The following is a 62839-nucleotide window of genomic DNA, read 5'->3' as shown; positions in this document are numbered from 1 at the left end:
ATCCACATCTTTGAGGTCTTGTCGTCGCTGCGTGATGAAATGGTGGTCGGACGAGATTTAATGTCAGCTCTCGGCATGGTATTTGGCTTTGGAGCCGGTACCGTGAGCTGGATGGCAGTGAACTATCTATCGGAACTCGTGGAGATGCGACGATGACGTCTCCTGCTCGTGGATTAGTGGAGGTTGTGGAGAACGATGACGATGAACTACTAGCGGGCGAATAAAACAACATTAACCCCGTGGATTTCCAGCCCGAGCATCTCGAGGAGGCTTTGAAGCACTGCTATCTAAAAACGCTTGACGAATACTACGCATTGTAAAATGGACGCCTCGGAAGAATCAGACTGGACGACTACATTTTGCCTTCGAGCACCGACTACGTGCCTTCGCACGCTAAACCGTACGCGGTTGCTCGCAGCCAAGAGGAAGGAGCAAGACGCGAGATCCACGTCTGCATAACCTCGACGTAATTGAGCAGCTTTACGGATCAGAGTCGGCAGCCCCCGCCTTTTTCTTAGTGAAACTCAGTGAAGAGCTGAGATTGCTAGTGGACTTTTGTAGACTAAACAAGTATCTGCGACGTTCGCCGTATTGTGTCTCTAAAATACGAGCGATATTGCTGTGGCTTGGAAAAGCCAAGCGTCTGAGCACACTAGATGCTAACATGGGTTATGTTTCCCATCGCCTAGCAGATCAGGGTCGCCCAGTAAGTGCGTTCTGTCTACCCTTCGGCAAGTTTCAGTTTAACCGTCTACCCATGGGGATTTTAAAAGCGCCAGACGAGTATAAAGCCTGCATGGAGCGCATTATTGGCGATCTACCTTTCGTCATCGTGTATCTTGACGACATTCTAATCTTTTCCGATAACGATAACGATCATTTGGAGCATTTGCTCATCGTATTTAAGCGCCTGCAGCAGTACGATGAAACTCTGAATGCTAAGAAGTGCAAGATTCTCCGAGATTCAGTGAGCTATCTAGGTCTTACACGCACTCCGGATGCTATTCAGCCGCAGGCAAAGAAGGTCGAGACAATCCAGCAAATAGCGGAGCCTCGCACCAAGAAGGAGCTTCGGAGATTTCTCGGTATGATACCATATTATCGAGATATGGTACCTAACAAGTCGGCGCTCACTACACGTCTAAATCGACTTACTTCCAAGAATGTGTCATTTGGGTGGACACCAGAAGACGCAGCAGCATGACGAGAGATAAAAGCAGCTCTAGCACGCAATGTATGGCTCGCATTTCCAGATTTAACTCGCACATTTCACGTATTCGCTGATGCGAGCGGTCGTCAGATTGATGGATGGATCATTCAAGGCAAGCGTATTTTGGCCTGTTTCTCTCGCACGCTGACCGAGGCACAGCGCAAGTACTCAGCGATGGAGTGGGAACTACTCTCCGTCGTAAAAATTCTCAAAGAGTACCGTACTCTGCTGTTGGGATTTCCTGTGGTTGTCCACACTGACCACAAGAACCTGCTACATCCGCAAGAAAACTCTCTTCGAGTCGAGGACTGGAAGATGTTGCTCGAGGGGTATCGCTTCTCAGTGGAATACGTCCCAGGAACCCAAAATATTGGTGCTGATGCATTCTCAAGACTTCGCTAAGATTATCTGAAACAAGCGACAGAAGAAGAATTTACGCTGTGGGGGGGGAAGAAGTCGCTATTGACGGCGCTGTGATGAAACGACATCAGCTTGAAGACCCTACTATCACGAAAATTATCGGTCGACTGAAAAAAATGAAGCTGACCCCGTATATTCACTTCATCCCGCGCTGGAGCAGCTCTGATGCATTTCCGGAAGCGTGTGGTGGTACCAGCTTCTCTTCGCAGCAGTTTGACTGGGCTGTATCACGACTACTTATTGCACCCCGGCAGTGAGAAGCAGCTAAGATCCATGTCCACGTTTTGGTGGCCCGCCATGGAAACGGACGTGGCAAAGCACGTGAAGTCCTGCATGCAACGCAAGAAATCCAAGTTGCACGGCGGCAAACAAGATTATGGACATCTCCCGCCAACTTCAATGACGAACGCGGATCGACCGTTTAATGGGGTTCACGTTGACCTCGTTGGCCCATTAAGAGAAGATTGACTGCATTTGAGCGCCTGTTCCGCTGGCTGGAGGAGATCGTGCAGCGAGGTCGTACATCGAACACTACCGCTATCCGTTTTTAGATAGCCTGGCTGTGCAGATACCCTAGGCCGAAGTGCGTAATTCACGACTAGGGTACCGAGTTTACTGGAGAAGAGTTTCAAGTGCTGCTTCGCTCGATGGCGATCATGTCGAATCCTATTACCGCAAGCAATCGCCATCTGCGAGGGAGTTCACCTGGAGTTACGCAACATCACCGTCCTGGTCTCAAGGATCAACTCGAAGTTGCACTCGACTATGCTGCCTATTCAATAAGAGCATGCTACCACTCAGTGCTGCGTGCTTCACCCGCACGGAGAAGATTAAATTACTCGCCAACTTCACTTCGCGAATTGGAGATTTTTTTCGAGGCAGAGGCTTGCTACCATAATACAAGAGAATGATCGCGAGAACGCTAAGCGGATCCAGCACTTTTACCAGGTCGGCGACCAAGTACTGCTCCGTATCCCCGGTCGAGATCTCAAGAAAGTCGACGAGGTCGCCAAGGGTCGATATCAGTCTACGGTAACGGCACAGTGTCGCTAGACACGGTATCGCCGGAGACTCAGGCCAACCTTCGTCGTATTTTCCCCAGTCAATGTTGACGTCGCCACAGGGGAGAATGACAATCTGTCTTCACTTATCTACATTTTTCCATCTTACCTGGCTGTATCCAGATCGACGGCTTCAACTGTTTCTCGCTCCTCTAGCTTCAACAGGATATTTTGGGTACATACGACAGGATTCCATATCTTTCTGGTGGAGCTATTAGGCCAGGAGAGCGCTAGTGGCATTAACACATTCAATCAGCTCTCAATTTTACTCACAGAGCTCAAGTGGCTTGGCAGCTGTCTTATACAACATATTTTCTACAACGGGTGGAAGCACGACCTTTACGTAGGCTATGTTTTGTGTTTGCGCCAGATGAAACTATTGTTGCATGTGCATTAAACGCACCGGGATCGCTCCGTAACTCTCAAATAGCAGAGCTCCTGGTCGCCGCTCATTGACGCAGGCGTCGTAGCTGGCGGTGCGAGCTCCGCAATCGGAGAACTTGCTGGCGCCCCAGTTTGTGAAGCAATGAAAGCGTCAGATCCAGGACTCGCCTACGCAAAGTGTCCCGTACCCGGGAGCAAAAGGGTCATTCCAGGAGCTGTGCGTCCCGATGGGATGACCCGAGGTCCTGTGGCTACTCCTCGCCCGGCCGTCCCGTCAGGATGGTTCCCGTTGAACCCGACGGCTCGCGTTCCCCAGGCCGCACCCGTTACAGTGGTTCTATAAGGTGGTCCAAGAACGCTGGTTCTCAGGCATCGTGGGACCAAGACACCTAGCGTCATCGAGTTCGTTCCCAGAGCTCCCTGTTGTCCCACGAGGACGGACGACAGGTGAAGTGAACTCTTCGTTCAAGTGTAAGAGAGTTGGTGTAGTGTATATGAGGAAGGGAAGGTGTTAGACCTCTCTTCCAGTTAGCTCTCAGTCTTATATTTCTCTCCTTCTAGTCAAGCGGAAGACAAGTCAATAAACAAGCTTATATTCTGTTAAATGTTCCTATCTACCGTTCCAGCCACTGAACAAGACGAACAGCCGCGGACTATCCGACCCTTGAAGGGGGAGGTATACGACAACTGGTGGAGAAGCAGGGTAGTCTGCTTGCTGGAGAAGGTCTTGTTTCAAGTGAAGACTTGCTGAGGACGTAAGAAGGGAGCTACCAAATGGACGAGATGGCGTCTACTAACACCGGAGAAGATGTGGGCGACACCATCCGAGAGGAAGGAGATCATACTGGGAGTCTACCTTCGAGGATGCGACCCAGTCTGTCGACTACGCAAGACCTCCAGAACGTGCAGAACATCGTGAACCAAGCCGCTAACCGGCTTGGAGGGAGCAGTTCAAGCACTGGTGTCGAGCCACCTCGGACGCTTTGGGATCCGGGGTCCCCGCGATCATCACTACGGAAGAATTGGGCCCGATGGTAACCCTGGACGGCGGAGGCGGTCGAGGTACGGTGCAAGGCTGGCTCAACTCCCTCAACTGGTTGAGGTCGGTGCCCCCCCCCTGAGATTGCGGCGGCTATGGAGAGAACCGATGGGAACGTTCACTTGGGGACTCTCCCTCCAACGACTCGGGTGAGGACTGCGATCCCGGCTTATCAAGGTTTCACTATCCGAACCCCGACTACGGCGTATGGGCAAGATTTCAACCCGTTCTTCTCCCTACCGACTGTCCCTGAGGACAGTGAACGGGCTTCCCCGACAAGTATTCCTCCGAGGACATCTAACGCTCCTCCTTGGGGCCTCCAGCCTACGGGGGGCGTACTAGGCAGCGTGGGGAAACGCTCCAGCAGCGGTTCCCGCACCTCAGAGTGTTCCCACCCTAGCCTCCGCTCCTAACGCTCGAGTCCCTACTCAGGCTCCGGGGTCTCGAACTTCGACTACCGGTGGGATCGCGTACGGGACCGGCCCTACTGGAACAACCGGAGTCTCCCGAGGAGACGGAGGAACTACGGCCTCTGTCGGAACTCAACAGGGTCACGCGTACGGTGGCTATGGAAGTAACTCCTACTACGCTTCACCAACGTATGGTAACACACCTTCAACGACTAGTGGCCAGTACGGTATGCCTACTAACATCCGTAACGCTATTCGTATGCTTCAACCGTTCTACTCGGAAGGAGCGTCTGTGGGAAAGGCTCGATCGTTCTGGGAAGCCTTCGAGAGTGCAAATATCGGACTAGATGAACCCCTACGACTCAGTGCTCTCCGGGGGTGCTTGAAGGGCAAGGTCGGGGAAGATTGGTGAATGTACTCGCGCAACAGCTTTGAGGCCCCTGAGAACGCGGTTTCACAACCCGTTCATCAGTCAAACCCCATTGCAACTGATCGAGAACCTTAAGAACACTAAGCGACCCAGGGGAATGTCCACCGAAGTGTGAGGTGACATGATTTCGAGCCTCTGCGTCGATGCACAGTGCTACGATCCTCAAATGCGTTACCAGTACTTCTTGTCGGGACTCTGGAACCGGGATTGGAGGAACGCTCTTACCACGACCATGATTGACTCCATCCCTGCGGCTGTGGCCATGTTGCTCCTCAAGAATATGCATCGTCCTGTCGAAGATGACTGCGAGTTCGATAATGTTCCGTCCCCTAGAGCTTCCCAAGAGAACGCGGTCCTCGAACGCATGATGAATATAACGCAGCAGACGCAGAACCTACTCGCTCAACAGCAGCAACAGCAGCTTCAACAACAACAGCAGTTGCTGGAGCGCCCCATGGCGCCAGCCTATGCTACTCCGGCTATGAATGTGGCTGCAGCGTACTCTCCTCCTGAACCAAACGCTTCCCTGCCTTATCAGTCTACTGGAACGCTTCCTATTACGCCTATATTGGGCGTTCGTGTAGGACCTGACTTGCTCACCCAAGATGGTCTCCTCGTGTGTGGTCGATGTCACACTCTGGAGTGTAGTCGAATTCACTGTCGTCGCGGAATGTCCTCACTGTAAGGTAGTGGGCCACATCGGTCCTGAGTGTAAGCATGACCCTCCTAGCGGATTCCGAAACACTCAGCCGAGAAACGGTCGCAAGTGCTTATTGTGCGATGAATCGGGTCACATGCTTGCTGAGTGACCTTTAAAGACGTCGCTGAAGAGATTCGGCGTTCCTGCAGCGACGACGACGGGGCCCGTCCTAGGACAAGCGCCCAACCAGTAGTGATGGGGGCGAGAGGGAGGGGAAGGGAGTGTCGCTCCTTCCTCTTGCCAACACAAATGGGAACACTTTGAACTCCATGAAGGAGTCGACCGAGAGGTATGAAGTGTGTCCTGTTGTGGGTGGAATGAGTTCCGCTTTGCTGGGAGAAAGTGAAACGACTGTGACTGAAGAGTATATGAGGAAGACTGAAGAACAACTATCGCTTGTGAACGACGGAGGTACTGAGCCCGTATGGAACGGTGCGTCGGTGGTCCCTAACGCGGTCGGCAGTTGGAGGATGGAGAAAGAAGCGTTTGTGACGGAGGAAGGCTCGGGACCCGTACGGGACGGTCCCTCCATAACCTCGAACTCCGACGAGCATTGGGATGCAATCAAGGAGCACTCTCGCGAGAAGACCAAGAAAGTGAGAGCGAAGCAGTGAAAGGAGAACTAAACGAGCAGGGGGAAGCGGAGGAGCCGCGCCCTCGGACGTTCTCAGCGGAACGAGATTACCCGACGACGCCAACCAAGTGGTTTCGAGTGTGCTAGATCTAGACGAGGAGAGTAAAGAGTCCGAAGACCACCTGCTACAAAATTAATTACCCCAAGACGTGACAGAGGTACTCGAAAGAACACCCCGAATAGAGTGCGGAACTACAGAAGCTAGTGTCCCGATCTCGAAGGTAGAACCACGAGGGAGGGAGGAAGAAGTGACCCCTCCCGAAAGAAACGACCCCCCCCCCCCGGAGGGAACTCTGAGGAGATCGCCCGTCCTAGTTCTATACCAAATGACCCCGAGAAGGAGCCTTCATTCGCGAGGGTGTTCTCCAAGGAAGAACTTGACGCTTTGGAGGACGGAGGACCCTCTGAGCTGGCCGAAGAGAAGGAAGAGTATGGCATAGAACTCGAAGACCGACTGTTCCCGCTTGATGAGGTAGAACTAAAGCGCCGGTTGGTCGAAAATGCGGAACAGTCGAAGGAGTTATCTCTTGCCGAATTGAGTGTCCTGCTCGACATTCCCGAAGAGAAACTAGCGAGTACCCGAGATTCTTCCCCTGGTCGACTGTCTGCTCCGGAGTACTGGTTGGAATGGTTCAAAAAGACGCTAGCCTCGTCCGGAGAAGCGAAGCGCGCCAACCGTAACGTTAAAGAAGAATCGCCGGTCCTGATCAACTCAGTGATATCGGGCGACTCGGATTACCGAGACGAAGGAGGCGGGACTTCGACAAAGAGGTTCTTGTTGCAGGATGTGCCGTAGAAGATAGTGCACTTCCCGGAGTTGAAGATAACACCCCAGCCGGGAGAAGTGTGTCCCGTGGACCCCTCCGTAGTGGAAGATAATATCGCGCTGGTCCTAGAAGGTTCTCCAGAGAGACCCTCTGACCTCGGCAGAACCGAGTACGGGTTGCTGGTCCCTCGAGGGATCGTGCCTGACACTTGGCGTGCCGTGGTGCGGCGAGCAGTATACTTCCTCGTAAAGTCTGAAGCTTCAGGTGGAGGTGGCCGGTGTGAAGGGTGTATTAGCGAAGGATCGCAAGAAGAAGAGAAGAAAGATAACTCCCCCGCCCCCTACTGAGCTCCAAGACCTCCTAACCAGGACTGAAGAACTACTTGATCGCCTCGTTGCTCCCTCTGATTCTCGGTTGAAGGAGTCACTAACTAAGAGGATATCAGACCTCTACGAGAAGAAAGCTGATCAACTACGCTTGAAGATCCTCGAGAGGAGTTCACCTTGCCGACTCTGTCGTTGGAAGAGTCCTGGTCCTAAGCACTCTCCAAAACCGAAGCAAGTCGGTTTCGACTATTCCTCTCTGTTCAACGGCCATACCGAAGCCCTCGGTCCGAACTGCTCTTCCCGAGATAAGGAAAACGGGTTATACGGCTATGTGAACGTCGTCGCTGACGTTCCAGCACAAGACGGGCCTGGTAGAAGTACCGAGTGCCGCAAGGAACGGGTCAGCTGAAGGAGAAGAAGGGGTCGTCCCCCTTAGTAAGCGGGTGATAGGATCTGTGGGAGGCATAGAAGCTCTATCGTGGGGGTTTATCGAGAACCTCCCGGCCGAACTTCTTATTGACTCCGGGGCCGTAGCGTGTCTAGTGCACCGGCGTGTACTGAAGCGTCTCGGCATAACTAACTCCCCTCTCCTACCATTCGTTGGTAATCTGAACGGTGTGTCCGGGTCTACGCTCGTTATCGAAGGAGTCATCTACTTGCCCGTGACGTTGGGCTCCGTCGAGAGGAGTATACCGTTTGCCGTCGTACATAAGCTGCACGTCGACGCCATCCTAGGCACCAACGCACTCAAAGACTTCAGAGCCGTGGTAGACTTGGATGAGAACACAGCTACGCTAAATGACACGGCTGAGGTGTTCCCCCTGGGGTCTCCTCGAGTGGAGGAATCTTACCTGTCACGTATCTCGTCTGCGGCTCGAATCCGCCCGGGTGAACAAGCTCTCGTGATCGCAGAGGTTCAAGGTCAACGGGTTGACGGGACCACCGTTCTAGTAGAAGGACTTGCCGAGTTGGATGATTCCATTAAAGTTGCTAGGACTCTGGGCACGGTGTATGTCGACCAAGTGATGGTGGAAGTGTGCAACCCCTCCATCGAGGACGCTGTCATCAAGAGAAGTACTGGATTGGCAAGTATTACGGTGATCCCCGAGACAGCGTCTCAACTAGGAAACCTGCGAGTGTTAAACGCGAGGCCGCCCTGCCCGGCGAGGCACGGACTATGAACCGGGGACACAAGACCATTGGGTACACTCTGTCATTAGCGCCTCTAGTACTACGGCCGAAGACGCTCAGGAGTCCGTGCCCGGACTGGATCGAGTACTCAAGGAGGAGCTCAGAGTCGACTTGGACGAGTCCAAGTTGGGGAGCGAACGAAAGAGACTATTCACAAAATTCCTCCAACCGCTCAGGGGCATGTTCGTCGAGACCTTGATGCGCCCCGGACGTACGAGTCTACTCGAGTTTTCTATCAATACTGGAGACCATCAGCCTATAAACAACCCCCTTACCGAGTATCCAAGGCGGAAGGAGACGTGATGGAGTCTGAAATACAAGAATACTTGAGCCAAGAACTCATACGACCCTCTTCAAGTCCTTGGGCTAGCCCGGTGCTTATGATCCGCAAGCCTGATGGCGGGATACGGTTCTGCATCGACTATCGAAGACTGAGCGCTGTCACTATCAAAGACTGCTACCCGATGCCGCTCATTGACGACATTCTGGATGTACTAGGAAACGCTAAATTGTTCTCTACGATTGACATTGCGTCTGGCTACTGGAACGTTCCGATGGCCGCAGGGAGTTTGGAGAAGACGGCCTTCACTTGCAAGTATGGCCTCTTCGAGTGGCTCATAATGCCTTTTGGACTGTGTAACGCTGTCCCGGCCTTTGAACGACTGATGGAAACTGTGCTTGTCGACCTTAAGTGGAGGACTTGTCTAGTGTACCTCGACGACTGCGTGGTTTTCAGCGAAGACTTTCCTACTCACCTGGTACGACTACGGCAAGTCTTGGAGCGGTTTCGATCTGCTGGGTTCAAGCTCAAGATGAAGAAGTGTAAGTGGGCTCGTGACCAGGTAGCGTTCCTGGGGCACATCGTCACTCCTTCTGGTATCTTGCCCAACCCCGAGAAAGTCAAGTCGGTGATGAATGTGCTACGACCGCACGACTTGCACACTATGAGAGCGTTCCTGGGTTTGACTAGTTACTTCAGGTGGTACATCCCAGGGTACGCGGCCATATCGGCCCCGATAGAACAGGTCAAGATGAAGGGAGCTCGATTCTTTTGGAGCGACGACTGCGAAGCCGCTTTCCTGCAACTCAAGCGTAAGCAGGTGGAACCTCCTATCCTTGTGTATCCTGACTTTTCACATCGTTTCCATCTGTACGTGGACTCATCCAAACTCGCTGTGGGAGCGTGCTTGATGCAAACCGTGGATGGGCGCGAGAGAGTCGTAGCCTATGCGAGCAGACTACTAATTGGCTATGAGAAGAACTGGGTCCATAAGGAGGACGGTACTTCGGAAATCGAGTGTTGGGGCATAGTATGGGCCGCGCGTAAGTTTCGCTGCTACCTGGATCGCTGCGAATTCGACCTGTACACGGATCACAAAGCTTTGACGTGGGTCTTTAACGAGACTAACCGCACGAGTAACGCTAAGCTGGCCAGGTGGGCCATGGAGCTGTCTCAACAACGCTTCAAGGTGTTCCACAAGCCTGGTACTTCTATGGGTCATGTGGATGATCTATCTAGGCTTCACACCCAAACCATCAACGCTATCTCTATGGCGGAGCTACTCAATGATGCTGACGAGTCCCCCCTAGTACTGTCGAAGTTGGGGAGACGGCGCCTCTCGACTCGACTCTGCTCCCAACGGGACCGTTGTTAGAGAACTCTTGCGACTCAATTCCTGTAGCGTCACCCGACGAGGTAGATGCTACTGACCAACTCTTGGTGTCCCCGGTTGATGTGTTCGGGCTACAACAGCCTCGCTTCGTGGAAGAACAGAAGAGGACTCCTTGGATCCAAGCTATGATAGCATTCCTAAGCGATGGAGCTCTAGCTCTGGACCCTCCGATGCGACTAAGATCCTGCTGATGGCCCCTAGCTACTCGGTAAAGAACGGTGAGCTCATGCGTCGCGTGCACTTGAAAGCTCGCGCCGGGCCCGCGTCTACCCTTGAAGTACCTGTGATTCCCCTGTCTTTCCTATCGACAGTACTACATCACTGTCATAAGGATGTACTTGCCGCGCATGTCGGAGTTACAAAGACGCTCGACAAAGTACGCAAGCACGCTTACTGGCACGGCTGGAAGAAGGATGTGGCCGAATATGCTCGAGAATGCACCGTTTGCGGCGGTGGTAAAGGCTATCTCCCTTGGAGGGATGGCCGGTTGCAGAGAATGCCCGTACAAGAACTATCTGGGCATTTCTCTCTACTGGTGGTGGATGCAATAGCCCCCCTAGTGGCTACTCCTCAAGGCAACAAGTTCATACTCGTCTTCGCTGACTACTTTACCCGATGGGTCGAAGCGTTCCCTGTGGCCCGCTTAGATACTGTGACGTTCGTAGAGATCATGGTGAACGAGGTGATCTCGCGGCATGGAGTCCCCGAGAAACTGTTGAGCGATCAAGGCTCCAACTTCATATCGAGTTTAGCTCGATCCTTCTACGAAACGCTCGGGATCAAAACGTTGTTTGGTGCTGCTTATCACCCTCGGGCTCAGGGTCTAGTCGAACGCTTCAATGGTACGGTGATCGGGATGCTCAAGATGTATGTCAACGAAGCGCAAAATGACTGGGATTTGTATCTACCCCGATTACTATTCGCGTACCGTTCTTCTTACCAAGAGGCTCTTAAGGACTCTCCGTTTTTCAGCCTGTATGGCCGAGGCCCGGTGTTACCTCTAGACCTCGCGTTCCTTATCACAAACAACGAGTGGAAGAGTAACGAAGTCGCCAGTTACCGCCGAAAACTATTCCTGTCTCTACGAGATACGAGACGCCTAGTGGAACGCCAACTTCCGAAGGCCCAGGGCAGACACGAACAACGACTCAGTGACCAAGTGTCAGTTAAGTTCAAGGAGGGAGACCCGGTATGGGTCTATCAGTACTTCCGAGCTCGTCGCGGTGAGAAGACCACGAAGAAGCTTGCTTTCGCGTGACATGGCCCTTATCGTGTGGTCGGGACTGTGGGAGAACTCATATCGCGTGGCTATTCCTACCCACCCCAACCGAGTAGTAACTATTAACGTCAATCGGTTCAACCGCTGCCAAGGGCAGTGGAGCAGACCGTTCCCGTCCGAAGTACCTGATGAAGTCCAGACGAGTCCTGGGACCGACGACGACGGGCCTATGTCGGAAGGATACCTCCCGTCTACTAGCTTCGTGGAGAGACTCTTGATTGCAGGGGAAGAGACAGCCCTGGCCGGGGTTCCCTGCTCAGTAATCGACATAATCGCTAGGCGCAAGAAGAACCGAGAAGAGCAGTTCCTAGTGTTGCTGGCAACCTATGAGACTTTTAGGAGACCTCGGAACACTCTATTGCCCACCTACGCTGCTATGATCAAGGCGCTCGAAGAAACCCGTCGTCGGGAAGAAGGCCTGCCTGAATTACGTCGCAGCGCGCGGTAAGAAGATGCTAACGCCGCTGTGGACGAAGAGGAACTACTCTTCTAGGAGAGAAGAATCGTGATGGGCTGATCGGTTGAGCCTGAGTGAACTCTCGATCCCGTCTTCATCGGAGGTGACCTGAAGAACACTTCTTACTATACTCTGTATATTTTTGGATTCTACATTACGAGTGACTACGCTACTACCTGCTGAAAGATAAAACCGCGGTTCCAAGATGAAGAACAAAAACGATAAATGAGGGATGGATCGCGGATGAAAAACAAAAAGGAACTTAGAGGACGATACTACTACACCTACGCTCGTCCTGTCGGAACGGTTCTGGGCTCGTACGGATCGCTAACTTCTCGGTGGCCTTACGTTAGGCTGCTTTGGCGGATATCTTCGTCGTCGAATTGGGGGCAGAATGCTCTCCCGGTGAGCTCGACTTCCTAGGTGCTGACGGAGACCGCGAGGCCGAGTGTCTCCTAGGGGACACTGCCTTCTTCAACGAAGACGCAGAAGGCAACTGCGAACGCTTGCGCGTACCGTCTCGCGACGCTTGGACTGGCGGAGGAGTCGTCGTTTTGCCGTCGGTTTGTTTATCGAGGGTGGCTTTGTGCCCTTCGCGTGTGAAGGTGATCTCGTCTTATCACGCCTAGGCTCCTTACTCACCTTAGTGGTCGAAGACCTAGTCGGAGACTTCAAACGGGAAGCCGGACGCTCCTCCGACGTGACCGCCGAGACTTCTTCCGCACTGGCGACCTCGATCGTGACCGCGGAGGAGAAACCGAACGTCTAGGCGACGCGGCGCGCGCTTTGAGCTTGCCTTTAGATCGTGTGAAGGGGACCGTTTTCGCGCCGAACTAACTCTCGCCTTCTTCAGAAATGAGGAGCTACGTGACGGAGAACGGGAACGTTTCGGGCGCGCCTTCGACGCCCGGGGCTTATGGGAGATCTGCAGACGCTCCGTGGGACGCTTGTCGTCCTCGGAACTCTCATCTGAACTGGAAGACAGGCGCAGCGTTTTCTTAAAGGGGCGGAGGTCTTCAGAGTCACTCTCGGCTTCGTCTTCTTCGTAAGCGGACTCTTCCTCACTCACTTTCTCCCAGACCGCCGTGTAAGTACCGTCGGTACGCTCGTAAGCCGCATACCCCGCTGAGTCCGCTTCAAACGAGTCAAGAGGAGTTACCTTGGGTGTCCGAAGAGCTCCTCCTTCCCGCTCGCGTGAGAGCTTAGCCGACATCTTCTGGAGACGAGGACAGTGGTTTAGCGCATATTAAACCCCTTTCGAACGATCTCCCAACCAATGGGGCTCGTGGTCCTCCTTCGACTTCATGTCCAGCAGGACGAGCGCTAGAGCCCGGTCCGTAAGCTGACTGTCCGGCTTCGAGCTGTTCGGGTCCAGGGCTCCGGTGTGCTCCAACAGCTCGGTGATGGTCGTGAAGCCTCCCTCATCGATCCGAAACGGTTTGAGAGCGTTCTTCACTTTACGCGAGTACGCTCCCGAGTCACGCGAGTAGAGCTTGGACAGGTTGTCGATAACCGGACCGTTATAGGACTTGGCATCTGGAGCGTTCCGACCGGGCTGTCCCCCCATCCACATGAGACGGCGTCGGTGAGCGCAGCTCTCGAGCAACCGGAGAAAACCAAAGTAGCCCCAGGTCTCGATGCAGATACTCAGAAACCAGACGCGCGCGACCACCGCCGCCATCTTGGCCTTACGACGCTGAGTCTGGGCGTTGGAGGTCTTCAATGGGACGTTTGCCTGCCAGTCCCAGAGCTTGGAACGGTTCTTATTCCAGAAACGCCAGTGAGAAGCGTGCACGTGGGGATACTCTTGCGGGTTGTACCACAAGTAAGAACCCGGCCACGGATAAGCTAGCTGGTAAGGTTCTTGGCCAAGCTCGGCCGCCTCATAGTAGATCCTCTTCAGGTCGTCGACAATTGGGGAAGGAATTGTGTCCGACAGCTTGAACGGTAACACGTACAAAGACCACGAGTGACTCTGACGCTTCTTACCGGAGCGAGGACTCTCCGTGACCGTTTTCTTCTTCGTCGAGCCGGAACAGACGCTCTTGAGCGGGAATCGACCGTCCTGCGTGAAGCGTGGGTGCCGAGGCGGCTTCCCGCGAGTAGGTTGTCGAGACGGTTTAGGCATGAACACTATCGGTCCAGTCAAAGCGTCCGCGGCCTTCCCCGTGTCGTCCAGGATTGCCGCAGCGATGTCATCCAGCAAATCGAGGCCGATGGAGCTTGCGTTCGCGGCGAGGATGTCGCGCATGGTGACCCAGAAGCGCTCGTCGGCCGGGGTCTCGTCGTAGGAGGAACCGTCGGAGTCGGGCAACTCGACGTTCCCGACGGCCTTGAGTTTGCGAGGCGCCTTGCCGCGCGAAGTGTCCATGACGGGGTGGTGACGAAGAGGAAGGGTGCTGGAGAAGCGTGTGGGGTCGAGGCAAAATTGCCTAATGAGCCGAAAGACTGACCGTCGGTACCTGGACCTCCCGTTCCGTCTCTCCGGAAATTCCTGTGAAAAATGCATATTGGGTGAAAGATGGACTATCGCAAGATACGAAGAACCGGTGTCCTCCTTTCCCAACAACGGGACTTGATTGATGGTTAACGACTAAGACGGATGAGGATCGACCAACTTCGAGAAGAGTCATCTCGGGTGTACTCAGTTTCTTATTTGCTGAGCGTTCTCTCCTACAATGGAGCCTCAAGCGAGTGTTTTCTACTAGTATGCCCGCTGGGAGCTGTGGCCTGTGTACGTAGGCGCCGTAACGGTCTGGGTCCTCACAACTCCTCTACGTAGCGTTACCGGAGAGTTCCTGGTCCAAGTGTGGCGTGTGGTCAAGATGAACTGTGATATTTGTGGCGACTGTGCGTCGTTATACCGAGACGTGCTTCAAGCAGGCGAGCTTCGACAACTCCGAGGTGCTACCTACGCGTATGGAGTATGGAGTGCGCTTTTCGCTGTGCCTCCCATCGTTCTGCTTAAAGGAGAAGAAAAGTATGGTCGCTATGGACGGATGCTTCGGAGTTGGTGGATCGCCGGCAAGCTGACTTTCTCCGACTTCATCCCTGAAGTCCTCCTCCGTACCCGAGATTCGAGCGTACGCTATTGGTACGCTTTCTGGGACGCCTCCAAGGCCACCTGGATGCGCCTGTACGCAGTGGGAGAGGCTGTCTGCTGGCTGGTACTACTATGCCTTTCCCTGCTACTGTACGTACCGGTCAACGTGTTTGATCTGGTGGAGTTCATGCTCCTGGGACATGTGGGTGTTGGGGCCGTACTGTTATTCCTACTTGCCTCCAGCTACTGCCTTGAGCGGACCTGCTGGAGTCTCGCCGACACACTTATCGTGGTGATCGCCGGAGTGATATCACCCGCTTGTCGTCAGTATGACGAGGGAAGCCCTCTACGAACCGTCTCCCCTAAAGTGCTGGCTGAGCTAGCTCTTGCAAGTACTCGCCGGAATGCTTCCGAGCGCAGTGTGGCCGAAGCTCGAACCATCGAACGTCTACGGGTCGACGACGACATCGAAGTGTTGTATGATTTTCAAGCCACCGACCCCGACTTCATAGATGACGATACTAAGTACTACCCTGAGGCGTTCCAGCCTCACTTACCGGTCGAAGTGACAAACGGCGGAGTGAATATGGCTAACGTGAGGAGCGTACGCAGGGAATCCGTTCGCCGAGGACGGCAAACGACAAGTCGGGGAGGATGTCCCGTACCCGGGAACAAAGGGGTCATTCCAGGAGCTGTGCGTCCCGACGGGATGACCCGAGGTCCTGTGGCTACTCCTCACCCGGTCGTCCCGTCAGGATGGTTCCCGTTGAACTCGACGGCTCATGTGCCCCAGGCCGAACCCGTTAGAGTGGTTCTATAAGGTGGTCCAAGAACGCTGGTTCTCAGGCATCGTGGGACTAAGACACCTAGCGTCATCGAGTTCGTTCCCAGAGCTCCCTGTTGTCCCACGAGGACGGACGACAGGTGAAGTGAACTCTTCGTTCAAGTGTAAGAGAGGTAGTGTAGTGTATATGAGGAAGGGAATGTGTTAGACCTCTCTTCCAGTTAGCTCTCAGTCTTATATTTCTCTCCTTCTACTCAAGAGGAAGACAAGTCAATAAACAAGCTTATATTCTTTTAAGTGTTCCTGTGGTGTAGCGGGATCAGCAAAACCTGCGAGATTGCTGGATCCAACTTACCAACAGCACCTAGACACCGACTAACGGAGGGGGTCCCCCGATGATCCGTGATCTGCTGAACTTTCCTCACCTTGTGTACCCGTCGGTAGGGCGGGATCTTGCTCTCTCGGTAGCTTCCGAAGTGTTCAAGTGGTGAAGCTTGAGTGTGTTGGCGATACGTGGGGATGGGGTGGAGCAGTAGTGGTAAGATCTTCACTCTGCGTCCGTAGATGTTTCTGGATCCTAAGCGAATATTCGAGCTTGGTGGATCCAGGGCCTAGATCTGGGATTTGATCGTAGGGTTGCCTTGCGGGTGTGTTCCCTTGCCTTTATGTTTCCTTTTCGTCGTACTTGCCGCCTCCTGTGACGGGATCTTGAGAGTTGAGATCTTCTTAGGTATACCCGGCCAAGTAGTAAATCCGGTTAACCTTTCGGATCTGCACGTGTAAAGGAAAGCTCACTACGTTGTAGGATCTGGCCAATGTATTATCCAGCTATCACTACCAACACTAGTTTTGCAATTCCCAACCTTCTCCGAGCTCGTACGGCCAATGTAGTTCCGATTCTTGAGGGCAGGAAGGCACTTGCGTGATACTGTGCAAATTGAAGTCTGTATTGATACTTAAGCCTATACCCGTCTGGATTTCTACCTTCTATGTATTTTACCTGCTAAATCCCCTACCAGGCTCAGCTGCATCTCCTTTTTATCCTTGACTCATCATCGCAGCTGTATTATCATCAGATCCACCGGATCCATGGCGTAATCATTATGGTCGTCACATTATGGGTACACTCGTCCGAACCAGGTCACCTTGATCCACCTCACTACAAGTCTACGCTCATCATAGATCTGAGCTCGCCTAATCTTCCAACATTGTCTTATGACCGTCTGGGATCTCCATCGCTCCACGAAAGTTCGAGATCCGTTGCATCCACCATCCCATATCTTGGATCCAGGTCACTCGATGTGGGATCCTCACCCCCTCGGATCTGGACTTGGAATTGTGGGATCTGAGACATATCCTGGTGGATCTTGCCTTCTCGTTAGTGGTTGATACCAGATCCACCTTAGGATGGCGTCTACCATCCTTCCATCATTGGATCCCCACTTGGTACATGATTGCGCGAGCTCGATCTGCCATATCTAGAGATCAGTACCAGAGTACTTTATCCAAATCTTCCAATAGTTCATTGATTAGAGGCATCGGATACACCATCAGTCTGGTCAGACCGTTAACCATTCGTTAATCAATACACAGACGTATATCCACTCCGTGCTTCTTAGCGATGATTACCACAGGAGATGCCCGCGGGGAGGTTGATAAACTGATGATTTTGGCTTGCAGCAGACCCTTGATCAGATCCGAGAGCTTTTCTCGGAACTGAGGCGCCACCTTCCGCACCCTTTGAGCGATTGGCTTCGCATCACCAACATCGATGTCACATTTGACTCCGCGTGCAGCGGGTGGTAATGTGTTTCCTTTGCCAATTAGCAGATGCCGGCTTTGCCAGATCTTCTGACGTAGCTGATCCACTTCCGCGGGTTCGTTCGCCCCTGGATCCACTTGGATATGACCTCCTCTGTGGTCAGTGGTACCTCCGGGATTACTGCCATACCTTCCCCAAGATCTTCGGCGTGTAGATTCCGCATTCATACACCATTTGGACTATTCGAATGGGCCGGATGCCGTTTGGATTGAAGAATGCACCCCAGATCTATCAGCACCTGATCGATAATACCCTCTACGGATTTACCCGAATACCGGAACCCGAAGGGGATGGATCCGGGGAAGGTCATGCGGAAGTGGAACATTCGAAGCAGGAGAGCCAGGTGATCTGGGAACTCCATCCGTGTTAGGACGCAGATCCTATATCGACGACATTCTAATCCCAGCGGAATCGTGGGATCAGCTGTGCGAGAGAGTGACCTCCCTACTGGAGGCGTGTACTAAGTGGAATCTCTCAATCAGCGTGGTGAAGAGTTATTGGGGGATGCGGAAGGTGGATTCTTCAGGTCATCGAGTCTTCAAGGAGGGATTGGAGGCGAATTCTAAGGACCTGTCTTCGTTGGCAGACTTGTCATTCCCACAGTCACTACGGGCGATGCAGTCCTTCTTGGGAAGTTTGAGCTACTACAGTCGGTTCATCGAGGATTACGCACTTTTCGCTGCAGTCCTTTATGAATTGAGGGAGGTGGATTTTGTTGCGATAGCCACTTCGGCTGTCCGGATCAAGATCCAACAAGCTCTAGCCCTAGAGATCCCCGATCTACGAGGGGATCAACATAGTACGACGCCGGAAGATGACCCAAAACAGGAACTGGATCCATCCCGGGACCAACTGGGAGAGGATCCAATCTGGACAGAGTTGACGGAGAGGAGCTCGGAAAAGGTGGAGCCTCGGTGGATCCGAGCTCAGCATGCGTTCGTGGAGCTAAGAAATAGGATCGCGACGACGCCCATCTTCCGCCATTTTGATCCGGGGCGTCAGCCTACGGTGATAGTCTATGCTAGTGATTGGGCGGTCTCAGCAGCTTTGGTACAAGAACATGAGGAGATCTGCAGTCCGGTCACCTTCGTCAGCCGAACGCTAAAGCCGAATGAGTTGAATTACGGAGCGGTGGAGAAGGAGATACTCGCACTCCTGCGGGTGTTGGATCTCAATTATAACCTGCTGATGGGAAGATCCATCCGGATTTTGACTCGACATTCCACGCTCGCCTGATTGTATAAGTCGGCCGGCCTACAAAGACGGTTGGGACAATGGGCAGCCTTACTTTCACCATGGACACTGGAGATCGTAAAATGCTCGAAAGGAGAAGATAAAAACCTGGGAGTTTTGGCCGCGGGCATCACGCCCAGAGCCAAGATGGACAAAGCACTGACTAGGACCGCTCCTAAGAAAGAGCCCAAACGCCGGATCCAGATCCCGATTCCGACGGTACAAGTGGATGAAGATCTGTACGTCCTGAGTTTCGATGAATCTGCTCCTCCGCGTAGTGGTAAGGGCCAGATCCACTTACGCGGAAGGCCTCACCGTCAATGAAGCGGAGTACAACGGACTCCTGCTGGGTTTGGATCTACTAAAGGAAGAGGATCCGAAACTGCTGGTGATATGTGGACAGGTGCGAGGTGAAATTGACTGCAAGGCCCCGGCACTAACGCTGTTAGGGTAGAAGGTGATGATCCACCTACGTGGTTGGATGAATCACGAGCTGGTACATGTCAAGCGAGATTGGAATGCAAGTGCGGACAGCTTGGCAAGCGCCGCTTTACGAAATCAATGTGGTGTTGAGGTGGAAAGAGAGGCCGAGCGTCAGGATCTAGTCACACTAAACCGACTAGACAAAGTGGTAGTTGTTCGATCCGCGAAGAGGACGGTCCAGGTTATGGCCGTCACTAGATCCAGAGAAAGGATTGGATCTAGCCCCCAGAATCTCGATGAAGTATTTGTGAAGGGAGTCCGTATTGAGCGGATTCTCAAAGAACTGAACGAAGAAGTGTGGATCTTAGGACTAAAGAAGTATCTGATGGGGTATGTACGAGACATGAGTCGGGAAGACGCCAAATCCTACAGTATTATCGCTACGGATTATGCAGTGGATCTGAACGATTTGCTCTTCTATTGCCCTCCTACGAAACGAGTCAGCGGGGATCGAGACGGATTGATGAGATTGGTGATGCCGGAAACCTTACAGCAGGATGTCCTACATCACTATCACGTTAGCTTAAAAGGAGGACATCAGGGAATCGGTCAAACCTACCAACGGATCCGAGAATGTTTCCACTGGAGGGGACTATTCAAGGGTGTGTAGCGATATGTCGGGGAATGTGTGGATTGTGAGACAGGCAAGGGCAGGCCCACAATCGAAGGGGAGTCACCTGGGAATATCCAAGCGACTTACCCTTTCCAAATCATAGCCATGGATCATATCCCCTCGTTGCCCAAGTCGTTCAAAGGAAACACAGAATTGTTGATTTGGGTGGACCTGTTTACCGGATACGTGGTAGCCAAGCTAGTGCGTCTAGAACTGCGCAGACCATCGCCGAATCGTATGAGGAGTTTTTTTCGAAAATTTGGAGCTAGTGAGATGATTCGGCATGATCGGGAGCCAGGCTTTATGTCTGATTTCTTTCGATCCTTCAACCGGATCCTGGGACAGAGACAGCGGGCAACTATGGCATATCGTTCCCAAGCCAATGGATGGGCCGAGCGCATGGTACAGACGATCACGAGGGCGCTCAAGATGTATGTACAGGATTTGGATCAGCGGGATTGGGATGAGTACGCCGAACGACTCACCTTGGCAATGAACACCGCCCAAGACAGGATTCGGGGCGATACCCCAAATCTACTTGGTACATGGTTGGGATCCTTAATCCACCCTAGAAGCGGCTATTCCGGTATGTAGCACCAAGAGGAGAATCCGAGATCCAAGACGATGGCGATACCAAGCCCAGAAATACTACCGGCAAGCCAGATCCCAAGTGAACGAACGGTTACAAAGTGCGATACAGGACCGAGCGGATCGACACAACAGAAGACACCCGTCCACATCAAATCCAAGTTGGATCGCAGATGTGGCTGTACTTAGATCGAGTGAGAGAAGGATACGCCCGTAAACTGGCCCATCTCTGGTACGGACCGTTCCTAGTAAGTGAAAAGATAGGGGAATACGCCGTGAAGTTGTAGACGGCAGGTACCGAATATCGCTTGTTCCCCGTGGTACACGTATCCAAGCTGAAGCTGGTCAGAGAATATCCGGACAGGCCTGAGATCCATATTTCGGTGGATGAATCCGACCGAGTGGATTTCGACGAAGTCCTCCTACCGGAGGATAGTTGGAACGTGGATCTCGAAGCTGACGAGCTCGAAGTCGAGAGGATCTCCGACATGAGGTCCGGGAAGCGAACTATATATGGACGAATTTAACGCGAATTTCTGATGTATTGGCGTGGATATGACGAACCCAGCTGGGTAGACGAGGAAGATCTGAACTGTGGAGCATTACTCTATGATTTCTTGCGGGATCGTACGAATCGGAACCGATTCGGCGTGATGCAGTCTCATGAAGAAGAGTAGGGGGAGGATCCATGGGTGTGAGTTGGTCATATCGATGGGAGAGTGAAGAAGGACCCACAGGAAGGGTGTGGGCCAGGAGGAGGAGGATCACTGATCTGAGCTAGTCATATTAGAGAAAAAGAGAAGGCGAATCCTCAGGAAGGGTGTCGATTAGGAGGGAAAGGTGAATGTTTTATGCATAAAGAGTGACGTTTTCACGTGCAAAGAGTCCCGGACCAAGCGCGGGTTTTTCGAGTGCTCGGACCATACTGGTCTAATTGAGACTCGGCCGTAAGAGGTGGATATGGCTCAAATCCAAGCGTGGATCCAGTTCGGACCCAGAAGTTGGTACGAATCCAGGTACGGATTTGGATTGGAGCAAGGGGTGGATCCAGCCCAGATCCAGGAGTACGCTGAAAGGGTGGATCTAGCCCAGATCCAGGTGTACGTTGGAAGGCTTTGATACGGCTCCTCAGTCGAACAAGAGAATGTTAGAGAAGACATAATCAGGTAGCGAAAAGTGGATTAGGCGAGCTTATGCAAACAGGCGAAATCGACCCTGTTTCCAGCCGCTAATTACTACTACGAAGCGGATGCACGAAGACTGGGACTGGGGGCGCAGCGTGAAAGAGCGGTATGGATCAGGTGGTCTTGGGCTGAGCGTTGAAGACCTGGCCCACCATACGCTGGATCCGGTGTCCTGGATGTTGGCTGGGATCTCCCCGAAATTGGTTGCGCCAAGGCTCAGCTTCGTTGATCTCTCGCAGAGCCTCCAGTAAGCTCGTAAGTTCCGGGCGGTGGAGGCTGGGATTTTCCAAGTTGGCTTGACGAGATACTGATCCTCGAAACCACGTCACCTTATCCCCACGCCGGGGAAGGTGCAAGAAGAACGGATCCAGCAAGATATCCACGTCACACCAACCGTCTTGGATTGTCAACACAAGGATCACGAGAGCTTTCTTTCAAGCCCGACCGGCGTGACTGCGTCTGTTGCCGCGCTGCTTGTTGAAATTCGACAGCCATGTCGAACCCAGCAGTTGGGCACAAGAAACAGGGAGCCGATGGGAGCCTTCCTATAGGGCAATTCGGTGTTTGGAAGCGAAATCTCGGAAGGCACCAACGAACAACCCGAGACGTCCACCGACGTCACCTCGGAAGCTAACGGGATCCATCAGAGTGGTCGTCAGAATAACCCATGGTGCGGCATTATGTAACTCTTCCACGTGAGATCTGGTGACGAGCGAACCCACATACCCAGACGTCGGCATGTCATCCTCTTCGCGAGGGAATATCCACTCAGTACGGAGCGGCAGCTCAGGGAACAGGACGGTGATCTTCATGGTGGCGATGGCAATCCGGTTCAATTTCTTGGCGGACCAAGGCTCGATGTCTTTTGTGGCGAAAGCCACAGGCGCAAGCCGACCAGGGATGAAGGTAGCATCCGGACCAAAAGGATCCACGGGGAGCATGCCTGGTAAAGAAAAGCTAAGAGGAGCGGGGACCAAGGCAGATCCAGTGGATCCGCCACCGTGGGGTGATCCCCCTCCACCATTGCTGCCCGATCCATCATCACTGTCAACCTGGATCGCGGATCCCGCAGTGCCGGCCCCAGATCCTGGCGCGCCAGCGACTTGCTTAGTCGGCGTCGAGAGGGATCTCCGCCGAGCTTTGGATCTGGATTGGGACAAAGCCCGCCGCGTGTCTTCCTCCAAGGCATCGTCGGCGATTCGGGCCTCCTCAGGATCTTCACCGTCGTCGTCGTCATCATCGTCAGCATCGTCAGGGCTGAAGGAATAGTGGCCTGTGGAGAGAGTACGCTTCGAGGACGATCAGATAGGAGGTCCCTAGCCGTCGGACCAATCAGATCCCTCGTCCTCGTCGTCTTCCGAGCTGCCGAGTCCCCAACCGGTGGGGATAGCACGTTTAGCTTTCCCCTTACCAGACCCAGTTCCGACAGTTGGAGAACCGGTAGAAGCTGATCGAGGAAAGGTAGGCACCGTCACGGAAGGGCCAGCAGTGGATCCCAGCTGAGACGAACTAGACTTGGCCGTGGATGTGGCTGGCCCCGTCGTAGAAGGAGCAGCTACCGTGGATCCAGTCGAAGGCCAGCTGCCTGGGACGACGACGCGATGGTTGATCCAGCCTTGGGGCTGGAACAAGTGTTTGACACCGCAGCGACGGATCCAGTCTTGGCCACAGAACTAGTCTTCGACGCCACAGCAGCGGATCCAGTCATGGATCCAGATCCCGATTTCGACACAGCAGCCGTGGATCCAGATCCCGACTTGGACGCCGCAGTGGATTCAGTCTTGGATCCAGCCTCGGACTTCGAAGACGAAACCCAAATGTTTGGATGAGTATCCGGTCTTGGGGACTGCTTTAGGGGCAGAGCCGACTTTGAGCTTGGCCTTGGCAGGGTCTCTAGCCGGGGAAGAGGCTCGGGGCTTCTTGTGAGGCCGGGGAGATCCAATACCAGAAGCAGGGGATGCACTACGCAGCCGTTTCGCAGCCGACGGACCCGCTTCTTTTAGCGACTACTGGAAATCTGAGACGCTAGCGGTCGAAGGCGATCCAGCAAGGGGAGAGAGTGGATCCGAGGAACCAGTTGGAGGAGAAAGTGGATCCGAGATGGCGGCGGTCACCAAAGTTAGTCGTCGACGCGCCAAGTCACGCTCGGACAAACTGCGATCGCGCTCCAGGACCAGCTGCGGGTGCTGAGTACGAGCAGTAGCAAGCCGATCCCGTAGCTGCGTCGAAGCTGTCTCGACATCTTTCAATTTGTCACCTGGATCAACAGAACGAGTAAATATAAGATTACAAGAGGGAAACAAGAGAGGATCCACGTACTCATGCGACGGATATTGGATTCCAGCTCCGTTTGCGTTCGCTTGGCATCTGCCCACTCGGTGGCTGCCTTGTCACGCTGAAGCTCGGTATCCGTTAGCTTGTCCCGGATCTCGTCGCGGGCTTGTGTCATGCGTACGAATTCCTCAAGGGCGTAGTCTCGCCCAGCCGATAACTTCTCGATCGACTCTTTGGCGTCCTTCAGCTCCTCGGAAAGACGAGCCAGAGCCACGTTTGGCGACGAGGGAGGTAGATTCGGTGCGCGGGACCCTCCGCGCGCTGACCCTAATGCGGATCCGCCATGGGCGGACACCACATAATCGTTCGTAACCACCTCTTCCTGAGTCAGGCGCAACTCGTCGCGGAGCCAATCCAAGCTCTCGTCAGCAGCCACACTAGCAGCTTGGGCATCTTCAAGATCTCGCTCGAGACCGTGGATCCGCGATTGAAGCAGGTGGATCTCGGATCCGGCGAGCGCCATCTCCCGAAGGAGATGGTAGCTGTCGTCTCGCAAACCATCTCGTTGACGGGAGGCGCGATCCAGCCGTCCAGTCAAGTCGCGGATCTCCACTACTTGGTCGGCCAGCAGGAGTCGCAGATCCTGCGAGCGAGAAGCTGCGCGGTGCTCCCATCCTTGTATCTCCATGGCCTGATCGCGAGCCTGAGCTTGCAAAGTTAAGAGTCGAGTGGCATACGAAGACGTGGATAGCGACTTGTATGCTTGCTGAGCCGCCACCTCTGCGCGTTAAGCTCGGTCCCGAGCATCTTGGGCCGTCTGGAGCTCCGCCGTCAAGGTTCGTACTTGATCGGAAAGAGCTTGGGCCAACGCCCGCAAATCCGTAGGCGACATAGCGGGACTGACCGGCGGAGTGGTGGATGGGGCCTTGCTCAGCGATTTGCTCGTGCGTTTGGTGGGAGACATGAATCACGTGGAGGAGGAAGCTGTTGGAAAAGCAGTGACGTTGGGAGTGTACGCCGTGAACACTGTTGTGCAGCGCCGACCACGTACAGGAGGCGATTGTGGTGAAGTGTTTTCTCAGAAATAAGAGAACGGATCTAACAAGGTGTCACTATCCCGAATTAGTGACATCACCAAGTGGTTAGGAGGGATTTGGATCGCCCGGCATGGATCCATGATTCTCGGAGTGGATTGGCCAAGATAAAGTGACGTCAGGTATGGACCGACGATGTATCTGGTATAGATAACGTATGGGAAGGTAGGATCCACCTGCGAGCTCCGCTATCAAGGAACTTGCTGGCGCCCCAGTTTGTGAAGCAATGAAAGCGTCAGATCCAGGACTCGCCTGCGCAAAGAGGGACCCCTATCTGTAGTCAGTCGGTATATGATGTCGTTCTGAGCTGGATGAAGAATCAGCGATCGGCGGCTGAAACACCAGCGTCGGCGTACTCGATGCTAGCTGCGTGAGCGGCGGGTGCAAGCTGCTTGTGTGGTGTTGGAAATCCCACGTGAACTCTAGCTACAGATGTAGTTAGGATGTTCCCACAACAATACGTCTACTAGGATAGTAAACGATCGTTCGGGCGGACCTGAAGACCCCAGTTCTGCCCTTGCACCGGGACAAACTGGACCTTGTAAACTACTTATATAGGCCAACCAGTAAAATAAGAACACGCTACTAGCACGAGCAAAGCTAGCAGGTGTTTTGAATCCTCGTGGTCCCAACAGCGGAAGGGTACCAGGCACGGGTAAGCCTTTTACGGGATCACCGAGTGTTCAACACTCGGCTGGAAGAAATAAAAGGGAGGCAATTCAAGCACTCCCAGTCGTGCAAATAGGCAACAATAAGCCGTCACGTAAAACCTCCCGATAATAATCGGCCAATACACAAAGTCTCTTGGCCTTGCCGGATGAACCCTCGCTACAGAGCTTCGAGTTCACCGACAGGCATAACACACTCAAAAAAGCTTGACCTGACGCTTACCTTGAAGCCGGACGTCGCTCTGTGTGCTTGAGTGGAAATTCTGTTCTGTATTTAAGCTTACCCTTTCGGGTCTATTCCTAATAAGAAGTCCTAATCAAGTATACAAATATCAAGTGAACAATGATCCGTTATGGATCTTCTTGCATGCCAAGCGTCGTCTGCACTGTCGCATGAGCATCTTTAACGGTCCTCGCCCTGTCCTAGACGGTGAACGTGTCTTCCAAAGGTCGCTGAGTATTCCGCGAACTCATCCCAACCGCCACTAAGGGTTCGTACCGTAGATGGTCCGCTGAATGCGAATCCGGCCAGTCCATTATTAATAATAAGGACAGCCTGGATTCAGTGACATAGGGCCGTATCCGATACTTGTTGAAAACTCGGAGGTGACGCCGTCGAGTCCCTTGCACCTTGGCGTCTCCGTACATCACCCGACCGAGGGTTCGTCGCTTGAACAACTTGGGCGGTGTCACGTCTTTGTCGACGGGTGATAATCCGCAACCACGGAGAAATCACTACACCACAACTGCCCCTGTCGCAATGGAAGCCACGGTACTGGTGCCCGTTGTGACATTTCTTCATTCTTCAATTCACCATCTCGCCACCGTATGTCCAAGCGTCTGAATCGAGCCGTGTCCGACGCTTTTCAGCGTCTCAATCCTCGTAGACGTCGCGAACGTGAACAGCTGGAGGTACGTCAGCTCATCCTTCTCTTGAATCATCGGCACATTGCTCATCACCTCGCATTACTCGACTTGTTTCTCAGGAGGGCAAGGCCGAGGGTTCGAACGTCCCTCAGTCTGCTACACTTCCTCCGACAGCGGCGTCATCAACTGGTCCTTCGGCGCTTCCTGCCCCAGACTCTTCACTTCCTGCGGTAGCTCCTGCAGCACTCCCCGTCGTCGCTGAATCCGCGGAGATGGCTCCTGCTGCTCCTCCTGCCCCAGCTGGTGGTCCACCACCACTCACCGAAGATTCGCTGCGCGCCATGCTGGCTGAAAGTACGGAGGCATCGGTCGATCACATGATGACCTCGATAATCCCGTACTTGACTGCAATGGCTCGTCACCAAGTGCAGCTCAGCGTTGCGCCTCCTCTCCACGGCGATATACACACTCAGCGTCGTCTCGAGACAGCTATTGGTTTCGATGAGGTCCTCGCTGCGATACATCCTGTTCCTGACGCGCTGTCGGCATTACCAGAACGAATTGCCGACTTGGAGCGTCAGTTGCGGTTTGCTCAGTCCGAGGCTGCTGCCGCCGTACGTTCGGTGGCACCCCACATCATGGCCCGTGAGAACGCGGAGACATTCCTCAAGGCTGCCAACGCTGAGATTGAAGCTTTACATCACAACATCAAGATTCTCCGCGAGTCGAACGCCAAGAATGACGCCATGCTCGCAAGTGTTCAAGCCACTATGGAGCGACACGCAGAGGATTTGAATCGTCTTCACTGCGAAGTCCAAGCTCGGGACGTTTTTATCAGCACGTTGCAGAAGAAGCTGGCTCGCGAACGCGAAGTGTACAAGTCTTCTATTGGCGCGAATACTGAGCAGACCCGGAAGCTCCACCTCCTTCTGGTAAAGCTTGCCCAGGGCAAGTATGTCGATAACGACACGCTCAAGGTCCTCGAGAACCAGCAAGACCGTAACACTCGCCTCCTCTAAGCGAATCGTACCCTCCGTGCACACGTGAGTCTGGCAGGGATGGATCCCGAGGTACTTCGTCTGGCTGTCGAAGGTACGCTCTTAATGTTGCTCCTTCCACCGTGTGTTCAGCAACTAACGTTCGTTCACAATCCTTCGTGATAGGTCTGACTGCGGGTGAGCTGGACCTGGATGCGCTGGACTTGGATCAGGAGACGTTAGTCGCTCTGCGGCGTATTCAGTCTGCCACCGCTTCTTCGGACAATCCTCAAGCCTTTCCGGCAGCTTTGGCCAAAGCAGCTCACCAAGTGGCCCATGGGAAATCCCATAAGCGTCTTAGACCAGGTGGCGAGGATTCAGATGACGATCCGGACGACTCTGACGAAGACAAGGCTCCAATCTCAACGGACAAGGCCAGTGCTTCGATGGCAGCTGCCGGTCTCGGTGATGCGCCCCCTGCCGATACTTCAACTCCCAAGTCGGCTCGTAGATCGCTGTTCGGTCCGAAGGCGTGGAAGAAGGCGGCCCAGAAGAAGCGCAAGAAACCCCGTCCTCATTCTCCTGCTAAGTCGCCACGACGTCATATGAAGACTCGGTCCAAGTCTGTACCGTCTTCTCCAAGTTCATGGTCGCCACCTCCTACACCAGCGTCTTCCTCGACTCCCGCAGTGGTCGACCTCAGCGGCGACCAGAGTGACGTGGACATGGGGACTGCTGATCCAGGCAGCGTCCCTTCGGTTCAAGAAACTGCTACAGAGCCTTCGGGTAAGGACGTGAGCCCTGAGAATCACGACGATGTTCCTGTCTCTCCTGACGCGCCTTCGCCCCCGCCTCAGGGTCCACACGATGTGGCCAAGTCACCAGCTTCAACGATTTCACCTTCTCCAGCCGACATACGTGCTGCTGAAGAGGCTCTGCGCGAGGCCGAGGAAATGCGGCTCATGTTTGGCTCGAGTGACGAAGATGAAGAGTCAAACCAGACTGTCCCACAAGGCAAGTCTGCTTCGGCGTCTGCCGCGACATCCAAGGCAGTTGAAGTCTCGGGAGTGGTTTCTACAGCAGGGTCTGCCCCTGTTGAGGCTGCTCCACTAGCTTCCGCGTCTTCGAAGTCGGCTCCGACTGTTCCCATGACTGATGTATCAAGCGTGTCTTCGCCTGGCCTTTCGATAAAGATTGATGACGATGGGAATGCTGATGACGACCATGGAGATGACGTGGATGACAATGAACCTTCGGTGGATGACTCTCCTGATGCTCCCAGTGGTAGCGGTGATGTTCCGTCCCCCACCGATTATTCAAGCATACTCGATGACGAAGATGTTGAAGATTCAAACAGGAACTGGAGTAATCTTGGCCCAGCTCGTCCTCCGACTCCACCTCGGCCAAATCCTTCGCCGACTATGACTTCCCCAATCATCGTTGCCGGCCCGCCTCCTTCGCCACCAGCAAGTCCTCCGGCACCAGCATCTTCTCTTCCTGTTCCAGTGTCTCCTCGTCCGCCTATTTGGACTCTCGATGCTGGACCTGGACGCATGATTACGGCAACCTACACTTCGGTGCCGCGTCGTGGTGGTGCACCGTCGGTTGAGCCATTGTCTCACCGAGTGTTATCTGGTATTCGCCCTATGGTGCCGGCTTCATCCACCCTGCCACCGTGGGTTCTTCCGTATGTGGACATAGAGTTTACCGATGCAGGCGCCAAGAAGTGTTTCGAGCGACTCTTGAGCTTAACGCTTCCTGAACCAGCTGATGAGGTGACCGTGCGTACAACGTTGGAGGGTCTCCAAGCGTTCTTTGATTATTCGCATCCTGATCACCCGTACCAGCAACTTCGGCAGCTTTATCCTCTTCAAGCTTGCCTCTTTGACACTGTCGACTTCAAACCAAGCGTCCCCATCTCCAAGCGTGCTCCGATTGAGACCCGTCTCAAGATGATCTGGGCGAACCTTCGGGGTGACGGCGGTAAGCAAGGTGACCTCGGGTTCGCGTTGTGGGAGCGTCTCCACTGGCTTCCGTTAGCTGGTATTGAACGAGGTCTCGCTGAAGAAGCTAAAAAGGTTGGCCACGACAAGGAACGCTTGAAGGAACTGAGAGCTATGTTAAAGAAGCTCTTCAGTGAGCGCGACCGTCGTGCCGATCGTCTTCGTAACAAGTACCGTGAGTAGTACATGGCGTGGAGTCGTGACTCGGTTTCATCTAGTGCTTCCGGCGTGTCATTCATTCGTCCCGAGTTGCTTTTGGAGCCGTCTAAGCCGTGGTACCCCCATTGAAAACTTGCCATTCGCACCTCAGACATCTGACTGGCTTTCCGAAGTTCCGGCTCTCGACGCTCGTCAGCCATGGCGTACTGGATGGATGAATGCGCCGCATCAGCACCCGTACAACACCACGTACTTCCCGTGCCAGCGTAATCCGGAGTTCTTCAATCCTCGTGGTACGCGTTTCGTGGATGTGTACCGAAGCGTGATCGTTGACCCGTCTCTCGATTCAACCGAGCTTATTCCGACCTGGCGTTCGTTGTTTGACTCGCCACCGGGTACTCCACGTCCTGCTCTGGCTGCTGCTCCTGTTGAAGCTGGTACCGAGGATTCGCAGGGTCCGGCTTCAGCTCCAGCTGCCGAGGCTCAGGCTCTTGATGAAGAGGAGAAGGAGAGTGGTGACTCGGCTTCGTTGACACTCTTGGCCACCGCGGCCAGACACTTGGAATCGATTTGAATCCTCGCTGCACGTTCTACGACGTTCTCCAGCATCTCAGCTAACTGTTGAGGTGTCCCGCGTGACTTCGTTTTCAGTGATCGCTTCGCGGTCGGCATTCATGTTTTCTTATTCTTAATCCACTTCCACAGCGTAATCATGTTCATGTTGTTCTTCAAATGCATATACAATTTGTTGTTGCAGTAACGTTCTTCGTCTGTTACCACAGGCTGCATCGCCCTGTGGACAGTTCATACGTGATCAAGTCACGCTAGTCTTCGTCCGCCACTTGCGCCATCTGCAGCCGATTCTCGCTCTTCTTGGCTCGCAAATAGTCGTACAGCAGACCTCCACATGACAAGTTTGATGATGGTTCCCAAGTTGTATCTTCATAGCCCACCCACTTGACTTTGAACTCGCGTACAGCACGCTCCGTGCTCGTCGTTAGTGGTGTTCTGTCGTCGAGGATGGCCTCGACTTCATATTCACCGGCAACTTGATCTGATTCCCAGCTGTCCTCAGGCAGTAGTTCCTCATCGAAGTCGAGTCTTGCTTCATTAGTCGCGTCAAGTACCAACCGAGTGTTCGGTCGACTGCTGAATTCGTTGACAGCCTTGAGTCTTGACACATGCACTACTGGGTAAAAGCGATACCCACTTCGATCAGGCAGTTCCAGCTCGTACGCAAACTCTTCCACCTTGCGCTTGATCCGAAAAGGTCCATGCCATCGGTGAGCTAATTTCTTCGTCAAGCCCGGTTTGACGCGTTCCATGTACAGCCACGCCTGGCTCCCAATCTCAAAAAGAGATCTCGGTGGAGCTCTTGCAGGATCTTCCATCTCTTCCGAAGCTTCTGGAGGGTCCGCCGAGTCTTCGTTTCCACTTGGTTGGGGTACAGCAGCTTTTTCCAGTCGACTCAGAGCATCATTATGCTTTTTAGCCCTTCGCTCCTTTTCTACAGCCTGATAATCCTTGGCCATAGTGAGGGCGACCTCATGTTGTCGATTGATCTCACGCCGCCACGCCAGTGCGTCAGACTGCTTGCCGAGTCCTCGTTTGAGTGATGACGACATTGCCCGCAACGTCGACTGCGCATCCCAACCATGAACGAGGTAGAACGGCGTTTCCTTCCTCGTAGTGTCTTGAGAAGTATTAATAGCAAATACTAGCTTCTCCGCGATTTCGTCCCAATCTTGCTGTAGAGGGTCTTCCGCGTACACCCGTACGGACCCCATCACTGACTTCACCGAGCGCTCCTGCTGTCCATTAGCCTGTGGCCGATAGCTCAAAGTCGCTCTTGATCTTGAGTGCATCATCTCTGCGAACGCTTGGAACACCTCGCTCATGAAGCGTGGGTCGCGGTCATGCCTTATTAATGATGGGGCTCCGAACCGTCGGTACACACATTCTTCGAACACTTGGGCAACACTCAGTGCAGTCGTATCTGACATAGCCTTGGCAATAACGAATCCCGTGAGCGAGCACTGAAATAGGAGCAACGCCGTGTTGCCCCTACGAGATTTCGGTAGTGGGATCACAAAATCCATCGAGACGATCTGGAAAGGTCGTTCGGCTAGCACGTTACCAGGTGAGTATCCACGAAGCTGTGGACGGCTTTTACTCGAGCTGCAATCTGGACATGACTTCACATGCTTCTCCACGTCGGCGTACAAGCCGATCCAATAATAATCGGACTTAACGCGGTGGAACGTTCTCACCACATCTTGATGTCCTCCTTCCAGCGAGTCGTGACAGTTCTGCAAGACCTCTTGAATCATCGTTGTCGGTACCACAAGCCGCAGCTTGGTCTCCTCTTGCCAACCGTGGTCGTACCGACGATTCAATCCAAGATAGTGAAGCACGCCGTCTTCTGATAACACGAACCGGTCAGCATACTTCCAGGCATCTCGAGCTTCTTTGTAACTCAGCTCTTCTGCTTGGCCCTGAAGCACCTTCTTGATGTTAAACCACTTCTGCTCCTCGTCTTGTGCCACCAGTATCCGTCTGCGTCGTTCCCGCTGTATCGCTACCGGATCAACATCTTCCGCATCGGGAAATGCCGATGGTACAGTCTTGTGAGAATGGTCTGGCAAATCTTCGCCGATTGAATCTTCGTTGGACGTCTCTCGTCGTTCTTCATGCTGTTCTTGAGCTTTTGAGACATCCTCCGAGTGTTCATCTGCAAACCTGACGCGTTTCTTGGCTTTCGTCTGTCGCCGAGTCATCACTGCAATATTACCAAAATCGTACTCTAGTGAGTTGTAATCAACCACGAAATTTTCGAAAGTTTTCCACTTTGAAGACTCGCTGCCTGACAGTACATGTACTTGACGCTCTGCTCCACGTGACGAAACATCTACCGAGTCTTCATCCGGCTCGTAGATCATTTCCTGGATGCGATTCAGCGACGCCAATTCCGAATTGCGAGTTTCAGCCAAGATGACACAACGGACCTTCGATTCCAGCGCTTCAGTGGCTAATGAATCCGCGGCAGCGTTGTATTCTCGTACAACGTGAAGATATTTCACTGATCGAAGCTTGGCCGCGAGTTCCTTATGAATATTTAGCAGCGCTAGCAGAGTTTCCTTCCTGCATGCGATCACCCCTAGTGATTGTTGAATCGCGAGCCTTGAGTCACCAACGATGACTAAATCCTCGGCACCGTGCGCAATAGCAGCCTTGACATCGTTGATCATACCTTTATACTCTGCCTCATTCACCGTGGTAGCCGAGAGGTAAGCGTTTGCAGCAATCACTACCTTCCACTCAGGAAGGCTCCACAGCACCCATGAACAACTCCCGTAGCCACCGTACTTCTCTGTCTTCGCTGATCCGTCAAAAGACATGACGAATCCGCTGTAATTACGGGAAAGCCTGGCGTACAGCAACGCGGGGTCCATTCGAATAGTCGGGGAACCTTTGTTTGGAGGCGCCACCGGCGCGAGCGAGTCTTCCAGGTCAACGAAGCTCGTGATGCTTGACTGCAGTAGCTGCGCAAAGGCGACATCCTTCTCTTTCACGCGCTGCACCTTAAGGTGCCACTGCGATAGCAGCACTGCGAACTGGACCGCGCGTCCGAAGAGAGACTTCGACTTATGCACCCACTCTAACGTCGAGAATCGTGTATAGACATGTAGCGTCTTTCCTGCCAGCTGGACGTAACAGATCTTCAACAGCAGAGGTAACGCCAAAACTTCCTTCTCAGCAGGATGGTAGTTCATCTCGGCCTCCTTGAGCACCCGACCGAGGAACCGTACTGGGTGTTACTTGCCGTCATGTTCTTGCATTAGCGTAGTGCTCAACGCCCATTCATTCGCAAAGAGCATGACGTGAACTTCTTTCGACCGATCGAAGTGCCTGAGGATGGGTGAATGTGAAACACTCGTCTTCAATCTTTCGAAGGAATGACGTGCCACATAAAGGCCACCTTCAACGACAAAGTCTTCATCCTTGAGCTGGTACAGCGCCGCACCGTAGACCGCGAAGTCTTGAATGAAGCGGCTGTAGTAATTAACCGCTCCAAGAAACGACTGCATGCCCTTCTTGCTCGTTGGAAACGAAAGCTCGGTGATGGCCGCAAGCTTCTTGGGGTCAGCTCTGATACCTTCTGGCGAAATTTTATGCGACAGAAAGTCCACCTTGGGTTGGCAGAAGATGCTCTTGGTGAAGCTTATGCTGATCCGACACTGTGCGAATCTTGCTAGCAATCGTTCCAGCGTCGCCAGGCAGCTGTCGAAATCCTCGCCACCGAAGCAAATGTCATCCACAAACGACCGTCGACCAAATACAGGTACCAGCGATGATTCGTCTGATTCCCCGTTCGTAAACATGTCAGCGACGGGGCTGTTGACGAGTTGTAGTACAGGGTCGGTCTCTACCGGTGCTTCGCGGTCTGCCGCGAACTTCGTTTGAAACGAACCTTCGGCGCTTGGTCCACGACGCTTCTTGGCCTGTTCTTAAGCTAAACGCATCCTCTCCGAGTATTCAAACCAACCTCCTTTAGGTTGAACGAACCCCCAGAGTGCGTTGTCAATCATACGCTGGTAGATCATCGGCGCGTTCTTTAACCCAAAGGGCATGCGTAACCACTCAAAATGTCCTAGTGCGCAGACGAACGCCGACACTTTACGCGCTCGTAAGGTCATCATGACCGCCCAGAAGCCGCTTGCTGCATCCAGCGAGCAGAACCATAGGTAGCGCTCGAGATCTGTTAACAGGTCGTCGACTAGCGGCATTGCATACTCCATGATCGCGGTGATAGCTATTCCCCATCTTGTAATCAATGCAGAGCCGGATGTCCAGCCCGTTCTTTTTCATCACAATCACGATCGGCGATGCCCATGGACTGTCTGAAAAGACGATCAGTCCTGCACGCAATAAAGCGCGCAGCAGCTCGTACAGCTTGCCGAGAAATCGTAGCGGCACGCGCCGGGCACGCTGTTTAATTGGGGCGTGCCCCTGTGTGTCGATATCGCATACCGCCCCGTAGGCTGGCGGCGGCAGTGCGTTACCACTAGCAATCAGGATGTGCTCGTGGTTCTTTAGCGTCGCGACTAGACGTTCTCGGCGTTCAGTCGACAGCTCAGGATCAGCAACATTAGGCGCAGTGTAGTCAATTGTCGTGTTAATCTCTTCGGTCAGGTCCGGCAGGAATGCCAGCTCCTTCGCGTAGTCGTCCAAGCCAATGTTGTTAGCTTGGTGCTCGTAGAAATCATTTCTCGTATCCTCCGTTGCTTCATTTCCCTCGGTTGTTAACACTCGAGCAACCGAGATGTATGTTCCGTCCAACGCCGCTACGGATTCTTCCCTTGACTCAACATTGGCATCCGCTTTGATTTCAACAGTCGGTACTTGGTCCATCTCCTTCCCATCCTGGTTTCCCATCTCTGGGCCATCTGCCGAGTCGTCGTTCGCAATATTGAATGCGTGGGCAGCCGACATATTGGGTTGTTGACTTTTGTTCCGCTCCTCGTTCTGCCGCTGTCTTGACATTTCGGAATTCGCACCAATCTTGCAATGAATACTCGGTGCCGTACTCAACACCTTCTGCGCGATGCCTGTATCCTCTGGATCAACCACCGATGTCTCGTTCGCAGATTTGGTGACACACAAGGCCGGGACAGCTTCGTTAAAACGGGTGACTCCATTTAATCCAGTGCTGTTGCTTGTCGCTTCCGTGGTCACCCCTGACTGGACACTAACACTCGTTGGCGTATGTACCACGTTTACCGGCCTCCGTAGTTCGTGTGTACGCACTACCGAGGCTTCGTTCGCGTTATTGCCTCCGCCATGGGTTGTCGTGTACGTGTCCAAAGGTTCTGCGGAAGGCTGACCGTCGGCCGAATCCCCGGCTGTCACCCCAGACGCCAGACAGGCTTCCACTTGTTCACGTTCTTCCAGGATCAGTGCCCAGCGCTCTGCACATGTCAGACGATCACTAGAATCCACTAGCGAGTCTTCTAGAGGTCGTGCTAGCACCCCACCTGGTTCTGGGTAGTATGGTCGATCAACTGCTGAAGGCTGAGTTGCAAGTCATTGTTCGTAGATTTCGCATTCACGCTGAAAGAGCTCGCGGTCTCTACAACCTTCGTAGGCCAACACTTGCCAGTCTTGGTACTTCTTGGACTCCAGACGCACATAGCCGTCACCTCGTGGCAAATCCCCATCTGGAATCCACATCGCGATCGAGTCGTGTGCTGGTAGGTACACAGTTCGATCAGACACGTTGGTCAATCGAATGCTCTGAGGCCGTCCACGTCGAAACCTCGTCACTGACGGGATTAGCTTGTTCGTTCGACGAACCCACAGTACGTGTTCTTCCAGCCCGACTTGACGCTTCGCTAGTCGATATTCTCGCCACTCGTGCGCTTGAATGTCCAACCGCTCGGGTGGCCCGGCGTTAACATGGGAGCCGTATTCTTCGCTGTCGATCATGTTCTTGGTCTTTATCAGCGGGATTTGGACTTCGTGCGGTAATTGCGCCGCGCCGTGGAACAGGTCTAACCGGATCCCGGCTGGGATCATAAAGTCGGTCCCGAGTACCACGTCGACGCCTGCACTATGCGCCATTACCCAAATCTCAAACTCGTACACCATCTCCCATCCGAGCGTAATCTTGACGCACGCTCGTCGCGTCGTAGACACCTTGCCTTCGTTGATTCCTTGAATGTCAATGCGGCGTCCGTGATCAGGTACATCTCGGAGTCGCAACTTCTTGGCAAAGGCGTCAGTGATGCCACTAACGTTCGCTCCTGTGTCGAGGAGGATTCTCGTTCGCTGGTCGTTCACAGCGCCTTGCACCAGAGCTCTCATTCTGATCCGTCGGTCGAATTTCTTGGCCGACCACCACCCCTTTCTCTCGCCAGGGTTCAACTTCATCATCTTGGAGTGACCCTTGGGCACGTCTCGCGCTGCACTCGAAAACAAGCCGAGCGAACCCTCGCTGGTGCCCTCATCAGCATCAGCACACTCCACTCTCTCTCCAACACCTCCACCGAGGATTCTACTCCTCTCCTTTTCATTTTCCGTCGCGTTCACACTTGTTACGTAATTATCAGGCCATTCACTCTGCCCCATGAAAGCAAAGATACACTCTGCTTCCATTGAAGGCTCGGTTAACTGTGGCAGCCCGATAGGGACCAACCCAGTTGTAGTTGGCGGGCTGCCTAGTTTAAATGACGTTCTTGAACGACGGCCTTGAGCTCTGGCGGGAGTTCCTCCTTCGTGCCTTTAGTGCGCACGAATTTGGCAAGGTCTTGGAAGTTGCGGAAAAGTTCGCATTGTCCAGCATCGTGGAGCTGCTTGCAGAACTTGCATCGCTTGTTACAGTAGTGGGCGGAGTGACTCATGCCACCGCACACCGCGCATGGTCCGTACTGTGGGCGTCGGTTGTCGCGGTTGAAGTCACGTCGACCGCGCTGGTCCTGATTGAACCCACGGTCACTACTTCGGCGATCTTGATTGAAGCCATTCTCGCGATCAGGCGTGTTTCCACGCGGTTGGCGGTTGTCCGAACGTGCGTAGGTGCCTTCAGCAGCTGCACGGCGCTCGTTTTCGTTTGCAGCAGCGAGGTATCGGTCGTTTTCATCCAATGAGAAATCGCCATCCGTATTATCGGGCTGAAAGTCGTTGTACTCATCTTGGACATTGTCGTAAGCGTTCGGATCTTCGTTTGAATACTCGTTGCCTCCTTGAGCAGCTTCACGACCTTCTAATTCAGCTAGTAGGTCGTCCACCGTAGCTTCAATGAGTGTCACTCTTGGTTTGTTGCGGTTGTCATCGCGGCGACGGTCATCACGCCGGTTGTTGCGGGCGTACCCATCGTCGCGTCGCGTATCACGACTCTTAGAGTATCGGTACTCACTGTCACGCTTGGCCATTCTCTCCTTGCCCTTGAGAACATCTTCGACGATCTCTTCGAGCTCGTGAATGTCGGCGACTCGAGCGTGGTAGAGACTCTCCGCTAGTTTGTCATCGTCGCATGTTGCCAGGAACTGCTGTACGTGTTCTTTCGCGTCGCGACCACTCTTCTCAAAGTGTAGACGGGCGGTCCGAGCGTAGCCGTTCAGCCTGTTTATGTAGTCGCACAGATGTTCATTTCGTTCCCGCTTGGCGGAGTAGTAACGCGACAGTGCCGTCTGCGTGAACTGCGAGCAGTAGTAGCGGATGAACGCATCGCTCAACAGCTTCCACTTGCGCTTCGTCTTCTTCGGAAGTTGACGGAACCAATGAATGGCTCCGTCCCGGAGACTTAGCTCAAATGGAATGCACCATTTATCGGCATCTGTGTGGGTTCCAGTCATTTCATAGACGAACCCACGGAGCCACTGCATACAGTTCTCGCTCTTGTTGCGAGAGCCTGAGAACGGCGTGATGCGATCCAGCGGTCGGTGCGAAGCCATTTCAATCCTCGGTGTTGGGTCCACGTCGTTCAGCGTCGCTAGCTCATTTATCTGACGCATCAACTCGAGTTGAGGATCTTCCTCGTCGAATGTACGCACCAAAATGTCATCGTCACTGGACGAACCATCGCTGTCGACTTGACGACGTCCGGCACCACCTTTTGGAGCTCGCGCACCGCCTCGGTGACCGAACGAATCCTCGTTACTTGCGTAAATACGTTGCATACGGCTCTCCGAACGTGGCGTAACCATGTGTGAGTCTTGAAAGTACGGTGAAGCTTCGGTAGTGCCAAAGGCACCACGCTCAGCTCCACGCTTGGTCGGAGAAGTACGAACGAGTCGTTGGGGCGTCGGCGGCAGTGGAATCTTAGACGGATCTTCATCTTGAATCATCGGTCGACTCACAGGCTGCTTTCCGGCATTGATGCCAACGGCGCCAAACGCCTTCCGAAGCTTCTTCTTCCATTTCTGGAGAGCAGCTCCGGCTTCATGTGGACTCCAATCCTGGAGCGACATCGTCGATGGGTACGTCTCGTTCTCGAACCCCAGCGACAACAGTAGCGAAACTGAATCCTCGGCAACTTGACTAGTCGAAACCGAGTTGACTGGGTATTGAAGTTCCTGCGCAAGCGCAGGCCAGTCGGCCTTTTTCTTGGGGATGGGCTTGAACAGCTGCATCCACTCATCATTCTGCATCAGCGCTTGTACGCGGTCGAAAACGCGCTTGGCGGCTGGTGTATCACCGTTGATAGGTGGGCGAGGTGCCTTCAGCAGTGCTGAATGCTTTGCACTCGCCACCGAAGGTTTAAAACCCTCGGTCCCATCGTCATAATCATCATAGGCTGGTTCCGGTCCCGCAACATCATCGAGCTCGTCGGCGAGGTTCCTCGAAAGGGACTTGGTCGCCCCGCTCAGCCCCGATGATAGCGTGGCCGTCTCCGGCGTCGCTGCGCCTGGCTCTGGAGCCGGCGTCTTATCTTCGTAATCTTCATAATCGTGGGCGTCAGGACCGATGTCCGCTTCGTCGTCGAAGCTCACTGAAAGCTCGGTGGCGGCTGCAAAGCGCGCAGCCGGGCTTGAACTCTCGTTGCGAGCTCCGCCAGACTTGGCAGGCGTAACTGGTACCGTCGGTTGTCCTTTCGCCATGTTTCTTGTCTTTTTCTTGTTCTTCTTCTCTTGGTAGCTCGTAAACTGGAAGGCCATACAAACAGTTCACAATGGTCACAATCTGTTCCCGGGTCGCGGCACCAGTTGTGGTGTTGGAAATCCCACGTGAACTCTAGCTACAGATGTAGTTAGGATGTTCCCACAACAATACGTCTACTAGGATAGTAAACGATCGTTCGGGCGGACCTGAAGACCCCAGTTCTGCCCTTGCACCGGGACAAACTGGACCTTGTAAACTACTTATATAGGCCAACCAGTAAAATAAGAACACGCTACTAGCACGAGCAAAGCTAGCAGGTGTTTTGAATCCTCGTGGTCCCAACAGCGGAAGGGTACCAGGCACGGGTAAGCCTTTTACGGGATCACCGAGTGTTCAACACTCGGCTGGAAGAAATAAAAGGGAGGCAATTCAAGCACTCCCAGTCGTGCAAATAGGCAACAATAAGCCGTCACGTAAAACCTCCCGATAATAATCGGCCAATACACAAAGTCTCTTGGCCTTGCCGGATGAACCCTCGCTACAGAGCTTCGAGTTCACCGACAGGCATAACACACTCAAACAAGCTTGACCTGACTCTTACCTTGAAGCCGGACGTCGCTCTGTGTGCTTGAGTGGAAATTCTGTTCTGTATTTAAGCTTACCCTTTCGGGTCTATTCCTAATAAGAAGTCCTAATCAAGTATACAAATATCAAGTGAACAATGATCCGTTATGGATCTTCTTGCATGCCAAGCGTCGTCTGCACTGTCGCATGAGCATCTTTAACGGTCCGCGCCCTGTCCCAGACGGTGAACGTGTCTTCCAAAGGTCGCTGAGTATTCCGCGAACTCATCCCAACCGCCACTGAGGGTTCGTACCGTAGATGGTCCGCTGAATGCGAATCCGGCCAGTCCATTATTAATAATAAGGACAGCCTGGATTCAGTGACATAGGGCCGTATCCGATACTTGTTGAAAACTCGGAGGTGACGCCGTCGAGTCCCTTGCACCTTGGCGTCTCCGTACATCACCCGACCGAGGGTTCGTCGCTTGAACACTTGGGCGGTGTCACGTCTTTGTCGACGGGTGATAATCCGCAACCACGGAGAAATTACTACACCACACTTGTTGTCGGTAGGTGCTGCTCTGGCAGGTCGTGTGCTGTGTTGCGGTGCTCCGTCATCTCTTTTGAGGCTTCTGCGCGGTGTTGAAAATGTCTTTCTATGGCAAATAGTACGCAGTACCAATCTGTAAGGGGTGGTTCCACCCCTTACAGAATTCCCTCTTTGGAGCAATTTGATACCAGAATGCAGATGCATATGTTTTTTATGGTCGGTTTAGTACACGCAAAATGGGATTCGAGTTTTAGGAACCGTCCAGTACTACGTAGTATTATTGTGCGCTCTAGTCAAAATTTCCGTGCGCGGTTCTTTGAGCGCAATACAGACTCCACTCAGAAACTGAAATGCACATTCAGATTATACCCTTGCAAACGCGGTCATACTACCTTCAGCTTTTTCTGACAGAACATACGTGGTAGTATTTTTTTGCAAGAATCCATAGCCTATGCTTATTTGATATCCTTTGGGAACTTAGAAGGTCCACCCTTTAGGCGGAGTCTGTAATACAGACTCTTTATTATAGCGCAAATCTGTATTGATAAAGAATCCACTTAGGTACGAAATGAGATCAGTTTCGAAATAACAGGAAAGTTGTATCGAGTGACTTACTGTACTGAATAGAACCAAAATGTCAAATTTTGTCGGAATTCACAATAATACAACAAATGCAATACTTTTAATTGTCAAGTTGGATTGTTTAACAAGGGCCTTCTTGTCTGGTCCGAAAAAGAATTATTAATAACAGTTCTTTAAATCGGCAATAACTTCAGTCGTATAGCTCCAACGGAAGCGTGGTTGGGCTAGTTTGAAAGCTATACTTACGTAGCGTCAGCACGAGTTTTTAAATGAACAAAGTTCCAGCCGATTTTGCCAAACCTGACAATTTGAACTATCCGTTTATGGAGGGGTGGAGTTTTTTTTTGCTTTGACGTCAAAAATAATCAGAACTTAATTTTAAAATGTACTAGAAAAAGCGCAAACGGAGCTTGATCTAGTGGTATATCACTAAAAGCAATTGAACCCAATTTCGTGTCAATTACTCTCAATCCGAGTGCATACAAATCCTCATATGAACTCATTTTAACTAATCCTCATTGACTGATCACACATGCGAGGTTTTTTAAAGAAAACCTAACTGTTAATTTTCCGGACCGGAGAAAATAAGTGATCGTACTTACTGCATTCCGCCCCCCTACAAACAAGCGAGCGGATGGAGGGTACGACGGTTCTGGACGACGCCACGGAGCGCAAGAAGGCGCTCCTGGTGTACAAGAGCAACCTCCAGTCAGCCTCCGACGATGATGGTGACGCCTCTGACGAGGAGGAGGTCGTGGCGCATGCCAATAGCGATGTGAGGGCTCCCCGACCGCCAGCTTGGGGCGAGGACTACGACATGGACGCATCCCGAGGTCCATCGAAGCAGGATACAGCCGTGGGCGACGAGGGTGATGAGGCACATGTGTATGATGAAGAGGAAGGTGGCGTACAGGTAGAGAAGGACGATGACGAGTCCCTCAACGCACCATCGGACGACGATTTGGACAGCACAGCCACACCAAGACGCTCTGAGACCGACGAAGACGATGACGAGTCGCCTGAAAGAGCGGGATTCTCCAACGCACCACCTCAAGCTCTAGAGAAACGGGAAAATACGAAGAAGATGCCGGCCCACAGCGAGACGGACTTAGCGTCGGAAGCTGCTGTAAATCTCGCGCCATCGCCCAGTCCCAGTAATGCCAGTGTACAGCATGTTGACGACTCGACGACTCTGGCGCTCAAATCAGGTACCTCCATGGTGGGTGCGATCATTGCAGCACGCCGCTGCACTGTGGCTCGCAAAGAGTGCGAGGCGTGCCATGAGCCCCGCAATGGACGACGGGCACTGCTGTGTCTACAGTGCAAATGCATGTACCACACGAGCTGCTTCCGTCAGCAGTTCCCTCAGCTAGTACCAGTCACTAATCGCCAGTGGTTTTGTCCCGATTGCGAGCCAGTCGCCAAGGCTGCATCGACTGATAAACCCCCAGCTAGTACTCCCCGGAAGCAGCAGCGTAGCGGTTCTGCTGCGAAAGGTCGTGGTAGTCGTGGGTCGAAATCTTCCTCCACGGGCCGAGGCAAGGGTGAGATTGACGACAAGATCGGGGTTGCAGGAGATGTAACTGCTGCTGCTGTAGAGACGGAGATACAGCGCTTGACGGATCTAGCGTTGCGCGGCGGTAAGAACATCAACTCGAAGATACTGGAGCAGACAGGGGAGATGCTGCACATTACGCAGACTCTAACAAAGGATATCAACAGCGTCATGGATCTGCATCGGCTCGAGAACCATAGTGGCGCACGAAATGGCAACTTCTACGGTGCTAGTACTGTCAACTACAGCAATGACGTTAAACATGAACAACGACAGCAGCAACAAGTGCTGGTGAACTCTCCGCCACCGCCTCCGTTCCTGTTGGTTCCTGCATCATCAGCGCACGCGGCTTCTGCCACTTCTTCTCATTTTGCTGCAACAAACGATGCAAGTGCCAGTAAGGGGGACAATGCAGATGTATCAGACAAAGATGCTCTGCTGCGTCGAGTGCATAATGGCTTGGACTCTCTGAAGCAGATAATGGAGCAGCTGCAAGTTGCAGGTATCCAGTTCGAGGTTGATTTTATAAAGGAGATTAAAGCAACTCCCAACCAAGACCGTAAGTCTGCAAGCAACAGTGGAGCTAGGAAGCAGGCGACAGGAACGGCTGGTCGATCTGCATCGGGGTCGAAGGGAAAGAGTGGTGCCAGTCGCTTGTACTCATCGAAGCAGATTCAGAAGCTGGAGGAATGGTACCAGCGATCCTCTCGACCAGAGTCTAGTGAGATTCACTCGATGTACCGCATCATCAACTGTCCAGACTATGCGGACCCAGAGCTACAACCAGAAGGCATCTCAGTGAAGCAGATTCGCATCTGGTTTGACAATAGGCGTGCGAAGGAACGTCTGGACTACATGCGCCTTAAGATGAAGGACATTTCTACGACTGACATGGATGCGGACAGTGTCAAAAAGATGAAGGCTGCTTACATCGACGAAGCCAAAGAAGTGCTTGAGGCTCGAGTGTCACGGATGCGTGAGAATGGACAGGGGTCTGGGCATGTCGTTGATGAAGCAGATATGGCCTTGATTGCTAATACGGCTGATCAACCCACACATGGAAGAGCTCCTAGATTAAGTCCGCCTGGAGCATTGATGGGCTCCAGCAAAGATGGAGCTGATAGACCGTCTACTCCTGGGGGCTCGAGTGTTCAGAAGAAACGTATTCGAATCGATCATGTTGCTTCCGTGAGGAAGGCAATTAAGGATGCTCGTGAGGCCGGCAAGAGCGAAGAGGAGACCAAAGCGCTACGTTTGACTGCGATCGAACGTGCACGAGAGAGGTTGCATGTTCCTTACAAGAATGCTCGTACTGGAGCGTCCAAACCGCTGGGGAAAGAAGAAATGTCACACATTAAGATGAAGCTGCTGAAGCTATTAGAGGAAGACGCATCTGCTGAGGAACTTACGGATATCATCGAGCTGCTGCTATCTCTTACCATTCCACACGCCGTACTAATTGAGTCGGATATGCAGCGGCAGTTGGAATTGGTTCTGATTGCTCACAAAGACAACAAAGAGCTTGTGCGGCAGACAAAGAAGTTGCATGAAGAGTTTCAATGGATTGTGGAAAACGGTGATGCACCGAGCGTGGTGGCTGCGATGGCAGTGGAGACCAGTACCAATAAGAAGCGGAAGGAAAAACCACGGTCACTTTTACTAAGTGTAGACACTGAATCGTTGCCAGGAACTCCCGGATCGTCGCCAAGTTCAGGACCGACACCTTCGCCGGAGTCCAGACGACCGCGTGTAAAGTTCTCGCTGGCTCAGCTAGTAAAGCTCGAGAAGTATTTCCACAAAGAAGATACACCGAGCAAGAAGAAGCTTGACAAAATCGCGGCTCGGTTGAATACAATTGCGTCTTCGGATCCGTCGAGTGATGCGGCGCAGAGATCTATCGATTACAAGCAGATTCGTTGCTGGTTCTACAAGCGGCGGTCGGCAAACCAGCCCCCTCAGGCCTTGAGTGGTGCGGATCTGCACATTGATGACGCGGCCTCGAGCTCGTCTTGTTCCAGTGACACAGAGTCGGACAACGATACCAAATCGGAAAAGGGATCCAAGTCCCGAACGAAGCCGAAGTCAAAGACGTTGGCCAATGCGTCTGGCAGCTCTGGTGCGAAGCGTAAAGCACCTGTGAGTGACGACAAAAGTAACGCTAAACGTCCGAGAAGGGATACTCCTAGCGCCCAGGGAAAGTCGACCGAAACAGTTATTATAAGCGACGAAGATTATGCCGGAAATGCGCATGGAGGGCGGATCTTCAATGTGAAGCAGCTCGCAACAATAATCGAAGAGTACGAAAAGAATCCGCGACCGACAATGGCTCGACTGGAGGAATTGCTAAAGGTGCTGAACCAAGATGACCACACAGACGAGTACAATGGTGGGAATGTACTTGGAGTGACGAAGCAGCAGATCAAGACGTGGTTCTCTAACCGCCGCGCAAAGGAGCGTCTCGACCTAATCAAGATGAAAATCAAAGAGACTCGTGCTGGCCTCCAGGGGAGCAGCGACTCGGACAGTGATGACGATGGAGGCGAAGACACCGAGATGAAGATGGTAAGTGCGTCTGCACTCGGACAAGTTAGCGCGACCAAGGAGGAATGGCGAGGAGTAGTTGCCAAGGATCACGAGGATGACGGGGCAGCGGATATGAAAGTTGATGCATGAATAGGCCAACCAAGCTCTAAAATTGCTTTTACACCTTATGCCTTTCGATAAGTGACTGCTGTTACACTTGGTCCAGTGGCAATTCTAATTCAGCTGGGGCCGACGGAGATCCTCGATGGCTACAGGCAACTCGACTGTGTCGACAAGCTTAACAATACGGTAGGAGGATTCGACAGAAGTGATGCACTGCTTCAACGTCTTGCACAAGACGGGGTCAACGAGTGTGTCCAGTTGGCGTAACAAAGGATAAAGACCGCCATACTGAGTGAGCAACTGAACTGCCAACTCGTCGGTCAAGCTGTCCACTCTGGGGAGCCTTTTCCAGTGATGACCGCACAGCGCGTGAAAGTCTGGTAGTAACTTGGGGTGCAAGCCAAATCTTCCACGCACGTTTCGCTCGCGGATGTATCGGCGTTTAGATGGTTGGTAGATCTCCACAACGGCAGGAGGCAAGTCGATGCTGTCGGACATACTACTGTCTGCAGCTTCTGCTTCTGCCTCTACGTTGACGCCGCCATGGACGAGCTGCAGGAAGTCATTGTCGTTGGATATTAACAGCACGTCGTAGCCAGCGACCGTGTACTGCACCGAGTACGAGGCGATGATGTCATCGGCCTCCATCCCCGGGCGCTCAATGCAGTTCACATTGGCCCGGCTCAGAACTTCTTGCGCATATGTAAACTGTGGCGCTAGCGACTGTGGCATCGGAGCTCGGTCCGTTTTGTAGACTGGCTGCATGACTCTTCTGGTGGTAGGGCGCTGTTTCGAGTCGAACACTACGGAAATGTGTTCGGGTTCGTGCGTCTTGTCCATCCGTCGTAAAAGTCGCAGAAGACCATCCACTGCTTCAGTCTTGACTCCGTTTCTGTGCAATTTCAGACGCACGCGCATAACGTCAGCCTGCTGGGATTAAGCAAACAAATGACCGTAAGCGCCAACGCACTGTTCGACGTTGGACAGCGGATCGTAGAAATGGTAGAGTGCGTTGTTGCCATCCACCAGCAGACTTTTCTTCCGACCGGTAGTCGCCCCCTCCGCCACTGCTCCAGCCGTGGCAAGCGAGCGCCTGTTGCTCATGCAGACTCGTCGCACACCTCTCATAGCCAGAGGTTGGACAATAAATATGCTATTATATTTTTGTTTTCAAGCTCAGTGATATTTACAGGACTACTCAATAATATGGTATTTTGACCAATTTTCCTGGTAGTGCTACGAGTAGTACACTCCTGGACACAATTATACGGCCACCTCGTCGAGTGTCCATAACACAAAAAACTATATAAAAGAAAACATGTGTCATTTTGGCTGACTAGAAATTTGTATGGGCTGAGTTTCTGAGGGCGATTAAATGGACACTAGGGATCGAGAGCTCAAATTAGTTGCATGGGGGTGTACACAATACTGTTATATGTAACGTGTTGCACTCGCACCTATGCTTGATCAATATTGATGGAGAGCTTTTAAATGTAAGATCGCGACGACTACACGGTGTTCGCCATATGATCTGCTTTTGTAAAAAAATGCGGATGGGTCTATTGAAGCTAAAAGCTCTCCATCAATATTGATCAAGCATAGGTGCGAGTGCAACACGTTACATATAACAGTATTGTAACGGGGTTACATGGTGTGGAACACACAGGGGTACGAAGTACCCGGAGAGCTAACAAACTCTCAGTACATAAGTTGGAGAGTTAACAAGGTCTCTCAGTACGTTGGCCGAAAGCCACACGTTATGCATTTGATTAGGTTTAACTATGCTAGATAGTTAAACAGATACATTTACCCCTAGGCGGCTTGGCCGCAATAATAGTAAATAAAACACTTCTGGTTTTGAAGCATAAAAGTTAAGGTGCTAACTTTGAGCCCTGGTTTTGGGCTGTAAGTGTCCTTTGGATAAGGAACTTAGTATTAGTGACTCTTTGAGTCGAACGTCTTCCTCTGACGCTAAAGCTACGGCAGCCCCGCTGCACTTGGTAGCACTTGTAGTCAATCCCGCTCCTGAGTCGGTTGACTATATCCTCTGCGAGGATGGAACACCCCGTTTTCGCGAATTTGCCCCCGGCGCAGCAGGACGCGCTTACTAAGCTTATGTCCTTGCTTGGCCCGGAGGGCGTGGCTCATCTTGCATCGCAAGGTCCAGAGGCGGTCACTGCCAGGCTGGAATCGTTCTCCCGCTACGAGAACGCGCTCTTGGAGCATGTCCAAGAGAAGATGAGCGCCGCAACGGCGGCGGCGTCGATGACGCGTGAAGAGTCTATGAGACTGAAACCGCTCATGGTGAGCGTAAAAACCTTCGAGGGGAAGGATGGAGAGAATCTCCTTCTCTGGACCCGTGAGGTCGAGATGGCCATGGGATCGGCCCTGCTCCAGTCTGAGCATCAGCGCGTGGCGCTGGCTATCTCCAGGCTTGGAGGTCGCGCTCGCGAATGGGCACTAACGTGCGGCACGTCTGTTGACGCTGCATTTCCCACTTGGGATCAGCTGAAGCAACAGCTTTCGCGCGTGTTCGCGCCGCCTAATCAGGCGTACCGTATCCGGTCAAAGTTCCTTGCTACCCGCCAGGGTAAGAAGGATTTATTGGACTATGTCCAAGAGTTGAGAACTCTTATCGCCGGAATGGCGGCGGACCCTCTTCCGGAACTGGTCAGCGTGACCGTGTTCATGGAGGGACTTCGTGTGAGCGCAGCTCGAACGGAAGTGTTCCGTGTACACCCTAACTCTTTTGAAGAGGCGGTGGATGTGGCATTGAATGCCGAGCACAACTTCAGGTCGGCGCGACCTGGTTGGAGCGCTGGTAGCGCAAGCTCTTCGAGCGGTCCAGAGCCGATGGACCTCAGCTATGCTGAAGATGAAGAAGCGGAGCTTCTTGCTGCGGAGCAGCGCGCCGGCATCCGCCGATGCTTTGTGTGCAATAGCACTAAGCACTTAAGGGCCTATTGCCCTCTGCGCAAGAAGCGCGAGGCTCCGGCGAGCCAACCCTCCGGGTCATCGCCGGGAAACGGCAACTTCCAGTAGGCGCGGGGCGGCCTACTGGGGAAGAACTGAGTTCTGTTGTGCCTCGAAGAGGTAGAGGGCAACGGGGCTCAGCCCCGAAGAGAGCTGAGCTCTCTTACGAGAAGAGTGTGTGCAAGCCGGGCTTGCTGGTCGTTCAAGCGAACGTGAAGGGCTTTGCAAAGCCATGGAGAGTCTTGATTGACTCGGGAGCCTCGGGCAACTACGCCCGTCGCTCCACCCTGGAAGGGAGTCAGCTGTATGCTGAGGCACTGGAAGTGCCAACGAGAGATACGATCTCTGTCCGTCTCGCGACGGGGACACTGGTAACTGTGTCGAAGGTCTCTGTCGACCTTGGAGTGAAGTTTGAGAACTTCGATAGCGTGGAACGCTGTTTGGTCTTAGACCTGGATGCGAGGTATGACCTCATCCTTGGCATGGCATGGCTGGAACGTCATGAGCCATGGATCGACTGGAAGTCGAAAACGCTGGGTGCGTCGCACCCTGCTCCTAGTGGAGCTTTGGTGAGTCATGAACCCACCTCTGCTAGGAAGCAGAAGCGCTTTTGGCGCGAGCACGAGGCCGAGGCGGCCGTAGTGTTAGGCATTGGTATGTCCGAAATTGTTAGCAACGAGGTTGCTGTTTGCCCTGAGGGCGTACGTGGTGCGGCACGTTATCCGCGGAGCGGTGCAGGTCCGGTCAATGACCAACTGCTGGGTCCTGGTGAGGACGAGCGCGGAGTGGCGCGTAATCCACTGAGTGGTATGAATCTGGTCGATGACCTACCGCTGCGTGACCCGAGGGTCGCGGTCGACTGCGAGTCGAGGCATCATGGGCGTGGCCCAGGAGATGCAGGTGAAGTGACACCTAGTTCACTGTGTGAAGGTCAAGAACCTCTTGGCTTTCAGCCGAGTGTCTTGCGAGACACTGTATCCTCTTCGAGGAGTGATGGTGCTGCTGCACCCGGTGGTAGTGACGGAGATGTCGCCACACCGCCCTCATCCGGCCGGGCTCGGTCGCGGAGGGAGAGGAGAAGAAGACGCAGGGCGTCTGTGACGTCTTCGACGTCGGACGATGTGTCCAACGTGACGAGCGGTGATGCTCCACGTGATTGCTGTGAACAGCTGTATACACTCGTGAACGGAGTGACGGGGGAGGTAGAAGGCGATATCAGCCTTGATACTCTGCCCGCTGCAGATGCTCTGCTAGAGTTGGACGAGATGTCCATTGCCGAGTTCGGCGAACCCATAAAGGCAGGCGAGCTAGCCGAGGTGGTCTTGCTGGGACCTGAGGAGGAGTTGAACTCCTCATCCGTCGTGGACGACGCGGTCCTAGAGGACACCAAGAAGGCGCTGAGCGCAAGAAGTGGATCGGCGATCCTCAAAGATCCTTCGGATCCCTTCTACCCGGTGGTGAAGGAGTATGGAGACGTTGTCTCAAAAGACCCACCGACGGGCCTGCCTCCGGATCGAGGCGTGTGTCATGAGATTGACCTGGTTCCTGGAACCAAATACTGCGTAACAAGGCAATGGCCTTTGCCGAGAGAGCAGTGTGACGTCATTGACGCATTCTTCCGTGCGAAGCACGAGGCAGGGATGGTGCGTGAGAGTAAGTCTCCGCACTCGACACCCACGTTCTGTGTCAGAAAGCCGAACGGCAAGTGGCGCATTGTTCATGCTTTTAACAAGCTAAATGCGGCCACTATCCCGGCGCAAACGCCGATTCCTCGCAAGGATGTTCTGCAGAACAACATGGTAGGCTGTACGCTGTACAGCGCGCTCGACTTGGTCGATGGCTACTACCAATTGCTCATGAGAGCGAGCGACATTCCGCTGACAGCGGTGAGTACTCCGAGCGGTATGCTCTGGGAGTGGCTGGTGATACCCCAGGGGCTGTCGAACGCACCAGCAACGTTCAATCGTCTTGTGACGCAGTTGTTTAGGCCCCACCGGGCGTACGCTCAAACGTACTTTGACGATATATTCGTCCATAGTCGTGCCGAGCACGGAAAGGCAGACGTGGATAACCACATTGACCACTTGCGAGCGGTGCTCGAGTGCATGCGCACTAATAAGTTGTATGCCAACTTGGACAAGTGCGTCTTTGGCGCGGAGGAGATACCTTTCCTCGGGTGCTTCATTGGGAAGCGTGGCTTACGGGCAGATCCTGCCAAAGTCAAGGCCATCGTGGACTGGCCGGTTCCCAAGAACCAAAAAGACTTACGCAAGTGGCTAGGCTTAGCCAATTACTTGCACAAGTACAGTGCGAACTACGCGGAGATGGCTCGGCCATTATCAGATCTCCTTAAGAAGGACGCACCATGGTGCTGGAACGTCGAGCACGACGGAGCCTTTGAGGCTGTGAAGGAGAGCCTCCTCCAGGCTCCGATCCTTGCGCTACCGGACCCGGATAGTCCGTTTAGCGTCGTCTGTGACGCCTCCGATTTTGCAATCGGTTGTGCTTTACTACAAGCAGACGCCGAAGGGCGTGAACGCGTGATCGCGTTTGAGTCTCGCCAACTCAAAGCTGCAGAGAAGAACTATCCAGTTCATGACAAAGCGCTACTTGCAATGAAGTATGCTCTAGTCAAATTCAGGGTACACCTGCTAGGCTCTAAGCCTTTTGTGATCTTTACTGATCATGCGTCGTTACGCACTGCGACACAGTCGCCTCATCTCTCTCAGAGAATGGCAAGATGGCTTTCCTTCTTTGCCGAGTATAACTTCGAGGTGAAGTACAAGCCGGGGCGGCTTAATGTAGTGGCCGATGCGCTCTCGCGCAGGCCGGACTACGAGTTAGCTCATGTCACGACAGTGACGTCGTCAGTGCCTGACTTGATACGCGGAGCGTATGCACAAGACGACATGTGCGTAGCGCTGCTACGGGCTCTTGGGAGCGAAGAGTTTAAAGACTCTGACAAGGAATTGTCTGGGCGCTTACGCGCGAGGCTGCATCGATACTCACTCGATGGCGGCCTGCTGTACTACAGCACCGACGCTGAGGATAACCCTCGTGTAGTCGTTCCTCATGATGAGGATCTAAAGTATCGAATCCTCTATGAGGTTCATGATACGCCCGTGGGCGGGCACTTAGGTCGGGAGAAGACCTATGGCTCGGTGAGCTCGATGTACTGGTGGCCCAAGATGTATAAGTGGGTCGGCACCTATGTACGCACGTGTGAGACGTGTCAACGGACAAAGTCCGCGCCGAGCACGGCAGCGCCATTGGCGAGTTTGCCTGTCCCCAAGGGATGCTGGCAGTCCATGAGTATGGACTTTGTGTTTGGCCTTCCCAAGGATAAGGCGGGAAACACAGGTATAGTGGTCTTTGTAGACCAATTGAGCAAGATGGCTCATTTAGCGGCAGTGCCGGACACCATTGATGGTGAAGGTACAGCTTTGCTGTTTTTAGACCGAGTCTTTCGCCAACATGGCTTGCCTGAGGCAATTGTCTCGGATCGAGACCCGCGCTTCACCGCGAAGTTCTGGACGTCCCTCTTCAGAGTGCTCGGCACTCGTTTGGACATGTCCACAGCGGACCATCCGCAGACCGATGGTCAAACCGAACGCGTGAATCGCGTTGTGGAGGATACCCTCCGAAGCGTATGCGCTGAGGCGCCAAAACGCTGGAGCCAGATGCTCCCACTCGTTGAGTTCGCATTAAATAATGCAGTGCACGCCTCGACAGGCTACACTCCGTTCTATGTGAACGGCTTGGTTAACCCTCGCGTCCCACTGACGCCGCCACGCAGTGGCTCAGGGCTTGGTGGGGGAGGTATAGCCGAGCGGCTAGCTGATGTCAGCCCTGTTGCGGTTCGCAAGCAAGTCGATGACTTTGTCTCTTTGAGACTGAGCGTAATGCGTCAAGTACGCGACGCTATGGCTGAAAGCCAAGACACGCAGAAGGAACATGCAGATGCAAAGGGCAGAAGCAATGTTGAGAGGTTTGAGGTCGGTGACCAAGTTTTATTAAGCGCTAAAAACCTACCTACTCATGCAGTGTCTGCAGTCTTCAAGACGAAGTTAAGACCTCGGTTTATAGGACCGTTCAAGGTCGTGGCCAGGAAGGGCCTAGCGTATACGCTCAACCTTCCGAAGAAGATGCGCACGCATCCGGTCTTCTATGTCGGCTTGCTTAAGCCATACCAAGACCCTGCTCAGGTGAGCGCGGAGGCGTTGGCACCAACGGTGGCTGGGCCACGGACAGCTGCAGGGCAGCAGGTGGTAGAGCCACGGGAGGCTGAACGACAGCAAGGGGTGGATCCACAGATGGCTGATCAACAGCATGTGGCAGAGCAACAGGTCGCGGAGCGAAGTGCTCGAGATGCAGGAGCAAGGCAAGCTGAACGTTCAGCCGAGCAACTGGACGCTCAAGGTCCGAGACCTGGTTGTGAGTCAACAGTGGTGGCTCTAACCTATCCACAAGGTGGATCATCTCTTCGAGATCGACCGATGGGCGGTGAACGTGAACGTTCGCGTCGTGGACGCCGGCGTCGTATGGACGCAGACGCCGTTCCGGCAAGTGCTGACTCTCCCCGCGAGAGCCCAGCTGAGGCAAGGCCTCCTCCTGCTCTGCTCGATGAGCATGGTGAGCTCCACTTTCACGTGGAGCGCCTTGTGGCGTGGCGTAGACGCCAGGGTCGTACCCAGTACTTAGTGAAGTGGAGGGGTTACCCTCACTCACAGAACTCATGGGAGTTTGAGGTTATCCTCCGGCAAGATTGCCCTGACGTCGTTGACGCTTACGACCGGGCACATCATGTGCCGAAGCGCCACCATGGCGTGCGACAGCGTCGCCAGGCGCTGGGCGCCTCCCACTAGAGTGGGGAGCGATGAGGTCAGTAGTTGAGCTCAGGCTCTGACCAGTGGCTGTAGCAGCCAGCTCGTACGTATAAGCGGTGCTCGCAGCGGGAGCAGGAGGTGGAGAGACCTCGTAGTGTTAGGGACATGGTCCCGAAGGAAGCAGGTGCTTCGTGTCGTGCTGAACAAGGTTCAGGCACAAGCGTCTCGATAGACGCATAGTTGTTTTGAAACAACTTGCTCGATGAGCATGATCCAAATGTGGATGCGCTGTAACAGCGAAAGTGGTGTCCCGGACGGGGATCGAACCACTGGCCTTTGGCTTATCAGGCCGGAGCTCTACCATTGAGCTATAAGGGCGATGCCCGTACGTCAGTCCGAAAACGGACTACTCATAATATGAGAGGGCTGCGCCCGGGTGGATTTGAACCACCGACCTGTGGCTTTCAAAGCCAGCGCTCGACCACTGAGCTGAAAGGGCGTTGCCCTTAAGCTTGTCCATTCAAGGACAACAGTTCATGGAACGAGAGGGCTGTGCCCTGGTGGGTTCGAACCACCGACCTGTGGCTTCCAAATCCAGCGCTCGACCACTGAGCTAGAAGCGGATTGCTCTTAAGCTTGTCCAAGCGTGAACAATCGTTCATGGAACGACAGGGCTGTGCCCTGGTGGGCTCGAACCACCGACCTGTGGCTCTCAAAGCCAACGCTCAACCATTGAGCTAAAAGGGTGTTGCCCTTAAGCTTGTCCAAGCGTGAACAATCGTTCATGGAACGAGAGGGCTGTGCCCTAGTGGGTTCGAACCACCGACCTATCGCTTGTGAAGCGAGTGTTCAACCGCTGAGCTGTTGTCGACGACTCGAATGAGTCAAGAGCATTGCTCTAAGCGGTTTGCAGCTCTTGGAGTAGGCGCGGAGCGCGAGCGTAGGTCTGAGACCGCTTGAGAGCAAGATGCGCGCTGCGCTTGGAGCATTGGGCCGTGGGCCGACGACGAGAAGTTGGGCATCAACGATGCGTAGGCGTTTGTGAGCTCACGGAGCTGTACAACGCTGGTGTGAGGTGTAGTAACCTCCGCCGTCTTAACAAGACGTGACCTCGCTGAGGAGAGTTTCGAGAACGGAATGTTCTCATCTTAGTGGGGGAGAGTGTTACGGGGTTACATGGTGTGGAACACACAGGGGTACGAAGTACCCGGAGAGTTAACAAACTTTCAGTACATAAGTTGGAGAGTTAACAAGGTCTCTCAGTACGTTGGCCGAAAGCCACACGTTATGCATTTGATTAGGTTTAACTATGCTAGATAGTTAAACAGATACATTTACCCCTAGGCGGCTTGGCCGCAATAATAGTAAATAAAACACTTCTGGTTTTGAAGCATAAAAGTTAAGGTGCTAACTTTGAGCCCTGGTCTTGGGCTGTAAGTGTCCTTTGGATAAGGAACTTAGTATTAGTGACTCTTTGAGTCGAACGTCTTCCTCTGACGCTAAAGCTACGGCAGCCCCGCTGCAAGTATTGTGTACACCCCCATGCAACTAATTTGAGCGCTCGATCCCTAGTGTCCATTTAATCGCCCTCAGAAACTCAGCCCATACAAATTTCTAGTCAGCCAAAATGACACATGTTTTCTTTTATATAGGTTTTTGTATTGGGCCGATGGTGGCCGTAAATTGTGTCCAGCCTGACAAATCTCTTTTTTGTATGTGAGCCCCCTATAAAGTGCAAACCGCAAGCGTTAGCACATCCTTGCTATTTTGAAGCATGTTTTGCAACTTGTGTGAAAACCGCACCGTCAAATAATAAAAATTGACTGAGTTATGGACACTCGACGAGGTGGCCGTATGATTGTGTCCAGGAGTGTAGTACGTACAGTGGTTCAAACGGCCTTCTATTTGGGTATGTTTTTATCCTATAGAAGCCTTACTATGATACGCCATTAAACGGTTCTCAATGGTGTCCGTCTTTCTGTTTGGCTGAGGGTTTGCCTTTTGTTGAATTTGTTCCCCCGTCCGCTGAAGATACTCTTCGAATGCACTTCGGTGGGTCATCCTGTTTGTATTGTCATATATATATGTTGCATTTTGGTCCATTGCAGCCAGTTTCTTGGCTGCTGTGAATGCCGCTAGCTTCGGTTTTCTCCACTGTATCCTGAAGAATGAGGCTAGTGCACTGAGATTACGGCAGTCGCTGTCGTCGGCCTTATCTTCTGAGTCTTTTCTGAGCATGCTGGAGGCTCGTGAATTGATGGTATCAATCGATAGGATAATTCTCTGAGGCTCATCTTGACGACAAATGGCTTGTCCTGCTTGTTCGAGGACGAGTTGATCAAGTTTTGAGCGGGATTGCTGGTGGTTAAATGTGTTGCTACCAGCTACATGGAGCTTCCACACGTCTTCTCTTTCTAAATGGTATACTAGCCATCCTCCTTGGGACTCTTTTCCGGGAGGATTTCTCGCGTAGTAACGGATTAGCCAGGTTTCCAGATGTTCCATATTCATTTCAGGGTGAACAGATATCATGATTCTATGGCATAGTTCCAGACACACACCCAATATCCGCTTTGATGGTTGCGCCTTCCATGAGCTAGCTACCGCAATGACTTGGTACGTTCCAGCTCCCCAGACTATGGAGGCTGTTTCGCTTTTTGATGTGTGTATTTCGTTGAAAATATGACGATTTCTTAGTCTCCATAGTATGACTGGGGTTGTTGTTGTCCATATTAACCATAATATCTCCATTGCTTTGTCGTGACATGTTGTCCATCGCGTCATGCATTGCTGAGCTACGGACAGGAATTCTGCTGTCGCTGTTGGTGAATTTCTTGACGCAACGTGTTCCAGTAATGCCTTTCTTTTCGTTAAGGTAGTCGGAGCTCCGAGCCATTGATCAAGCCATCTTTTCCAAGCATGTTGTGCTTTATCGCAGCTTCATACTATGTGGTCTATCGTTTCAGTGGTGCAAGGACATGTAGGTTCAGGACATTCACGGTGGTCAGGCCATTTATCGTGGCGCAAGTTGAGAGCTCCAAGAGCGATACGATACATTGTCCACTTTTGGAAGTCTGTAAAAATACCTTGGGTGGACCACAGCTGGTAAACAGTTTGTTGAAGCGCTACACTTTGCCAGACTGATGCACTTTTTTTCCTTTTTATTTTTTCGAGAGTGGGTTGAAGGCTGTATCGAAGTTGTGTTTTTAATACCTTGGTTCGCTGTTTACGGATCGTGATTCCCAAGTTGGCTGATTTCGTGAGTTCTGGTACTGACCAAGGATAGAGAGCAGTTTGCGGTGTTTGTTTAAAAGCGAGACCTTCTCGGTTTATCCAAGCCACTAATTCTTCATAGTCGTAAGTTTTTTGATACGATGCTGACGCTTTCATAATGCTCCAGGTCCACCCGTCTTGGTTTCGTTGTAGTTGTATGTCCAGATTGCTGCTCTCTCCGCCCTTTACTTTAGCTGTTATAGTGTCGTCAGCTTCCCCATAGGTCCATTCTAAATCATGTTGCATATGTGGGAGATTTCTTGGCTGTAGTGTTACGTACAGCCCAATAGGGATTATTCAACCCACGTACAGCCCAACACGGATTATTCAACCCCATCATGGTGTGGCGCACAAAAAAGTAGGTATCGAACTCTTACATTTTACAAATGAAAAAAGCTGTAAAATCCTCATTTTTCATCAAAAATGAAAGTACACTACGTTCTATAGCTACTTTTATAAAAATAAACAGGATTTTTGGATCAGGGCACATAAACAAGACGAATGCTTGAAATGCAATTAACATCTATATATCACGTTACAAACAAGCGAATCAATCACAAGCTAACAATACTGTACTGTACAGTATGGCGTTGAAATGACGCACTACGCTGTATTCGATGCTTCGTTGAAGACCTTCCTTAAATGCACTATTATATAGCAAAATTATGTGGTTGAAGTGCTAGTTAATGCATAGCCAGGTTTGACGTAAAACGAGTCGCCAGACGAGAACTGCACGGCGAAAAATAAGTCATATCTGCAGAAGTACGTGCAGTACAAACAACACCAATGCTAGTGAGTTTTGATTTTGGCGTCAGTTTGATAACAGGAGCCCCGAAAATGTAGTAGAGTCCAGCGATATTGGGGCTAACCACGTAGCGTTGAGCGATAGCAAGCCACAAGTCAGTCGTACAGAACAGTTGCGTACGCGATGGGGATCGAAAATCCATGGCTTAGATATGTCGTGAAGGTCGTTGTCTAGAAGATCAACTTGGGCAAGTCCAGCTCTGCACTCGACAGTATCATAGCATATCATGCAATCGACTTTTAGATTGGGTTTCATTGCTCATATTAACATTATCAAAACTTACATCCCGGAAATGTTTGTTAATTGTGGTGTAGTGATTTCTCCGTAGTTGCGGATTATCACCCGTCGAAAAAGACGTGACACCGCCCAAGCTGTTCAAGCGACGAACCCTCGGTCAGGTGATGTACGGAGACGCCAAGGTGCAAGGAGCTCGACGGCGTCACCTCCGAACGTTCAACGAGTATTGGACACGGGCATATGTCACTGAATCCAGGCTGTCCTTATTATTAATAATGGACTGGCCGGATTCGCATTTCAGCGGACCATCTACGGTACGAACCCTCAGTGGCGGTTGGGATGAGTTCGCAGAAGACTCAGCGACCCTTGGAAGGCACTTTCACCGTCTGGGACAGGGCGCGGACCGTTAAAGATGCTCATGCGACGGTGCAGATGACGCTTGGCATGCAAGAAGATCCATAACGGATCATTGTTCACTTGATATTTGTATACTTGATTAGGACTTCTTATTAGGAATAGACCCGAAAGGGTAAGCATAAATACAGAACAGAATTTCCACTCAAGCACACAGAGCGACGTTCGGCTTCAAGGTAAGCGTCAGGTCAAGCTTGTTTGAGTGTGTTATGCCTGTCGGTGAACTCGAAGCTCTGTAGCGAGGGTTCATCCGGCAAGGCCAAGAGACTTTGTGTATTGGCCGATTATTATCGGGAGGTTTTACGTGACGGCTTATTGTTGCCTATTTGCGCGACTGGGAGTGCTTGAATTGCCTCCCTTTTATGCTTCCAGCCGAGTGTTGAACACTCGGTGATCTCGTAAAAGGCTTACCCGTGCCTGGTACCCTTCCGCTGTTGGGACCACGAGGATTCAAAACACCTGCTTTCTTTGCTCGTGCTAGTAGCGTGTTCTTACTTTTACTGGTTGGCCTATATAAGTCGTTTACAAGGTCCAGTTTGTCCCGGTGCAAGGGCAGAACTGGGGTCTTCAGGTCCGCCCGAACGATCGTTTACTATCCTAGTAGACGTATTGTTGTGGGAACTTCTAACTACATCTGTAGCTAGAGTTCACGTGGGATTTCCAACACCACAACTGGTGCCGCGACCCGGGAACAGATTGTGACCATTGTGAACTGTTTGTATGGCCTTCCAGTTTACGAGCTACCAAGAGAAGAAGAACAAGAAAAAGACAAGAAATATGGCGAAAGGACAACCGACGGTACCAGTTACGCCTGCCAAGTCTGGCGGGGCTCGCAACGAGAGTTCAAGCCCGGCTGCGCGCTTTGCAGCCGCCACCGAGCTTTCAGTGAGCTTCGACGACGAAGCGGACATCGGTCCTGACGCCCACGATTATGAAGATTACGAAGACAAGACGCCGGCTCCAGAGCCAGGCGCAGCGACGCCGGAGACGGCCACGCTATCATCAGGGCTGAGCGGGGCGACCAGGTCCCTTTCGAGGAACCTCGCCGACGAGCTCGATGATGTTGCGGGACCAGAACCAGCCTACGATGATTATGACGATGGGACCGAGGGTTCTAAACCTTCGGTGGCAAGTGCAAAGCATTCAGCACTGCTGAAGGCACCTCGCCCACCTATCAACGGTGATACACCAGCCGCCAAGCGCGTTTTCGACCGCGTACAAGCGCTGATGCAGAATGATGAGTGGATGCAGCTGTTCAAGCCCATCCCCAAGAAAAAAGCCGACTGGCCTGCGCTTGCGCAGGAACTTCAATACCCAGTCAACTCGGTTTCGACTAGCCAAGTTGCCGAGGATTCAGTTTCGCTACTGTTGTCGCTGGGGTTCGAGAACGAGACGTACCCATCGACGATGTCGCTCCAGGATTGGAGTCCACATGAAGCCGGAGCTGCTCTCCAGAAATGGAAGAAGAAGCTTCGGAAGGCGTTTGGCGCTGTTGGCATCAATGCCGGAAAGCAACCTGTGAGTCGACCGATGATTCAAGATGAAGATCCGTCCAAGATTCCATTGCCGCCGACGCCCCAACGACTCGTTCGTACTCCTCCGACCAAGCGTGGAGCTGAGCGTGGTGCCTTTGGCACTACCGAAGCTTCACCGTACTTTCAAGACTCGCACATGGTTACGCCACGTTCGGAGAGCCGTATGCAACGTATTTACGCAAGTAACGAGGGTTCGTCCGGTCGCCGAGGCGGTGCGCGAGCTCCCAAAGGTGGTGCCGGACGTCGTCAAGTCGACAGCGATGGTTCGTCCAGTGACGATGACATTTTGGTGCGTACATGCGACGAGGAAGATCCTCAACTCGAGTTGATGCGTCAGATGAATGAGCTAGCGACGCTGAACGACGTGGACCCAACACCGAGGATTGAAATGGCCTCGCACCGACCGCTGGATCGCATCACGCCGTTCTCAGGCTCTCGCAACAAGAGCGAGAACTGTATGCAGTGGCTCCGTGGTTTGGTCTATGAAATGACTGGAACCCACACAGATGCCGATAAATGGTGCATTCCATTTGAGCTAAGTCTCCGGGACGGAGCCATTCATTGGTTCCGTCAACTTCCGAAGAAGACGAAGCGCAAGTGGAAGCTGCTGAGCGACGCGTTCATCCGCTACTACTGCTCGCAGCTCACGCAGACGGCACTGTCGCGTTACTACTCCGCCAAGCGGGAACGTAATGAACATCTGTGCGACTACATAAACAGGCTGAATGGCTATGCTCGGACCGCCCGTCTACACTTCGAGAAGAGTGGTCGCGACGCGAAAGAACACGTACAGCAATTCCTGGCAACATGCGACGATGACAAGCTAGCGGAGAGTCTCTACCACGCTCGAGTCGCCGACATTCACGAGCTCGAAGAGATCATCGAAGATGTTCTCAAGGGCAAGGAGAGAATGGCCAAGCGTGACAGTGAGTACCGATACTCCAAGAGTCGTGATACGCGACGCGACGATGGGTACGCCCGCAACAACCGGCGTGATGACCGTCGCCGCGATGACAACTGCAACAAACCAAGAGTGACACTCATTGAAGCCACGGTGGACGACCTACTAGCTGAATTAGAAGGTCGTGAAGCTGCTCAGGGAGGCACCGAGTATTCAAACGAAGATCCGAACGCTTACAATGATGTCCAAGACGAGTACAACGACTTTCAGCCCGATATTACGGATGGCGATTTCTCATTGGATGAAAACGACCGATACCTCGCCGCTGCTAACGAAAATGAACGTCGTGCAGCTGCTGAAGGCACCTACGCACGTTCAGACAACCGTCAACCGCGTGGAAACGTGCCTGATCGCGAGAATGGCTTCAATCAAGATCGCCGAAGTAGTGACCGTGGGTTCGATCAGGACCAACGCGGTCGACGTGACTTCAACCGCGACAACCGACGCCCACAGTACGGACCATGCGCGGTGTGCGGTGGCATGAGTCACTCCGCCCACTACTGTAACAAGCGATGCAAGTTCTGCAAGCAGCTCCACGATGCTGGACAATGCGAACTTTTCCGCAACTTCCAAGACCTCGCCAAATTCGTGCGCACTAAAGGCACGAAGGAGGAACTCCCGCCAGAGCTCAAGGCCGTCGTTCAAGAACGTCATTTAAACTAGGCAGCCCGCCAACTACAACTGAATTGGTCCCTATCGGGCTGTCACAGTTAACCGAGCCTTCAATGGAAGCAGAGTGTATCTTTGCTTTCATGGGGCAGAGTGAATGGCCTGATAATTACGTAACAAGTGTGAACGCGACGGAAAATGAAAAGGAGAGGAGTAGAATCCTCGGTGGAGGTGTTGGAGAGAGAGTGGAGTGTGCTGATGCTGATGAGGGCACCAGCGAGGGTTCGTTCGGCTTGTTTTCGAGTGCAGCGCGAGACGTGCCCAAGGGTCACTCCAAGATGATGAAGTTGAACCCTGGCGAGAGAAAGGGGTGGTGGTCGGCCAAGAAATTCGACCGACGGATCAGAATGAGAGCTCTGGTGCAAGGCGCTGTGAACGACCAGCGAACGAGAATCCTCCTCGACACAGGAGCGAACGTTAGTGGCATCACTGACGCCTTTGCCAAGAAGTTGCGACTCCGAGATGTACCTGATCACGGACGCCGCATTGACATTCAAGGAATCAACGAAGGCAAGGTGTCTACGACGCGACGAGCGTGCGTCAAGATTACGCTCGGATGGGAGATGGTGTACGAGTTTGAGATTTGAGTAATGGCGCATAGTGCAGGCGTCGACGTGGTACTCGGGTGTATCCCAGCCGGGATCCGGTTAGACCTGTTCCACGGCGCGGCGCAATTACCGCACGAAGTTCAAATCCCACTGATTAAGACCAAGAACATGATCGACAGCGAAGAATACGGCTCCCATGTTAACGCCGGGCCACCCGAGCGGTTGGACATTCAAGCGCACGAGTGGCGAGAATATCGACTAGCGAAGCGTCAAGTCGGGCTGGAAGAACACGTACTGTGGGTTCGTCGAACGAACAAGCTAATCCCGTCAGTGACGAGGTTTCGACGTGGACGGCCTCAGAGCATTCGATTGACCAACGTGTCTGATCGAACTGTGTACCTACCAGCACACGACTCGATCGCGATGTGGATTCCAGATGGGGATTTGCCACGAGGTGACGGCTATGTGCGTCTGGAGTCCAAGAAGTACCAAGACTGGCAAGTGCTAGCCTACGAAGGTTGTAGAGACCGCGGCTCTTTCAGCGTGAATGCGAAATCTACGAACAATGGCTTGCAACTCAGCCTTCAGCAGCTGACCGACCATACTACCCAGAACCCGGTGGGGTGCTAGCACGACCTCTAGAAGACTCGCTAGTGGATTCTAGTGATCGTCTGACATGTGCAGAGCGCTGGGCACTGATCCTGGAAGAACGTGAACGAGTGGAAGCCTGTCTGGCGTCTGGGGTGACAGCCGGGGATTCGGCCGACGGTCAGCCTTCCGCAGAACCTTTGGACACGTACACGACAACCCATGGCGGAGGCAATAATGCGAACGAAGCCTCGGTAGTGCGTACACACGAACTACTGAGGCCGGTAAACGTGGTACATACGCCAACGAGTGTTAGTGTCCAGTCAGGGGTGACCACGGAAGCGAGAAGCAACAGCACTGGATTAAATGGAGTCACCCGTTTTAACGAAGCTGTCCCGGCCTTGTGTGTCACCAAATCTGCGAACGAGACATCGGTGGTTGATCCAGAGGATACAGCATCGCGCAGAAGGTGTTGAGTACGGCACCGAGTATTCATTGCAAGATTGGTGCGAATTCCGAAATGTCAAGACAGTGGCAGAACGAGGAGCGGAACAAAAGTCAACAACCCAATATGTCGACTGCCCACGCATTTAATATTGCGAACGACGACTCGGCAGGTGGCCCAGAGATGGGAAACCAGGATGGGAAGGAGATGGACCAAGTACCGACTGTTGAAATCGAAACGGATGGCAATGTTGAGTAAAGGGAAGAATCCATAGCGGCGTTGGACGGAACATACAT

At 52.9% G+C, this 62839-nt stretch overlaps 3 protein-coding genes across 3 annotated transcripts; 1 reads left to right on the top strand and 2 right to left on the bottom strand.

Annotated features, from left to right (window-relative positions):
* Nucleotides 1-41702: 41702 nt before the first annotated feature.
* On the top strand, nt 41703-45334 carry PITG_19220 (uncharacterized protein; the record flags this gene model as incomplete). Its single annotated transcript, XM_002997081.1, has 1 exon — nt 41703-45334. The coding sequence occupies one exon, from the start codon at nt 41703-41705 to the stop codon at nt 45294-45296; it is 3594 nt and encodes a 1197-aa protein (XP_002997127.1).
* Nucleotides 45335-45380: 46 nt separating this feature from the next.
* Nucleotides 45381-46373, bottom strand: PITG_19219 (uncharacterized protein; the record flags this gene model as incomplete). The annotated part of the gene is made up of 3 exons (XM_002997080.1): nt 45381-45728; nt 45801-46161; nt 46240-46373. 3 exons carry the CDS (start codon nt 46371-46373, stop codon nt 45381-45383), a joined length of 843 nt encoding a protein of 280 aa, XP_002997126.1.
* Nucleotides 46374-55664: 9291 nt separating this feature from the next.
* Nucleotides 55665-55964, bottom strand: PITG_19218 (uncharacterized protein; the record flags this gene model as incomplete). The annotated part of the gene is made up of 1 exon (XM_002997079.1): nt 55665-55964. The coding sequence occupies one exon, from the start codon at nt 55962-55964 to the stop codon at nt 55665-55667; it is 300 nt and encodes a 99-aa protein (XP_002997125.1).
* Between the last annotated feature and the right edge of the window lie 6875 nt (nt 55965-62839).

This window comes from Phytophthora infestans, genomic scaffold, assembly GCF_000142945.1.
Source record: "Phytophthora infestans T30-4 supercont1.87 genomic scaffold, whole genome shotgun sequence".
Classification (NCBI taxonomy): Eukaryota; Oomycota; class Peronosporomycetes; order Peronosporales; family Peronosporaceae; genus Phytophthora; species Phytophthora infestans.
This window is presented reverse-complemented; position numbering and strand designations above follow the sequence as displayed.